The sequence below is a fragment of the Hyperolius riggenbachi genome, chromosome 10 (genome assembly GCF_040937935.1).
Source record: "Hyperolius riggenbachi isolate aHypRig1 chromosome 10, aHypRig1.pri, whole genome shotgun sequence".
NCBI lineage: Eukaryota > Metazoa > Chordata > Amphibia > Anura > Hyperoliidae > Hyperolius > Hyperolius riggenbachi.
This window is the reverse complement of record NC_090655.1, coordinates 226,834,186-226,904,303: the sequence shown is the minus strand read 5'-3', so window position 1 is coordinate 226,904,303 and position 70,118 is coordinate 226,834,186. Positions and strand designations below refer to the sequence as shown.

At 46.3% G+C, this 70,118-nt stretch overlaps 1 protein-coding gene across 3 annotated transcripts; it reads right to left on the bottom strand.

The window, feature by feature from the left end:
* Nucleotides 1-18,205: 18,205 nt before the first annotated feature.
* On the bottom strand, nt 18,206-69,078 carry LOC137534653 (uncharacterized). Of its 3 annotated transcripts, none has more exons than XM_068256262.1 (11): nt 69,003-69,078; nt 59,034-59,132; nt 58,749-58,916; nt 58,353-58,544; nt 51,071-51,446; nt 49,457-49,515; nt 49,179-49,350; nt 37,396-37,466; nt 30,699-30,947; nt 23,828-24,192; nt 18,206-19,954 (listed from the first exon to the last, which is right to left on the bottom strand). In XM_068256262.1, exons 2-11 carry the CDS (start codon nt 59,127-59,129, stop codon nt 19,762-19,764), a joined length of 1,941 nt encoding a protein of 646 aa, XP_068112363.1. In that variant the 5' UTR covers nt 59,130-59,132; nt 69,003-69,078; the 3' UTR covers nt 18,206-19,761. The 3 variants fall into 3 exon arrangements, with proteins under 3 accessions (XP_068112363.1, XP_068112364.1, XP_068112365.1); XM_068256263.1 differs by having other exon boundaries at nt 69,011-69,060; XM_068256264.1 differs by lacking the exon at nt 30,699-30,947 and having other exon boundaries at nt 18,207-19,954.
* Between the last annotated feature and the right edge of the window lie 1,040 nt (nt 69,079-70,118).

Here is a 70,118-nt window from a genome sequence, read left to right as displayed (position 1 = left end):
GCTGCTGCTGGGTTACCGTTGCCGGTCCCTGTTTATGGAACCTCTTATCTTTATTACATTTATGACTACATGGCGGTACAAAGCATGCTATCCGCACGCTTTTTGTCCTCATGCAAGGCCTGGGTTGTTGTGTCTCACAAAGCGTGGCCTTCTCCTCCTGCGCCTCCTCCTGTTCCATCACGTGTGCTGCTGCTGCTGCTGCTGCTGCTGGGTTACCGTTGCCGGTCCCTGTTTATGGAACCTCTTATCTTTATTACATTTATGACTACATGGCGGTACAAAGCATGCTATCCGCACGCTTTTTGTCCTCATGCAAGGCCTGGGTTGTTGTGTCTCACAAAGCGTGGCCTTCTCCTCCTGCGCCTCCTCCTGTTCCATCACGTGTGCTGCTGCTGCTGCTGCTGCTGGGTTAGCGTTGCCGCGTGGTCCCTGTTTATTGAACCTCTTATCTTTATTACATTTATGACTACATGGCGGTACAAAGCATGCTATCCGCACGCTTTTTGTCCTCATGCAAGGCCTGGGTTGTTGTGTCTCACAAAGCGTGGCCTTCTCCTCCTGCGCCTCCTCCTGTTCCATCACGTGTGCTGCTGCTGGGTTAGCGTTGCCGCGTGGTCCCTGTTTATTGAACCACTTATCTTTATTACATTTATGACTGCATGGTGGTACAAAGCATGCTATCCGCACGCTTCTTGTCCTCATGCAAGGCCTGGGTTGTTGTGTCTCAAAGCGTGGCCTTCTCCTCCTGCGCCACCCTCCTCCTGTTCCATCACGTGTGCTGCTGCTGGGTTAGCATTACCGGTCCCTTGGTTCCTGGAACCTCTTATATGTATTACATTTATGACTGCATGCCGACAAAAAGCATGTTACCTGTGCAAAGAAAACAGACATTTCCCGCATTTAAAAGACAGTTTTCCCTTTGAAACTTTAAAATCGATTTTCTCAAAAACTATAAGCTCTTTTTGCTAAATTTTTTTTCCTCTTGTACCCACTCCCAAGGTGCACATACCCTGTAAATTTGGGGTATGTAGCATGTAAGGAGGCTTTACAAACCACAAAAGTTCGGGTCCCCATTGACTTCCATTATGTTCGGAGTTCGGGTCGAACACCCGAACATCGCGGCCATGTTCGGCCTGTTCGGCCCGAACCCGAACATCTAGATGTTCGCCCAACACTAATCCCAGGGTGGCTCAGCGGTGTGGAAATTTTTTAATGTGTGTGCCTCAGATCGGACCAAAGCCATCTGTTCGCTCTGCCAACAAAAATTGAGCCGTGGAAAGGCCAACACTCACGTAGGGACAAGTGCCTTACGAAGGCACCTGGAGAAAAGGCACAAACAGCAATGGGATGGCCACCTGAGCAAAAGCAGCAGCAGCACACAAAAGAAAAGTCACCCTTCTTCTCCTCTTACTCCTTCAGGTGCATCATCTGTTTCTGCCGCTTTCTCCCTTCCACCTTCACAGGCACCCTCCTCCACTCCGCCTCTGCCCTTGAGCGCTTCCTGCTCCTCTGCCCACAGCAGCAGTCAGGTGTCCGTGAAGGAAATGTTTGAGCGGAAGAAGCAAATTTCGGCCAGTCACCCCCTTGCCCGGCGTCTGACAGCTGGCGTGGTGGAACTGTTAGCTCGCCAGCTGTTACCATACCGGCTGGTGGACTCTGAGGCCTTCCGTAAATTTGTGGCCATCGGAACACTGCAGTGGAAGATGCCAGGCCGCACTTATTTTTCGAGAAAGGCCATACCCCAACTGCACCGTGAAGTTGAGAGGCAAGTGGTGTCATCTCTTGCGAAGAGCGTTGGGTCAAGGGTACACCTGACCACGGATGCCTGGTCTGCCAAGCACGGGCAGGGCCGCTACATTACGTACACATCCCATTGGGTCAACCTGGTGGTGAACGATGGCAAGCAGGGCGCAGCGGACCAAATTGTGACACCTCCACGGCTTGCAGGCAGGCCTCCTGCCACCTCCTCTCCTCCTGCTACATGCTCTTCGCTGTCCTCCTCCTCCTTGGCTGAGTGGCAGTTCTCCTCTCCAGCTACACAGCCCCAGCTCCGCAGGGCCTATGCTGCATGCCAGGTACGACGGTGTCACGCCATCTTAGACATGTCTTGTCTCAAAGCGGAGAGTCACACTGGAGCAGCTCTCCTGGCTGCTCTTAAGAAACAGGTGGATGAGTGGCTGACCCCGCACCACCTGGAGATAGGCAACGTGGTGTGCGACAACGGCAGCAATCTGCTTGCCGCTTTGCATATGGGGAAGCTGACACACATACCCTGCATGGCACATGTCATGAATCTAGTTGTTCAAAGATTTGTGGCAAAGTACCCTGGCTTAGCGGATGTCCTGAAGCAGGCCAGGAAGTTCTGTGGGCATTTGAGGGCGGTCTTACACAGCCATGGCACGCTTTGCGGAAATTCAGCGGAAAAACAACATGCCGGTGAGACGCCTCATTTGCGATAGCCCGACTCGCTGGAATTCGACCCTGCTCATGTTCTCCCGCCTGCTAGAACAGAAGAAAGCCGTCACCCAGTACCTCTACAACTACAGTAGAATGAAACAGTCTGGGAAGATGGGGATGTTCTGGCCCGACAACTGGACACTGATGAAAAATGCATGCAGCCTCATGCGGCCGTTTGAGGAGGTGACCAACCTGGTGAGCCGCAGTGAGGGCACCATCAGCGACTTAATTCCCTACGCTTACTTCTTGGAGCGTGCTGTGCGTAGAGTGGCGGATGAAGCTGCGAATGAGCGTGACCAGGAACCGTTACGGCAGGAACAGGCATGGGACCAATTTTCATCAGACCCAGCTGTTTCCTCAACACCTGCGGCAGCACAGAGGGGGGAGGAGGAGGAAGAAGAGAAGTCGTGTGCAGAAGATGAGTCAGACTCAGAGGATGATGAGCAAGGTGTTTCTTTGGGGGAGGAGGAGGAGGAGGAGGGGACGGCGGCAGGAGAACACCCGCAGCAGGCGTCGCAGGGGGCTTGTGCTGCTCAACCTTCCCGTGGTATTGTTCGCGGCTGGGGGGAGGAGGTTGACTTACGTGACGTCACTGAGGAAGAGCAAGAGGAGATGGAGGGTACTGGATCCGACTTTGTGCAGATGTCGTCTTTTATGCTGTCCTGCCTGTTGAGGGACCCCCGTATAAAAAACCTCAAGGGGAATGAGCTGTACTGGGTGGCCACACTACTAGACCCTCGGTACAGGCACAAAGTGGCGGACCTGTTACCAACTCACCTGAAGGTGGAAAGGATGCAGCACATGCAGAACCAGCTGTCAACTATGCTTTACAATGCCTTTAAGGGTGATGTGACAGCACAACGCCAGCAAGGTACCACTGCCACTAATCCTCCTCCCGTGTCCACGCAGTCAAAGACAGGACGCTCCAGCGATCTCATGGTGATGTCGGACATGCGGACGTTCTTTAGTCCAACGCCTCGCCATAGCCCTTCCGGATCCACCCTCCACCAACGCCTGGAACGGCAGGTAGCCGACTACCTGGCCTTAAGTGTGGATGTAGACACTGCTGTGAACAGCGATGAGGAACCCTTGAACTACTGGGTGCGCAGGCTTGACCTGTGGCCAGAGCTGTCCCAATTTGCCATCCAACTTCTCTCCTGCCCTGCCGCAAGCGTCCTGTCAGAAAGGACCTTCAGCGCAGCTGGAGGCATTGTCACTGAGAAGAGAAGTCGCCTAAGTCACAAAAGTGTTAAGTACCTCACCTTTATCAAAATGAATGAGGCATGGATCCCGGAGGGCTGCTGCTCGCCCCAAGACTAAGTCAGTCCCCGCACACACAGCATCTCTTCCTGCACACCGTGTGACTGGCTGCCTGGCCTGCCCCAAGAAGACTAAGTCACTCCCAGTCCCTCCACACAGCATGTCTGCCTGCAGGCCGCTTGACTACCTTCTCCGCCACCACCAACAGGGTCCGGGACTCCAGGCGGATTGCTGAATTTTTTAGGCCGATGCTAGCAGCGGCCGCTGTAATAATTTTTCTGGTGCGTGTACATGACTGCCTAATTTTTCTGGCTGCACTGCGGGCAGCTGCAACAACAAAAGAAAAGGCATGTACATGCGCCCATTCCCCTTCGTGATCATTACCTTGCCGTGGTGAAGGGGCTTGCGTATCACAATGAAGCAATGACCGGCGCCTAGATGAGTGTCTCGGGGGGCACACAAAAGATAATAAGGTCGTTGCTTCATTGTGGTCAGACCAAATTTGATCAGCTGGACAGTCACTGTTCTGTCATTCAGCTACATCAGCCAGGCGACCATATGGGCTGTAAAGCCACCAAAACCTGCACTCTCGCCATGGTGCGCACCAGTCCAGCACGGCCGTCACTACACAAACAGCTGTTTGCGGTGCGTTACACGGTGAGTTTGGTGTGTCAGTGTGAAGCAGTACCTTAATTACACTACCTGATTGATGTATACACATGCAAGATGTTTGAAAGCACTTTAGGTCTGTCATTTAGCATTCAATGTGATTTCTGCCCTTAAAACGCTGCTTTGCGTCAAATCCAGATTTTTCCCGGGGACTTTTGGCGTGTATCCCACTCCGCCATGCCCCCCTCCAGGTGTTAGACCCCTTGAAACATCTTTTCCATCACTTTTGTGGCCAGCATAATTTTTTTTTTCAAAGTTCGCATCCCCATTGAAGTCTATTGCGGTTCGCGAACTTTAACGCGAACTGAACGTTCCGCGAAAGTTCGCGAACCTAAAATCGGAGGTTCAGCCCAACTCTAGTGTCTACCCAAGATGAAAAAAAGTTCTTTACTTACCTCAGTGTTCTAGATACTTGTCTTTCGACCCCTCCAGGCGAATGAATAAGTCTGGTCTCCCAGCTGTCTTGCCGCTGTATGCCCCTGCCAGCGTCTGGGACCAGCGGGGGCCTGGCACATGCACAGTTCACTCTGAGCACCCAGTGTATCCTGCTCCTGCATGACTGTGCACAGCAGCCTTGGCCAAAGGCATTTTGGGCATGCACAGTTCTGAAAAAAAATCAGATCTGTGCATGTCCAGGAAGCTCACAGCCATACGGTAGCAAGTACGAGCATTTAATAGCAAGAAGGAGGGATGAAATGAAGAAAGGAGTAATATGGTGAGAGTCTCTAGAACACTGATGTAAGTTTGTTTATATATAAAAAATTGACCTAAGGTTTACTTTAAAGGACAACTGAAGAAAGAAGGATATGGAGGCTGCCATATTTATTTCCTTTTAAGCAATACCAGTTGCCTGGCAGCCCTGCTGACCCTCTGCCTCTAATACATTTAGCCATAGCCCCTGAACAAGCATGCAGCAGATCAGGTGTTTCAGATCTGACAAGACTAGCTGCATGCTTGTTTCTGGTGTGATTCAGACACTGCTGCAGCCAAATAGACCAGCAGTGCTGCCAGGCAACTGGTATTGTTTAAGAGGAAATAAATATGGCAGCCTCCATATACCTCTCATTTCAGTTGCCCTTTAACCACTTAAAGCGGTATTGTCACCATAAAAATCAAATTTCAACAGCAACTGGTCTGAGTGTATTAAGTGATAAAGATGCTAATCCTGCATTCCAAACTTTTTTCTGCTGTTATGGTTTGGAGTTATTACATACTATAGGAGCACTGGCACTAGTGCCAAAAAGTTGTATGCTGGGAGTTCTTTTGAATGCTGGGAGTTCTTTTTATCTATAATATATTCCTCCTATTCCATTTATTTCCCTGCTTAGCTGATCACTTGTGTTAACAAGCAAGGCTGAGGTGACTCAGTGATTGGATGTGTTAATTAAAAAAAAAAGACTCAGAGGAGGGCAGCTAATGAATACACAATGAGCAAGAGAAGGGAGGGGGGGGAAAGGAGTCAGGGAGGATATGATGTCAGCATTAGCTTGGCAAGATGGCCACTGCCTAGAAAAGGATTTTCTGCTTTTCCTTTGTAAAATTCACAGGAATCATTACGTGGATAGCACAATACATCTGTTATGTAAGTAGTAGTAGTATTTATCTACTTATATATGTGGTTTTTATTTCTAGGTTAGCATGGGTGTCGCTTGTTCTTTAAAGGGATACTGTAGGGGGGTCAGGGGAAAATGAGTTGAACTTACCCAGGGCTTCTAACGGTCCCCCGCAGACATCCTGTGCCCGCACAGCCACTCACCGATGCTCCGGTTCATTTCTGGAATTTCAGACTATGAAGTCTGAAAACCACTGCGCCTGCATTGCCATGTCCTCGATCCCGCTGATGTCACCAGGAGTGTACTGCACAGGCACAGACCATACTGGGCCTGCGCAGTACGCTCCTGGTGACATCAGCGGGATCGAGGACACGGCAACGCGGGCGCAGTGGTTTTCAGACTTTAAAGCCTGAAATTCCAGAAATGAACCAGAGGCGGGGCCGGAGCATCGGTGAGTGGCTGTGCGGGCACAGAATGTCTGCGGGGGAACATTAGAAGCCCCGGGTAAGTTCAACTCATTTTCCCCTGACCCCTCTACAGTGTCCCTTTAAGGACTGCAGTCTTAAAACCTCTAAAGGACCAGACACTTTTTTTTCCCTTTAGACCACTGCAGCTTTAACGGTTTATTGCTCGGTCATACAACATTCCACCTAAATGAATTTTACCTCCTTTTCTTGTCCCTGATACAGCTTTCTTTTGGTGCTATTTGATTACTGGTGTGATTTTTAGTTTTTATTATATTCATCAAAGAAGACATGAATTTTGTCAAAAAAATGATTTTTTTTTTACTTTCTGCGCTGACATTTTTTAAATAAAGTAACATTTCTATATAAATGTTTGTCCAAATTTATTGTGCTACATGTCTGATTAAAAAAAAATCCAATAAGTGTATATTTATTGGTTTGGGTAAAAGTTATAGCGTTTACAAACTATGGTGCAAAAAGTGAATTTTCCCATTTTGAAGCATCTCTGACTTTTCTGACCACCTGTGGTGGTGCTAAAATTCCACGATAGTATAAATACTCCCCAAATGACCCCATTTTGGAAAGAAGACGTCCCAAAGTATTCACTGAAAGGCATGGTGAGTTCATAGAAGATTTTATTTTTTTTCACAAGTTAGCGGAAAATGACACTTTGTGACAAAAAAAAAAAATTAAAAAAATAAAGTTTCCATTTCTGCTAACTTGTGACCAAAAAAAAAATAATAATAATCTGCCACAGACTCACCATGCCCCTCTCTGAATACCTTGAAGTGTCTACTTTCCAAAATGGGGTCATTTGTGGGGTGTGTTTACTGTCCTGGCATTTTGGGGGGTGCTAAATTGTAAGCACCCCTGTAAAGCCTAAAGGTGCTCATAGGACTTTGGGCCCCTTAGCGCAGTTAGGCTGCAAAAACGTGTCACACATGTGGTATCGCCATACTCAGGAGAAATAATATAATGTGTTTTGGGGTGTATTTTTACACATACCCATGCTGGGTGGGAGAAATATCTCTGGAAATGAGATTTTTTTTACACACAATTGTCCATTTACAGAGATATTTCTCCCACCCAGCATGGGTATGTGTAAAAATACACCCCAAACACATTATATTACTTCTCCCGAGTACAGCGATACCACGTGTGACACTTTTTTGCAGCCTAGGTGCGCTAAGGGGCCCAAAGTCCTATGAGTACCTTTAGGATTTCACAGGTCATTTTGAGGCATTTGGTTTTTAGACTACTCCTCACGGTTTATAGCCCCTAAAATGCCAGGGCAGTATAGGAACCCCACAAGTGACCCCATTTTAGCAAGAAGACACCCCAAGGTATTCCGTTAGGTGTATGATGAGTTCATAAAGATTTTATTTTTTGTCACAAGTTAGCGGAAATTGATTTTTATTGTTTTTTTTTCACAAAGTGTCATTTTCCGCTAACTTGTGACGAAAAATAAAATCTATGAACTCACCATACTCCTGCTGGAATACCTTGGGGCGTCTTCTTTCTAAAATGGGGTCATTTGTGGGGTTCCTATACTGTCCTGACATTTTAGGGGCCCTAAACCGTGAGGAGTAGTCTGGAAACCAAATGCCTTAAAATGACTGTTCAGGGGTATAAGCATCTGCAGATTTTGATAACAGGTGGTCTATGAGGGGCCGAATTTTTTGGAACCGGTCATAAGCAGGGTGGCCTCTTAGATGACAGGTTGTATTGGCACTGAAGTGCAGGACGCGCAGGATGTTCTCAAATCATGACCTGCACATGGCAGCAGAGAACATGGGCATGTGATGTATTGGGTGCGTAGACCCATAAGACCGCAATACATTATTTTTGACTAGACCCATGTTAAGGAGAAGGCCCAAAAAATGTTACGTTCGGAAACTCAGAGTGGTTTCCACCGAAAAGGCTGGGCATGGTAGCTTCTTGAATTGACAGTTGCGTATTGTGTGGCATAACGGTTGGTCTCAGCCACAATTAAGTCGTAGAGACCAGCAGTGATCAGAAAAAAAATCTGTCACTGCGGTGGGGCGGGTGAGGGTTTGGCCGGGTGATCAGAAGCCCGCAGGGGGCAGATTAGGGCCTGATATGATGGATAGGAGTGCTAGGGGGTGACAGGAGGTGATTGATGGGTGTCTCAGGGGGTGATTAGAAGGGAAGAATAGATGCAATCAATGCACTGGGGAGGTGATCGGAAGGGGGTCTGAGGGGGATCTGAGGGTTTGGCCGAGTGAACCAGGAGCCCACACGGGGCAAATTAGGGCCTGATCTGATGGGTAGGTGTGCTAGGGGGTGACAGGAGGTGATTGATGGGTGTCTCAGGGTGTGATAAGAGGGGGAATAGATGCAAGTAATGCACCGGGGAGGTGTCCGGGGGGGGGGGGGGGGGCTTGTCTGAGGGTGATCTGAGGGTGTGGGCGGGTCATTGGGTGCCCGCAAGGGGCAGATTAGGGTCTGATGTGATGGCTAGCAGTAACAGGTGGTGACAGGGGGTGATTGATGGGTGATCAGTGTGTGATTAGAGGGGAGAACAGATGTAAATAATGCACTGGGGAGGTGATCAGAGAGGGTCTGAGCGCGATCTGATGGTGTGGGCGGGTGTTTGGGTGCCCACAAGGGGCAGATTAGGGTCTGATTTGATGGGTAGCAGTGACAGGGGGTGACGGGGTGATTGATAGGTGATCAGGGTGTGATTAGAGGGGAGAATAGATGCAAGCAATGCACTGGCGAGGTGATCAGGGGGGGTCTGAGGGCGATCTGAGGGTGTGGGCGGGTGATTGGGTGCTCGCAAGAGGCAGATTAGGGTCTAATCTGATGGGTAGCAGTGACAGGTGACTTGAAGGGTGATCAGTGGGTGGTTAGAGAGGAGAACAAATGTAAGCAATGCACTGACCAGGTGATCAGGGGGGGTCTGAGGGCGATCTGAGGGTGTGGGCGGGTGTTTGGGTGCCTGCAAGGGGCAGGTGAGTGTCTAATCTGATGGGTAGCAGTGACAGGTGACTTGAAGGGTGATCAGTGGGTGGTTAGAGAGGAGAACAGATGTAAATAATGCACTGGGGAGGTGATCAGAGAGGGTCTGAGGGTGATCTGAGGGTGTGGGCGGGTGTTTGGGTGCCCACAAGGGGCAGATTAGGGTCTGATTTGATAGGTAGCAGTGACAGGTGGTGATGGGGTGATTGATAGGTGATCAGGGTGTGATTAGAGGGGAGAATAGATGCAAGCAATGCACTGGCGAGGTGATCTGGGGGGGGGGGGGGGGGTCTGAGAGCGAACTGAGGGTATGGGCGGGTGATTGGGTGACTGCAAGGGGCAGATTAGGGTCTGATATGATGGGTAGCAGTGACAGGTGGTGATTGATGGGTGATTAGAGGGGAGAATAGATGCAAGCAATGCACTGGCGAGGTGATCAGGGAGGGTCTGAGGGCGATCTGAGGGTGTGGGCGGGTGTTTGGGTGCCCGCATGGGGCAGATTACGGTCTGATCTGATGGGTAGCAGTGACAGGGGGTGACGGGGTGATTGATAAGTGATCAGGGTGTGATTAGAGGGGAGAATAGATGCAAGCAATGCACTGGCGAGGTGATCAGGGGGGGTCTGAGGGCGATCTGAGGGTGTGGGCGGGGGATCGGGTGCCCGCAAGGGGCAGATTAGGGTCTGATCTGATGGGTAGCAGTGACAGGTGGTGACAGGGGGTGACTGATAGGTGATCAGGGTGTGATTAGCAGCACGGTGGCGTAGTGGTTAGCTCTCTCGCCTTGCAGCGCTGGGTCCCTGGTTCGAATCCCAGCCAGGGCACCATCTCCAAAGAGTTTGTATGTTCTCTCCGTGTCTGCGTGGGTTTCCTCCGGGCACTCCGGTTTCCTCCCACATTACAAAAACATACGGATAAGTTAATTGGCTCCCCCTAAAAATTGGCCCTAGACTACAGTACTTACACTACATAATATAGACATATGGCGTGGTAGGGATTAGATTGTGAGCTCCTTTGAGGGACAGTTAGTGACAAGATATATATATACACTGTACAGCGCTGCGTAATATGTCGGCGCTATATATAAATACTAAAAATAATAATAATAATAATTAGAGGGGAGAATAGATGCAAGCAATGCACTGGCGAGGTGATCGTGGGGGGGGGGGGGGTCTGAGGGCCAACTGAGGGTGTGGGCGGGTGATTGGGTGCCTGCAAGGGGCAGATGAGGGCCTGATGTGATGGGTATGATGGGTAGCAGTGACAGGTGGTGACAGGGGGTGATTGATGGGTGATCAGTGGATGATTAGAGGGGAGAACAGATGTAAATAATGCACTGGGGAGGTGATAAGGGGGGGGGGGGGGGTCTGAGAGCAATCTGAGGGTGTGGGCGGGTGTTTGGGTGCCCGCAAGGGGCAGATTAGGGTCTGAGCTGATAGGTAGCAGTGACAGGTGGTGACAGGGTGATTGATAGGTGATGAGGGTGTGATTAGAGGGGAGAATAGATGCAAGCAATGCACTGGCGAGGTGGTGGTGGGGGGGCTGTCTGAGGTCGATCTGAGGGTGTGGGCGGGTAATTGGGTGCCCGCAAGGGGCAGATTAGGGTCTGATCTGATGGGTGGCAGTGACAGGTGGTGATTGACAGGTGATCAGTGGGTGATTACAAGGGAGGATAGATGTATACAGTACACAGGGGGATCTGGGGAGGATCTGAGGGGGTGATCAGGAGCCCCCAGGGGGCAGTTTAGGACCTAATCTAAAATATAGCATTGACAGATAGTAACTGGGACCACCAGGGCAGGAGGCAGCCTGTATAGTACGCTTTGTATACATTACAAAGCGTATTATACGCTTACTATGCGGCAGATTGGGGGTTAACAACCCGCTGCCACTGCTAATTGGCCGGCGGGATGACGTCACAGGCAAGTGGAGCCTAATGCCGGTGGATGCCAGCTTTTCAGTGCCCAAAGAGCCAACGCCAGATGGGCGTTAGGCGGTCCTGAGCGTGCCACTTTGTCGACGCCCATAGGAAGTGGGCAGTCGGCAAGTGGTTAAAGGGACCCTGAGTCCTAGAGAGCCGCGCATGCGCAAGACTCATGCCGGCCAAGATGATGGCACGTAGCCTGTACGGCAGGGACCACACGGACGACTTCAGTCCAAAGACGCCGAATAATGGAGCCGCCAGCGGGACCGGAAGAGGAGTAGAGATGGCCCGAACGAACTTCGGTGGTTTGCGTTCGTGAACGAACTTGAACTTTATGGCGGTTCGACCCACCTCCTATACTACATCATTAGGGTCAACTTTGACCCTATACATCACAGTCAGCAGGCACAGGGTAGCCAATCAGGCTACACTCCCTCCTGGAGCCCCACCCCCCTTATAAATGGAAGGCCGCGTCACCCATTTCACTCACTCGTGTGGCTGCAGTAATTAGAGAAGGGAGAGGTGCTGCAGCGACATTAGGGAAAGCTTAGTTAGGCTTGTTAGGTTGCTCTTTCTTGCTGATCCTTATTGCTAAAAAGCACCCCTCATCCTCAACAACTCTTTTGAGAGCTAATGTTGTTCTTGTGATCTATGGTGTTTTTTTTGTGTGTGTGTGTCCCACAGACACTTGTGTTGCATATACAGCCGTCAGTCAGTCTTAGCTGCTGGACCTTGGCCCCTTGGAAATTCCTACTGTTTCCTACTGTGCCACTGCCAGGCCTAGCACATTCAGTGACTACCTGTGTGCGTGACAGGCAGCTGCACATGTAATACCCATCACTGCATATACCTACGTATTGCTCAGTGCATCCACCTACCTACGTGACTGCACGCAGTGTGATATTTAATACCACCAGTCACTGTACCTGTTCATGGTACGTGTGTGTGTGTGTGTGTGTGTGTGTATGTGTGTGTGTGTAACAGCTGCACATTGTATTGATTCCAGTCACTGCATACCTGTTCACTGCACCTGTGTGACTGCACATTGTATTAGTCAAGTCAGTGCATACCTTTCACTTCACCCCCCCCCCTCCCCCCCAATATGGGCAACACAGGCAGAGCCAGTGCCAGGCCACCCGGCAGGTCTGTTCGAGGTCGTGATTTTGTGTGGCCCTGGACCAAAGTACAGTGTTCAGAAGGAGCGTGCCATCAACCCCCAAGTTTGTCAGGATGTAGTTGACTATTTAACACAGAACACCTCATCTTCCTCAGCTTCCGCACGGCAGCGTGACATATCTTCCTCCAAGGATCCATCCGACCACGTGGTCTGCAAAGCACGGTCAGGCCTGCCCGAAGACTAAGTCAGTCCCCACACACAGCATCTCTGCCTGCACGCCGTGTGACTGCCTTCTCTGCCACCACCACCAAGGTCCAGGACACCAGGTGGATTCCTGAATTTTTAAGGCCGTTGCTAGCAGCGGGCGTTATAATCATTTTTTTGGTGCATGTACATGCCTATTTTTTTCTGGCTGCATTGCAGCTGCAACAACAAAACAAAAGGCATGTACATGTGCCAATTCCCCTTCGTGATCATTACCTTGCCGCGGTGAAGGGGCTTGCATATCACAATGAAGCAATGACCACCGGCTATATGGAAAAGTGTTGGGGGGCACACCCAAGATAATAAGGTCGTTGCTTCATTGTGGACAGACCAGGTTCGATCAGCTGGACAGTCACTGTTGTTCTATCATTTAGCTACCTCAGCCCGGCGACCATATGCGCTTCAAAACCACCACGGCCTGCACTCTCGCCGTGGTGCGCACCAGTCCAGCACGTCAGTCACTACGCAAACAGCTGTTTGCGGTGCGTTACACAGTGAGTTTGGTGTGTCCGTGTAAAGCAGTACTCTAATTGCACTCCCTGATGTATACACATGCAAGATGTTTTAAAGCACTTTAGGCCTCCAATTTAGCATGCAATGTGATTTCTGCCCTTAAAACGCTGCTGTGCGTCAAATCCAGACTTTTCCCCGGGACTTTTGGCGTCTATCCCACTCATCCATGCAAAAATTCAGATGTTAGACCCCTTGAAACATCTTTCCCATCACTTTTCTGGACAGAATTGGTTAATTAATGAAGTCTATTGCGGTTCGCGAAAGTTGGCGCACACTGAACTTTTGCGGAAATTCGCGTTCGAAGTTCACGAACCGAAAATCGGAGGTTCGAGCGATCTCTAGAGAGGAGCCAGGAGGATGCTGGGGAACCTTGTGGGCTACGGTGGGGTGGAGGAAGCCCCAGGTAAGTCCATATTGCTATTTTACAGAGGACTCAGGATACCTTTATGGGTCCTTTTACACAATGCGTCACGTTGCGTCACTCTCCACCCCCACAGCTGGTCATAGTGGCCATTAAAGTAAATGAGGCATGACAGAAGTAAGACAGAACCTGCAGTGCATTACCCTGCAACTCTCAGAAGTGCACCGGGAGTCGTGTTCATGTGCAGTGCATCTTTTCAGATGTGGTTCGATTCTTCCTAGCCACACCACTACCGCAGAAAAATACTAAGTATAAAATTAACCTAAGGGAACTTTGCATGGTACTCACAAAACTTTTGCGGATTCTGATGGTGGCACTGTAGGAACAGCGTCATAGCATGTAAGGCAGCAATTTCTGGAATGTTTCATCAGGGGAGGTTCTGAAGGGTGACATAAGAGTCTTGTGGGGTTGGCATGATAATTAAAACCTGTTGAAGGGAACTGTGTCAAGTATATAGGATGTGAATGCAACCTAACGCTGACTTATATATCAGTTTTGAACTCAAGATGTGTATCCTGCCTATAAATTAGGCTCTGCACACCTATGCTATTAGTCATTCAGATGCACCTTTTCTTGTGCGCTGCCACATCTCTTTGCTGAGAATCATATACTAACTTGGGATTGCCAGGTGAATCAGCCTGCATGCACACAAAAGTGTAGGAGCTACTGACTGACAGAAAATCCTAAAACCACACACTTCCGATTTATTGTTTTGTCCCCCCCCCCCCCCCCCCCCCCCCCCAAAATCTGTTAGCATAAGATAAACAAAACAAATAACATTTATATCGCGATTTTCTCCTGGCGGATTTAAAGCGCTAGAGCTGCAGCCACAAGGATACGCTCTATAGGCAGTAGCAGTGTTAGGGAGACTTGCCTAAGGTCTCCTACTGAATAGGTTCTGGCTTACTGAACAGGCAGAGCCAAGATTCGAACCCTAGTCTCCTGTGTCAGAGGCAGAGCCCTTAACATCCAAACCTCCCAGGAGATAGCAACCACGCTAGAACTGCCCCGACTACTGGTCGGAAACTGCGTGCTCCTCGCAAACAACGCTCTGATCATCATGCTGGTAACGTGTACTCCGGTTTTTATTTTTAACCTGTCTTGTGTATCCTTTGTAATTTTTACTTTGTTTTTGTAAATCTTTTGTATATATTATTTTCTGCACTGTTCCACTTTTTTCTGGAATATTAAATCTTTATTTAATAAGTTTGACTTCTGCTGTACTAGCTCAAATTCATAGTCTGGAGAGACAGCAGTGTAATTTGCGTCACAAGTTCAGTGCCTGATTGTGCCTTGCTACTGTGTGATTGTATTGTGTGTGTGGCGTTCCCGTATTTGGCCTAAAGCGCAAAAGCTGACCCAAATACGAAAGCGCCGGACTGCGTGCAGGCCACTCGACAGCAGAGTGGGAATTGTTGAAGTGTCTAGCAGCAGCTGGTGGTGGCAGTGAGAAGTGTTTTGAGGGGTTACAGCCTTGTACTAGCTCGAATAAGGCTGCTTCCCCTCTCGATCTGGTCAAACTTGCAGTCGGGAACTGTATCTGCAGGCGTGCCGTGGGTGCCCTTAACCATTACACCGTCCAGCCATGTCTGAATTACCAAAAACGTCCATATGGTATATAGGATAGTATCGTTCTCAGATCATCATGAGTTGTACAGTCGCTTAATACTTCCTAGTTGTTAGCAGAACACTGGTCAGTTTGCATGCTGGCAAACAGCGGAGGATAAAGAAAATGTCACCCAGGATGCCTGGTGTATGCAGCACCAATCTCCAAGTCAACACACACACACACACACACACACACACACACACACACACACACACACACACACACACACACACACACACACACACACACACACACACACACACACACACACACACACACACACACACACACACACACACAATGTTGGTTCCCACTTCCCAGGTGGTTGAGGACAATCTCTAGGAATGCAACACGACAAAAACACAAAGAGAGACCAGGAGCAAACCAACTAGTATGTCTGTAAGTAAGTATAAACAATTTTAGACAGAGGCCTCAATTCACTAAGAACTTCCACATTCAGTAATGCAGAAAACAGCTGATTTTACCAAACATCTGGTCAAATTTCAATTCCATAAGGCTAAGTACTACTCACTACATTGAACCCGATGTACTGCCTGGCAGGACATCAGAACGTAAACAAGAGATGCAGGAGCAGGGCACATTCATAGAGGCTTTCCCTGTAACCCTTTAGACATCCACATCTATAGAATGAGACAATCAGAGGAACTAGAGGAGGCATGTAGTCTAAAGGGATGGCGGGGAAGCCTTTTACTCTTGTACACAGTCACAGGACAGACACAGCAACTTGCAAAGGAACAACTCATGTTTTAGGCAGACCACTTGTAGGAGAAGAATCAGCACAACTCTGCCCAGAGGTGGGAGAACATCCCGATTGCAGAACACAGCTTGCTATCGAGTCCTCTCCACAGCTTACCGACTGGGTCTTAGTGAACTGAAGCCATGTTTTCCTGTAAATTACTGAACTACTTCCGCATGTGTGAAAATTTCAGAAAAAAAAAATCTGAATTACTGAATGTGGGTTTTCACTAAAAAGTAATTTACAATTGGGGTGCACCAGCTGGGGTACGTTGGTCATCAGGAAATTTAATGTGTTACCGCCATTGCATCTGATCAAGCCCTCGATCAAGATTTCCACCCTGCCAGATCAATCCTTTTGCCCAATTTCACCCAGAAATCGATTGAATGGCCATGCTGCGGCACCGATTCGATAAAACTATTGGATTGGAAGTTCGATTAGCCTGAAAAATCGAGAAATCATGGGCCCCGTTAGACTGCAATCCAGTCTTCAGTAGGGATGATCAATGAGACGCAAGTTTTTCCGAGTTGTTGCAAATTTATGCAAATGTATGCAGTTAGAAAATGGACAATCAATTTAAACCCAAGTTTAAAATGATTGGTCTATTTTGAAGATGCATATATTTGCATATAAATTTGCATAAACTGTGAAGAATTTGTTTCTCTTTGATCATCCCTAGTCCACAGTTTTCCTTTGAAGTGGATCTAAACTCTCACTCCACAGGAGTGAAGGAAAACAGAGAAACCCACCCTGTGTGTATTTAGAAATAACTGTCTAATTCCCCCTTATCTGCAAATAATGAGCAACTGTAATTTGAGCTGTCAGCTCTGTCTAATCTGTGTCGCGGGTGTGCCGACCTGTGTGTTCATACGTAAAGATACTCTGCTGAATCTCAGTAGGAGTTCTGCGGGCTGCAACAAATAAATGTTTTTCTTGAAATGTTTTTACACTGTTGCTTATCTTTTAGAGCAGAGAGGAAGTTTTGGGTGTAGGTTTGCTTGAAGTGTATATTTTTCTGCTTATGTGGGAGTCACATATCTCAAATGTGTCATTAAAAGGGGTTTCGCCCCTAGCCATAAGTGTCATAACTCAGCCATGTTAACAATGTTACTTCTCCAAACAATGTTAATAATATTTCATTGAAAGCAAGTCCGAAGTAAAAAAACAAAACAGAAAACAGATGGAGAGGGAAGGCTCTGGGTTTTATAGAGTCTTCCTGTTGTAATTCTAGGTGTCCGTTTTCCCCTGTAGGCTCCATCATTTGGATCTCCCACACCAGGAGACTTCAGAAGCTCTGAAGACCGGCGGCTCTGTACTGCCCTCCCCTAATGGGGGAGCCTGCGGGGGAACGTGGGTATGTTTTAGGTATGTTTTTTTTCCACTTCAGACTCCCTTGAAGCCTTACTAAAAATCCCGAAGAACTGTACAGCAAAACAAACCTAAGTGTATTCAAAGGGAGGAAGCCATAGCAACTCATTGGCAGTGATTGCGTTCAGAAAAAAAAGGGAGACTCTGCGGTGGAACAAGTAGGAGGCTAAAACCCTGCTGATGATGTTACAGCTGCCATCTCAAGTTATAAATATAGCTATTACTTTACATGGATCGCATACATGCAAAAACGACGCCAGGAAATTTGGGCACAGGGTCAAGCCGAAACACCGCTCATCCTGTTATTGCAAAAGTCCCGGCGGCGTTAATTAATATTATTCTTGCAGGCCACCATGGACTCAGGAGTAAGACGTAATTCGGCTGCCAGATATTGCTGTTTTTATAGTAATTTGGGCTTCATCTTTTGATGGCGACCAAATTACTGTCTGAGCACAGCTATAGCCATAATCTACATTACAGCCTATGGTGGCACATGGTGCGCCCAAATCTCCCTGCACTGTTAGTCACTGTTCTTTCTCCTGCTGCAGCTCCACATTGATCCTTTCTCTGAGCAATGTCAGTTCTCCTACAGGAGGTTTCTCAACATTGTAGTCAGTGGGGTTATTGCAGAGCCCTGGATGGAGGTCTATGGGCTTCCCTTTTAATGGCTTGCATTGGGAGTGTCGGTAGGGTGTGTCCATGCCGCAGAGCTTCTGAACTATATTAGGGGACTTCCTATTAAAAAAGTTGAAACAAGATTAATCCATAAGACCACACATGACCAGCTAGTACAAGCTTGTACATATATATTTTTTCTTTTTATTTGTAATAAGTAGTACGAACTTTCAGTAACTGAAAATACTTTTTCTGCTTCATAAGATGTTAATTTCAGATAAAAGATTAAACTTTAACAAATACGTTTGTAAACTGTCAACATAACAAGGGAATGATTTTTTATAAACAAATATTTTCGGAAACCCACAAGTAAACCAATCAAGAAAGGAAAAATTGGAAAAGGACAAAAAAGGAAGACTAAAAAGAAATGAATTTAACTTACCTGGGGCTTCTTGGAGTCCTCTTGTGCCCACAACGCCAGTCCAAGTCCCTCTGGCCAGCAACGGGCAACTCCCGCAAAGCTGGCCGGTCGCGGCCATTCGGCAACTACTGCGCATGCGCAACCCCCCGAGCCGCGTGCACCGATTGTGCTCCCATGGCCGGGAGCACTCTGCATATTCACAGTACCGATTTTTGCGTACTACGCATGTGCAGAACACTCACAACAGCGGGAGCGTGATGAGGAGGTGCATGGACGGCTAGCTTTGTGGGGGTCGCAGCTGCTATCCAGAGGGACTTGGACTGGCATCGTGGGCACAGGAGGACTCCAGGGGGCTGCAAGAAGTCCCAGGTAAGTTCAACTTTTTTTTTTTTATTTGACTTGAGATTTCCTTTACGTTAGACTATTTCAATATATATGTGAAGGCCAGAACCTGAAGTCTGGCCACTTTGGGTTCTGGTCGGCCAAAATGCAAAGTGGCCATCTCACTGTGGCCAGTGTTAGAAATGAATGCATACCTGCCGGCTTCTGCTCCTTAGATCTGGCTCCCCCACCTATTTCCCTCTGACTGCCGGACACACACACACATGCTCACTGCAGGGATCCGTTTATTCCTGTAGAGCGGGTCCTGACAGAAGCAATGTCTGCAGCGCTCCCGCTCTGCTTTCCTGCAGCCACAAACATGCATGTGTGTCCCCGGCTGTCAGAGGGAAATAGGAGGGAGGAGGAGCCAGAGCCGCCAGAAATCTATTAATTTCTGACATTGGCCGAGGCAGAATAAAGACAGCGGCAAACAGAGCGGACAGCTTCTGCAGGGAGGAGAAAATGGTGCACAGTGGGCAGAGAGGACACAACACAGTGGAGCGATGTGCTGATCAATAAACTACAGGGGAATGCATTCACTCCTCACACTGACTGCCAGGAATGCATTCATTTCTAACACTGGCCGCAGTGAGACGGCCACTTCGCATTTTGGCCGGCCTGAACCCGAAGTGGCCAGACTTCGGGTTCTGGCCGTAACATATCGGTGAGAAGTACGGTACTAAAATTTCATCAGCCCTTTCCTTCTAGGTGATATTTTCACATCTTATCAATATGCCTTTTAAGCCATCAGCAGGCATGAAAATAAAATCTGACAGTACTTTCACTAACCTTTTAATACTACTTCAATTAACTGCAGAGTGTTGAAAAGTTCTATTAAACAGGAAGTGGAAAATGTTTCTCTTAGTGAATTCAACATGGGCCAACATGCCTGTTACCGATTCTAGATTTATAAAACAGAACATGAATATTTTTTAAAACAAAAATATTTATCAGAACTCTCAGTAAAAAGCACAAATAAAAAAATACTCAGTCCCAGTCATACACCATAGCTTCTGCTGCTCCGTCATGATTTGGTTTTTTCTCCCCCTCCGGAAATGCTTCCCGCACTTTCATGACCACGCAGGACGGTATTGGTCGCCTGTCGTCCTCACCTAACTTTCGGTGTACCCATCCGGTGAATGCGCTGTATACTGCTCTTCTGAGGGATTTTCTGAGAATTCTATAAAGACATAGAAGACATTATTTCAGCTGCTTGGATTACATGCGATTGCCAGTTCATGCCTAAAAAGTCAAACTCTTTAAAGGGACCCTGAACAGGATATAAAATCAGAATTTTCACTTACCTGGGGCTTCCTCCAGCGCACTGTAACCTGTGAGGTCCCCCAGCGTTCTCCTGGCTCCTTCCCTGGTCCTGGCTCCTTTACACGGTGACTTTGGCCTGCAGTCGTTAGGGCTGCTTCCCACTGCGGACGATACGCGTCATCACGCCGGCTGGCTACATGTCATCATGCTGGCCAGCGCGAGAATCCTGAGCATGCGAGGTTCTCTGAGATTGAACTGCATATGTGCAGGACGCAGGCCGACGTGATGACGCGTATCGTCCGCAGGGGAAAGCAGACCTGGCGACTGCAGGCTGAAGTCACCGTGTAACGGAGCTGGGACCAGAGAAGGAGCAAGGAGGACACTGGGGGACCTCATGGCTACAGTGCGCTGGAGGAAACCCCAGGTAAGTGAAGATTCTGATCTTATAACCTGTTCAGGATCCCATTAAAAGGAAAACACTTAAAGAGTAACTGTAGTGAAAACAACAAATAAAATTGCTTATTGTTTTTTCAATATTAATTAGTGGTTCCCAACCTTTTCCGGCCCGGGGAACACTGTCTGGCCAAATTTTTCTCCGGGGAACGGCGCGCGGGGGGTGGGGCAGGGGATGCGACCCCCGGTTGTTTGCGCGACCTAGTGGACAGTGCCGTGCGCAGCAGGCTATGGGGGGGAGGGGGGGGGGGGGGGGCTGGGGTGCGGCTGCATAGCTAGCATAGTTGCCCCAGTGTAGGGAGTTTAGTTGCCTCAGTATAGTGCCCCAGTATAGCCAGAATAGTGCCCCAGTATAGCTAGTATAGTGCCCCAGTATAGCCAGTATAGTGCCCCAGCATAGCCAGTATAGCCAGTATAGTGCCCCAGTATAGCCCCCCCAGTATAGCTAATATAGTGCCCCAGTATAGCCAGTATAATGCCCCAGTATAGCCAGAATAGTGCCCCAGTATAGCCAGAATAGTGCCCCAGTATAGCTACTATAGTGTCCCAGTATAGCCAGAATAGTGCCCCAGTATAGCCCCCCAGTATAGCTAGTATAGTGCCCCAGTATAGCCCCCCAGTATAGCCAGAATAGTGCCCCAGTATAGTTAGTACAGTGCCCCAGAATAGCAAGTTTAGTGCCCCAGGATAGCCAGAATAGTGCCCCAGTATAGCTAGTATAGTGCCCCAGAATAGTGCCCCAGTATAGCCAGTTTAGTGCCCTCCCGCCCGTCCCCGCGGCCGCCGCTGTTACCTTACCTTAACAGCTGCCGCTCTCCCCTCTACGGCGCGTGTATATTCAAGCAGCGTATCTCCGGCTGCCCTGTGTGATGAGGAAGGAAGCAGGGCAGCGGCTTCCTGTAACGGCGATATGTATCGCCGTTACTATGGTAACCGATCCCTGCCTCCTGCGCATCACATACAGAGCAGCCGGGAGATACGCTGCTAGAATATACATGCGCTGGAGAGGGGAGAGCGGCAGCTGTTAAGGTAATAACAGCGGCGGCCGCGGGGACGGGCGGGAGGGGGAGAAGAGGACGGCACACCAGGCAACGTTCCGCGGCACACTAGTGTGCCGCGGAACAGTGGTTGAAAAACGCTGAATTAAACCACTTCAGGTTTCGCAGTTAGTCTGTGTTTGCCCATTGTAAAATCTTTCCTCTCCCGATTTACATTCTGAAATGTATCACTGGTGGTGACATCTTTAGTTCTGTCAGGCGACCTGCATGGAATATTCGTTATTGAGAGCTCTGTGCACAGGCGGAGATATTCCTTGCTTGGAAAGTGGAAAAAGCGGTTATTTCCCACAATGCAACGAGGTTCCCAGACAGCAAACTGTCAGGACCATGGTCCTGACATTACACTGTGGGAGGGGTTTTACCAGAATATCAGCCACACAGACGAGACAAGACAAATAACATTTATATCGTGCTTTTCTCCTGGCGGACTCAAAGCGCCAGAGTTGCAGCCACTAGGGTGCTCTCTATAGGCAGTAGCAGCATTAGGGAGACTTGCCTAAGGTCTCCTACTGAATAGGTGCTGGCTTACTGAACAGGCAGAGCCGAGATTCGAACCCTGGTCTCCTGCTGTGTCAGAGGCAGAGCCCTTAACCGTTACACCACACAGACCCTCCTGATGATCTATGCAAGAAAAGATAAAGATTTCTCGTGGGAAAGGGAGTATCAGCTACTGATTGGAATGAAGTCCAATCCTTGGTTAAAGTTCCTCTTTAATTACTAAATAAAAATGATTGCTCTCTATTATGATTTGATTTTAATTTGTTTTCCTTTACAGTGAAATCATATTATGCATGTTTATAGTAGAATAAAACCACAGATAAACTCAATGGGCAGTGAGTTTGCACACGGTAATATATTGGGTTCTAACACTGTCCAGCGAGGAAAGCAGAATGAAAACACTCTTAGGGCCGGTGCACACCAAAAATTGCTAGCGCAACTGCAAACGCTAAGTGGTTTTGGAAGTGATTTTTTGAAGTGATTCCAAGCATGTGCCTAGCGATTTTCTAGCTATGCCTAGCAATTTCTTAAGCGTTTTGGGGTGGAGATTTTTTACTTTTTGTACACTTTGCCATGGAAGTGTATAAAAAAAAAAAAAATGCTTGGAAAAAAATAAAATAAAAAAAATTGCTCAGTTCAGCATTTTTTTTTAGAGCAATTTCCCTCATTTCATATACTTAAAGTGGAGTCTGAATAACCTCCAAAATGCTGCAGGAACCATATCTGTGATTGGGGGGGAAAATCACATCGCTCTGGTGTAATCCATCTCATACAAATACATTAGCAAAGCGCTTTTCGACTTTAAAGAGACTATTCAGTTAAAATTAGACATTACATCGATCCTCTTCTGGTAAAAAGCGATGACTACTCACGGCTATTTAGCTCTCAAGTCCCTCCCAGAGCCCTAGAAGCCGATGCTTCCAGGGTGTAGCCCCGCCCCCTTGCAACCGAGTGGTGTGGAGCTTCTGTGGCACTCTATCTCCGATACAGAGAACGCCATGGCTCTCTGCAGCAAGGGGGCACCGACTTCTGGGAGGAGACTTGAGAGCTAAAGACCACGTAAAGCCTGGCACATCGGCTCCCGACCTACCAGGCTCGCACCTGCCCTCTCGTAGGAGAAAGGGCAGAGTCGCACTGTGCAGGCACGCGGAGTCACACTGTGCAGGCACAGGTCGGCTCACACTTGCCCTCTGGTAGAAGAAAGGGTGGAGTCACACTGTGCAGGCACAGGACGGCTCACGTCTGCACTCTGGTAGGAGAAAGGGCGGAGTCACACTGTGCAGGCACAGGTCGGCTCACACCTGCCCTCTGGTAGAAGAAAGGGCGGAGTCACACTGTGCAGGCACAGGAGGGCTCACACCTGTCCTCTGGTAGGAGAAAGGGCAGAGTCAAACTGTGCAGGCACAGGTCACCTCGCACCTGACCTCTGGTGGGAGAAAGGGTGGAGTCACACTGTGCAGGCACAGGAGGGCTCACACCTGCCCTTCTCGTAGGAGAAAGGGTGGAGTCACACTGTACAGGCACAGGAGGGCTCACACCTGCCCTCTCGTAGGAGAAAGGGCGGAGTCACACTGTGCAAGCACAGGACAGTTCTTGCCTGCACAGTAGCACAGAGTCTTGGTCGGGCTTGGTAAAAAAAACATATGCAAGCAGTTTGCCCCTGCGCAGTGTGGCCATGCTCCATAGACAAGGATTTATTGATGGGTTTCGGGGGTCCCAGCGCTGAAACAGCAGAAAGGAGTAGGATGGTATACAGCACACAACATATAATGAAAACCCACTTGTAGCGTCTTTTCTTCTTGGAAGGCTTAAATCCTTTACATTTGGTTGCCAAAAAAAGGAAAATCTTGGCCCACTCCACATTTAGGCAGAGCTGAGTGAACATGGGGTGGTTTGTTATGCATTGGATATTCTCCATCCGGGCATTCACACTGGGGATTTCCCTGCAGCAGATGGACTCCATCCCTGTCGGCATGGGGGTGCAGTTATTGCAGCTGCACCACTGGGTGTGGCCCATCTTGTGTCGGTCCCAGTCATCATAATGATCCGGATTAGACGGATCACGAATGGGGTTCTCTGGAAAACTCGGAGTTGGCGGTTGGTCTTGTCCACTCATCTGCCTCATTTTGGCATGTAACTCTTCAACCTAAAAAACATTAAAAGAAAAAAAAAATAGTATTATATATATATATCACGGTCCCCAGAATCCAGGGATCCCAATTTGTCCGCAGTGTGTGGGCAGAAAACTGATTCCTCTCTAATCACATTTAATCAGAGAAGGATCAATCTGATGGCTGATCTGGTGGCTGATGGACATCTTAGTAGACCTGAAGAGCCTCCTCTCAGAACTTCCTCTCTGCTCTAAAAGATACACAACAACATACTAACTTTTAAAGAAAAACGTTTATTTGTTACAGGTGATACAAATCCAGTAACAAATCTGCAGTTTGTCTACTCCCTACTGTAATGGAAGCAGACATAGGGTTAAAATCCTGCATTTTAAAATTAGAATCTCTGCCATGGCAGTCATCTGACAGAGCGGAGGGATCAAATTACAACTTGTGATTAGTCACAGATGAGGGGGAATTAGACGGGCTAAACTCTCTAAATACCTACAATGTGCATTTCTCTGTGCTTTCCTTTTGTCCTGTGGAAGAGTTCAGGTCCACTTTAAAGGGTACTGGGCTCCCATCACAGTTTGGCATGGGGGGGGGGGGGGGGATTAGGGGCAGCGTCATTGATTGCATACGGGAGGCTGCTCCAGTAGAACCTGGTCCATGTGGAAAGTGACATCACCATCCTTAGATATATTCACATCTACGTACTACAGCTCTCGACACGCATTGCGGCATGCATATCCCAGCATGCACTGCAGCCAGGAACGCGCCACATAGGCGGAATCCTTGAACTGCGGCCGCTGCGGATGGTGATAGCTCATTCCACATGGACGGGAGCACAAAGCATGAATGCAACAAGGAACACAGATATTACAAACAGTGATTAGCTTTAGCAAGGATATTTAGATTGCTTTAACCACATAAGGATCACAGTCTTTTCGCCCCTTAACCACTTAAGGACTGCAGTAATAAAACCCCTTAAGGACCAGAGCCTTTTTTTCCATTCAGACCACTGCAGCTTTAACGGTTTATTGCTCGGTCATACAACCTACCACCTAAATGAATTTTACCTCCTTTTCTTGTCACTAATACAGCTTTCTTTTGGTGTGATTTGATTGCTGCTGTGAGTTTTACTTTTTATTATATTCATCAAAAAAGACATTAATTTTGTAAAAAAAATGACTTTTTTTACTTTCTGTGCTGACATTTTTCAAATAAAGTAAAATTTCCTATACATTTGAGCGCAAAAGTTATTCTGCTACATGTCTTTGATAAAAAAAACAAAAACCATTAAGTGTATATTTATTGGTTTGGGTAAAAGTTATAGCGTTTACAAACTATGGTGCAAAAAGTGAATTTTCCCATTTTGAAGCATCTCCGAATTTTCTGACCCCCTGTCATGTTTCATGAGGTGCTAAAATTCCAGGATAGTATAAATACCCCCAAAATTACCCCATTTTGGAAAGAAGACATCCCAAAGTATTCAATGAGAGGCATGGTGAGTTCATAGAAGATTTTATTTTTTGTCACAAGTTAGCGGAAAATGACACTTTGTGACAAAAAAAAAAGGAAAAAAAAAGTTTCCATTTCTTCTAACTTGCGACAAAAAAAAAATGAAATCTGCCACGGACTCACCATGCCCCTCTCTGAATACCTTGAAGTGTCTACTTTCCAAAATGGGGTCATTTGTGGGGTGTGTTTACTGTCCTGGCATTTTGGGGGGTGCTAAATTGTAAGCACCCCTGTAAAGCCTAAAGGTGCTCATTGGACTTAGGGCCCCTTAGCGCAGTTAGGCTGCAAAAAAGTGCCACACATGTGGTATTGCCGTACTCAGGAGAAGTAGTATAATGTGTTTTGGGGTGTATTTTTACAAATACCCATGCTGGGTGGGAGAAATATCTCTGTAAATGACATTTTTTTTATTTGTTTTACACACAATTGTCCATTTACAGAGATATTTCTCCCACTCAGCATGGGTATGTGTAAAAATACACCCCAAAACACATTATACTACTTCTCCTGAGTATGGCGATACCACATGTGTGGCACTTTTTTGCACCCTAACTGCGCTAAGGGGCCCAAAGTCCAATGAGTACCTTTAGGATTTCACAGGTCATTTTGCGACATTTGGTTTCAAGACTACTCCTCACGGTTTAGGGCCCCTAAAATGCCAGGGCAGTATAGGAACCCTACAAATGACCCCATTTTAGAAAGAAGACACCCCAAGGTATTCCGTTAGGAGTATGGTGAGTTCATAGAAGATTTTATTTTTTGTCACAAGTAAGCGGAAATTGATTTTAATTGTTTTTTTCACAAAGTGTCATTTTCCGCTAACTTGTGACAAAAAATAAAATCTACTATGAACTCACCATACTCCTAACGGAATACCTCGGGGTGTCTTCTTTCTAAAATAGGGTCTTTTGTGGGGTTCCTATACTGCCCTGGCATTTTAGGGGCCCTAAACCGTGAGGAGTAGTCTTGAAACCAAATGTCGCAAAATGACCTGTGAAATCCTAAAGGTACTCATTGGACTTTGGGCCCCTTAGCGCAGTTAGGGAGCAAAAAAGTGCCACACATGTGGTATCGCCGTACTCAGGAAAAGTAGTATAATGTGTTTTGGGGTGTATTTTTACACATACCCATGCTGAGTGGGAGAAATATCCCTGTAAATGGACAATTGTGTGTAAAAAGAATCAAAAAATTGTCATTTACAGAGATATTTCTCCCACCCAGCATGGGTATGTGTAAAAATACACCCCAAAACACATTATACTACTTCTCCTGAGTATGGCAATACCACATGTGTGGCACTTTTTTGCAACCTAGGTGCGCTAAGGGGCCTAATGTCCTATTCACAGGTCATTTTGAGACATTTGGATTCTAGACTACTCCTCATGGTTTAGGGCCCCTAAAATGCCAGGGCAGTATAGGAACCCCACAAGTGACCCCATTTTAGAAAGAAGACACCCCAAGGTATTCTGTTAGGAGTATGGTGAGATCATAGAAGATTTTTTTTTTGTCATAAGTTAGCGGAAATTGACACTTTGTGAAAAAACCCCCAATATAAATCAAGTTCCGCTAACTTGTGACAAAAAATAAAATCTTCTATGAACTCACTATACTCCTAACGGAATACCTTGGGGTGTCTTCTTTCTAAAATGGGGTTACTTGTGGGGTTCCTAAACTGCCCTGGCATTTTAGGGGCCCTAAACCGTGAGGAGTAGTCTTGAACCCAAATGTCGCAAAATGACCTGTGAAATCCTAAAGGTACTCATTGGACTTTGGGCCCTTTAGCGCAGTAAGGCTGCAAAAAAGTGCCACACATGTGGTACTGCCGTGCTCAGAAGAAGTAGTATAATGTGTTTTATGGTGTATTTTTACATATACCCATGCTGGGTGGAAGAAATATCTCTGTAAATGACATATATTAGATTTTTTTATTAGATGACACTTTGTGACAAAAAAAATAAATAAATAAATGAAATCTGCCACGGACTCACCATGCTCCTCTCTGAATACCTTGAAGTGTCTACTTTCCAAAATGAGGTCATTTGTGGGGTGTGTTTACTGTCCTGGCATTTTGGGGGGTGCCTAATTGTAAGCACCCCTGTAAAGCCTAAAGGTGCTCATTGGACTTTGGGCACCTTAGCGCAGTTAGGCTGCAAAAAAGTGCCACACATGTGGTATTGCTGTACTCAGGAGAAGTAGTATAATGTGTTTTGGGGTGTATTTTTACACATACCCATGCTGGGTGGGAGAAATATCTCTGTAAATCACAATTTTATTGATTTTTTTTTTTTTACACACAATTGTCCATTTACAAAGAGATTTCTCCCGCCCAGCATGGGTATGTGTAAAAATACACCCCTGAGTACGGCGATACCCCATGTGTGGCACTTTTTTGCACCCTAACTACGCTAAGGGGCCCAAAGTCCAATGAGTACCTTTAGGATTTCACAGGTCATTTTGAGACATTTGGTTTCAAGACTACTCCTCACGGTTTAGGGCCCCTAAAATGCCAGGGCAGTATAGGAACCCCACAAATGACCCCATTTTAGAAAGAAGACACCCCAAGGTATTCTGTTAGGAGTATGGTGAGTTCACAGAAGATTTCATTTCTTGTCACAAGTTAGCGGAAAATGACACTTTGTGAAAAAAAAAAACCAATAAAATCAATTTCCGCTAACTTGTGACAAAAAATTAAATCTTCTATGAACTCACCATACCCCTAACGGAATACCTTGGGGTGTCGTCTTTTTAAAATGGGGTCTTTTGTGGGGTTCCTATACTGCCCTGGCATTTTAGGGGCCCTAAACCGTGAGTAGTAGTCTTGAAACTAAATGTCTCAAAATGACCTGTGAAATCCTAAAGGTACTCATTGGAGTTTGGGCCCCTTAGCGCAGTTAGGGTGCAAAAAAGTGCCACACGTGGTGCCGCTGTACTCAGGAGAAGTAGTATAATGTGTTTTGGGGTGTATTTTTACACATACCCATGCTGGGTGGGAGAAATCTCTCTGTAAATTGACAATTGTGTGTAAAAAAATAAAAAAAATCTAATTTACAGAGATATTTCTCTCACCCAGCATGGGTATGTGTAAAAATACACCCCAAAACACATTATACTACTCCTGAGTACGGTAATACCACATGTGTGGCACTTTTTTTGCGGCCTAACTGCGCTAAGGGGCCCAAAGTCCAAAGAGCACCTTTAGGCTTTACGGGGGGCTTACAATTTAGCACCCCCCCACTTGCCAGGACAGTTAACAAACCCCACAAATGACCCCATTTTGGAAAGAATAGAGGCCAAGGTATTCCATGAGGGGCATGGTGAGTTCATAGAAAACTTTATTTTTTGTCACAAGTTAGCGGAAAATGACACTTTGTGAAAAAAAAACCAAAACAACAATTTCTGCTAACTTGTGACAAAAAATAAAATCTTCTATGAACTCACCATGCACCTCACAGAATACTTTGGGGTGTCCTCTTTCCAAAATGGCATCATTCGTGGGGTCTGTCCTGGCATTTTAGGGTCCCCGCAATAATTACATGTATGGCCAGTAATAGGAGTTTCTGCTATACTCCTTATATTGGGCATACGGGTAATGCACTCTGGGCTGAAAGGAAAAATGAACGTCAAACAATCAATCAATGTGAATTAAAAAATATCTGCCAAAAAATGTGAAAAAAAAGAGGGGAAGGCATCTGCCAGGACATAGGAGCTGCCACCCAAAAACGTCCAAACCCACTCAGCTCGTAAGCCCTGGCAAACCAGATTTCTCCATTCACACCGATCGATGTGGATGAACAAATCATTGCCAGAGTTCTTTTTTGATACAAAGTGCTTGCCAAAGCATAGGAACTCCAACACCGCCCCTCAGCTCATATGCCTCGGCAAACATATCTTTTTTTACTGTGGAGGAGAAATCTCGTCCTGCAGCGCTGCATGCACCGACTTGTGTGTAATCTGACAGACGCACAATGCTTCTGTCAGGATGCATCATCAGTGCTGCAGCTGGTTGGTCGGTCGGTCGCTTGCTCGGTCCACCTGGAAGGGTTATAGATGGAAAAAAAGAGAAAAAAAAAACGAAAACAAAAAAAAAACAAGCAAGCAGCAAAGCAATAACTTCATTAACATTTATAAACTTTTTCAAACAAAACCTTAACATTGTGAACCAAACATTAACCACCCTGGCATTCAATTAAATGCGCCAGGGTGGATGCGCAGCACTATTTTTTGTTTTTTTCTTATTCTATCATGTAGCTAGCCTAGCGCTAGCTACATGATTCCCCCCTCTCTGCGGCGTCCGCCCAGCCCCTCCGATTGCCGCGTCTTCCCATAAGGAAATCCCGTTCTGAACATCGGGAGTTCCGATCCACCTCTCAGCGCTGCCTGGTACTGATTGGCCAGGCTGCGCACGGGGTCTCGGGGGGGGCCTCTAACGCGGTGGGTAGCGGCGCATCGGCGGCTATCGTCATTACCGCCAAGGAGGTTAACTTTTTTGCTCACCTGTTTTTTTTTTTTTTTTTTTTAACTTACCTTCCGAGGACAAACCTGTCCTCCCCATGGGACAATGTGCGAAGTGCAAATCACACAGAGTTGTGGCTAAATACATTACACATTCTGTCCCAAGTGAAAGGAGAGGTTTCTGGCAGCCCTGTGTATTAGGGTCTCTCGAAACCAGATACTTGGTTTCACACTGCATATTGGCATATCCAGTGGGTCGAGCCCGCCGCACCGTATCACCCAAAACAGACTTTCAGGGAATACCACAAGAGTAGCATTCGGCCTAGTAATTAACTGCATCGCCATAGACTAACATGACTTCCAGGCCGACCTAAATTGCCGCAGATGCCACGCAGTAATGTAGGCATGCACTAGCATTAAGTCAAGCACTTCCGGTGTAGGGGAGGGGACCGCAAAGTGTGACTTTCGCTAGGCAATTTGCCCTAACGCAACGCACCAGTGTGAAATAGCACTGAGAGACCCTTGTGTGCCTACTGCTGTGTCTGGAGTTCCCTACTCTCTAATAGTGTACCTGCTCGTGGTACCTCTCAAAACACTCCCCTAGGCATAGGCCAGGCTGGTCAGGACAGGTGGGACAATAAACCGTGGTGTCACGCCTTATTCCAGCCCTGCTGCAGAAACGACAACGTTTTCTTCGGATGCGATGACCTGGGGTACTCGGAATCGGATAGGCGTAATGCCATCCATGCAGCCGCCTAGTTGCATCTGTGGGTTGGGCCACGGCACCTCCTGGATACAGGAGTTCCATACCGATCTGTTTCTGAAATTGAAGAAAAGATCCAGTTCTCCCAGCCTTTCTGGTAAACAATTTTTACTGTTTTATAACAAAAGTGACAATACAAAACATACAAACATACAAAACGAAACACCCCCTTCCCCCAAGTCCTAGGGCCACAGCCCAATAGATGAACGTAGTATCGGAAAAGCAAAGCAGCCCAATTTATAATAAGTAGTATTGCAGTAGTTACAGGGTAGTACAGTATACAGTAATTATTCAAATACAAGGCCGGTTACATGTCAATCTTAAATTTGGACAACCAGCATGTCTATATCTTATAGAATTTCTTCTTTGATCCTCTATTTTCATACACACCCTTATATATTGGTAGATCGGTGTTCACCAAATTTACCAACTCGCTTAGTGTGGGGGGATTATTATTTTTTCAGTTTACCGTAATTTGTCTTCTGGCATAGAATAACAATAGTCTGGTCAAGAATAACTTACGTTCTGAACGGCTTTTCGTACCAATGATTCCAAGCAATAGACTCTTTGAGGTGGAGGGAACAGAAGGTCCCACCAGGTCAGTAATCAACGTGTGCACAGCTTTCCATTATGATTGGATACCAGAACAGCTCCAAAAGACATGAAACCAGGCAGCTTCTGAATCTCCACATCTCCAGCATCTGTCCTGATAATCAGAATTAATCTTAGAGAGCTTGTAAGGAGTAAAATAGGCTTGGTATAGGTATTGGAGTGCTGTCACTTTATGGCAGGCTGCTATTGGAATGGAAAATAAGGCAAGGGATAGCTTCTGCCCACTCCACCTCAGTAAGATCAACCAAGTCCTTCTTCCAAATCCAATAAGATTTTAGCTTGGTAGGAGTGATTTTATTAATGAGGATGTTGTAGATGAGGGAAATGAGGCCAGACTGACCAGAACGGCTTAGAGCCTCTTCTATCGGATTAGAGAGTATAAGTAGCCTCTGAGAGGCAAATTGGGATTGGAAGGCATGGCGTATTTGCAGATATCGAAAATACATCGAGTTCGGTAGTGCAAATTGAGATTTAAAGTGGACCCAAATTAAAAATACAAGATTTCAGAAATAAAATCTATTTTCTAATTTATAATAATAAATAGCAGCCTTTTTTCATAAAATATTTGATATTTATTGGAGGAACCCCTCCCTTCCTTTCATATTGCCAGGATTTTTCCGGCAAACTTGTGAAGGAGATTAAAAAACAAAACAAAACAAAAAAAAAAACAGGCTGCTACTGATGATATCACAGGGGAGGGGATCTCAGTTTGTGTGAGATTTCACATAGACAACGCCCCTGTGGGGGAGGGTAGCTGATGACAAACACACCCATGATCTAAAACCTCCTACTAAGCTCAGAAGTAATGACTGCCACCTGTATAACCATAGTTATGAAAAGAGAAGGGTGAAAACCATGCACTGAAATGCTCATAGGCTTGAAGAAGTGTTTATTTATCTTTGTATGTGTCAGAGTGGTGCAACTAAATATTTTGAATTAAAAAAATGTTTGGTTTGGGTCCGCTTTAAGATTATTGAACTGTTTGAGCTAATTTCCCTCCGTCAAATCCCTCAGTTTGACTATGCCCCTTTCAACCCAGACCGACGGATCAGGGACAGTAAGAAATTCTTTAAAGAGAGTCTGAAGCGAGAATAAATCTCGCTTCAGACCTCATAAATAGCAGGGGCACGTGTGCCCCTGCTAAAACGCCGCTATAGCGCGGCTTAACGGGGGTCCCTTCACCCCCAAATCCCCCTCGATACACCCGGGGAGCGCTTCCTGGTTGGGGCAGGGCTAACCGCCGCAGCCCTGCCCCACGCGCGTCTGTCAGCGCGCATCTCCGCCTCTCCCCCGCCCCTCTCAGTCTTCCTTCACTGAGAGGAGCGGGGGAGAGGCGGCGATGCGCCGCTGACAGACGCGACTGGAGGCAGGGCTGCAGCCGTTAGCCCTGCCTCCAGGAAGGGAAATTCTGCGACCTTTTTACGACACACTTTTGCGGGGGGTGGGTTGGGGGTGAAGGGACCCCCGTTTAGCCGCGGGATAGCGGCGTTTTAGCAGGGGCACACGTGCCCCTGCTATTTATGAGCTCTGAAGCGAGATTTATTCTCGCTTCAGAGTCTCTTTAAGTCTGGCATTATTCCAGAGAGGAGACCATTGATCCGCAGAGGAGAGGTAATTACCAGCTTCATCCCACACTTGGACAGTAGTAGGAATAGTAATAGATGGAGAGGCTTTGTGACCACGGAAAGGCAGACTAGCCAGAGCTAATGGGGATCCTATAATTTCTGCTTCCAAAACAGAAGCAGGATTATAGACTGATTGTTCAAACCACCAATATATTGTAGAAAGGACAGCTGCCCAATAATAAAACTTCAGCTTAGGAAGGGCAATGCCCCCTGATCACCTGGGAGCTGCAAGCTTGCAAGAGCAATCCGTGGAGAAGAGTTATTCCAAATGAAAGAGGAGAACAGTGCGTCAAGTGTACTAAATAATTTAGCCGGCAGTTTTACAGGAGTCTGTCTAAATATGTAAACAAACTTGGGAAGAATGCACATTTTAATAAGATTTACTCGCCCGATAAGGGATAGCCCAAGCTCTAAGTTTATCTTTAATTTTAGATCACTAGGATAGTGACAGGGGGGTGATCGGGGGTGGGGGGGGGGGGGGTGGCGAGTGGGGAATCAGAGGCAATCAGAAACAATCACGGGACAATCAAAGCCAATCACGAGAAAACAAAGCCAATCACAAAGTAATCAAAGGCAATCACAGGCCAATCACAGGGCAATCGACGGCCAATCACAGGGCAATCAAATAACGGGACAATCAAAGCCAATCACGGGACAATCAAAGCTGATCACGGGACAATCAAAGCCGATCACGGGACAATCAAAGCCGATCACGGGACAATCAAAGCCGTTCACGGGACAATCAAAGCCGATCACGAGAAAACAAAGCCAATCACAGCCAATCACGGGGCACTCAAATCACGGGACGATCAAAGCAGATCATGGGACAACCAAAGCCAATTACAGCACAATCAAATCCAATTACAGCACAATGAAATCCAATGCACTGGGAATGTAATTGGGGGGGGGGGGGGGGGTCAGAGTTCTGAGGGCGATCTGAGGGTGTGGGGGGTTTATTAGGTGCCCGCACGGGGAAGATTGAGTCCTGATCTGATTGGTGGCAGACACAGGGGGTGACCGGTGGGGAGATAAAAACAATGCACTGGGGAGGTTATCAAGAGGGGGGGGGGGGGTCTGAGGGCAATTTGAGGGTCTGGGCAGGTGATCTAGTGCCCCCAAGGGACAGTTTAGGGTCTGCTCTGATGGGTGGTGGTGACAAGGGGTGATAGACAGGTCCTCTACAGGTTCAAACTCTGACCCAGAAGATTCGTCGAATGAGTCACCCCAATCGTCCTCATCCGACTGGGCCATGTGCCTGTACACCTCATCATCGGAATACCCATTTCATGCCATGGTGGACTGGATTTAGGAGGTATTCCTCTGAGACTACCCAGAACAAAAAGAGCACCTACCTAGCAAAAGGGGAGTACTTGCGGAGCAGAAAGTTGTGGTCACTGAGTTTTGATTAAAAAAAAAACAACAAAAAATCAAAAAGATCTTTACAGTGCCACAGCTATTGTACAGTATTTTTTGCAGTGATCAGAAAAAAAAATTGGGTAAGACAGATGTATACAGTGTACAGCGGTGTGGTCTGGGGGGATCTGAGGGTGGGGGGGGGGGGTGATCAGGGGCCCTTAGGAGACAGTTAGGGACCTAATCTAGGGGATAGCATTGACAGTTAGTGACAGGGAGTGATTGATGGGTTTTAGGGGGGTGCTTGGGTGCAAACTGTGGGCAATCGGGGGGGGGGGGGGGGGGTCTATGTGTGTAAAAGTGTGTGTGTGCGCGGTGTTCTCCCCAGGCCCTATTAGCCGAGTGCTCCACCCGGCTAGTTTTGGTGAGCACCCGGTTGTCATCAGTTTACCTCCTTCTATGCTGCATTTTCTCATCGCGCCCCACCCAGCTACTTTTTTATGCCACCCAGCTAGAAAAAAATTCTGGGAAGAACACGTGTGTACGTGTGTGTGTTTCTATTGGCCAGATTGTACTGTTTGAAACCCGCTGACGCTGCTAATTGGCCGGCGGGTTACTGCGCCAGGTGGGCGGAGCCTATTGCCAGCGGCAGATCGCATCACCAGTGACGCGATCGCCGCATAAACACGCCCCCCGCAGCCGCCGCCGATGGGCGTATTGCGGTCGTTCCGGCCCACTCTTTGCCGCCGCCCATCGGCTGAAGACGGTCGTTAAGTGGTTAAAGAGACACTGAAGCGAAAAAAAAAAATTATGATATAATGATCTGTATGTGTAGTACAGCTAAGGAAAAAAAAAAAAAACCATTAACAGCAGAGCGGAGACTAATATTGTTTGCAGTACAGGAAAAGTTAAGAAACTCCGGTTGTTATCTATGCAAAAGAGCCATTGAGCTCCACGACATTCAAAGTCGCAGAGAGCTCTGTCTTCTGAAGCTTGTTATCTCAAGTGTCAATCACTGTATTGTTTTTTTTTTTCTACAGAGGACAGGTCAAAAGTTCACTGGAGTGCTCTGTAAAATCATTCAGAATGCTGAGTAGTGTGTAAACTGCAAATATTAGAGAATGATGCAATGTTATAAAAACCACTACAGTGATGTGAAAAACTATTTGCCCCCTTCCTGATTTCTTATTCTTTTGCATGTTTGTCACACTTAAATGTTTCTGCTCATCAAAAAACGTTAACTATTAGTCAAAGATAACATAATTAAACACAAAATGCAGTTTTAAATGATGGTTTTTAATATTTAGTGAGAAAAAAAACCCTCAAAACCTACAAGGCCCTGTGTGAAAAAGAAATTTCCCCCTGAACCTAATAACTGGTTGGGCCACCCTTAGCAGTAATAACTGCAATCAAGCGTTTGCGATAACTTCCAACGAGTCTTTTACAGCGCTCTGGAGGAATTTTGGCCCACTCATCTTTGCAGAATTGTTGTAATTCAGCTTTATTTGAGGGTTTTCTAGCATGAACCGCCTTTTTAAGGTCATGCCACAACATCTCAATAGGATTCAGGTCAGGACTTTGACTAGGCCACTCCAAAGTCTTCATTTTGTTTTTCTTCAGCCATTCAGAGGTGGATTTGCTGGTGTGTTTTGGGTCATTGTCCTGCTGCAGCACCCAAGATCGCTTCAGCTTGAGTTGACGAACAGATGGCCGGACATTCTCCTTCAGTATTTTTTGGTAGACAGTAGAATTCATGGTTCCATCTATCACAGCAAGCCTTCCAGGTCCTGAAGCAGCAAAACAACCCCAGACCATCACACTACCACCACCATATTTTACTGTTGGTATGATGTTCTTTTGCTGAAATGCTGTGTTACTTCTACACCAGATGTAATGGGACACGCACCTTCCAAAAAGTTCAACTTTTGTCTCGTAGGTCCACAAGGTATTTTCCCAAAAGTCTTGGCAATCATTGAGATGTTTTTTAGCAAAATTGAGATGAGCCTTAATGTTCTTTTTGCTTAAAAGTGGTTTGTGCCTTGGATATCTGCCATGCAGGCCGTTTTTGCCCCGTCTCTTTCTTATGGTGGAGTCGTGAACACTGACCTTAATTGAGGCAAGTGAGGCCTGCAGTTCTTTAGATGTTGTCCTGGGGTCTTTTGTGGCCTCTCGGATGAGTTTTCTCTGCGCTCTTCGGGTAATTTTGGTAGGCCGGCCACTCCTGGGAAGGTTCATCACTGTTCCATGTTTTTGCCATTTGTAGATAATGGCTCTCACTGTGGTTCACTGGAGTCCCAACGCTTTAGAAATGGCTTTATAACCTTTAAAAGACTGATAGATCTCAATTACTTTTGTTCTCATTTGTTCCTGAATTTCTTTGGATCTTGGCATGATGTCTAGCTTTTGAGGTGCTTTTGGTCTACTTCTCTGTGTCAGCTAGCTCCTATTTAAGTGATTTCTTGATTGGAACAGGTGTGGCAGTAATCAGGCCTGGGGGTGACTACAGAAATTGAACTCAGGTGTGATAAACCACAGTTAAGTTATTTTTTAACAATCGGGGCAATCACTTTTTCACACAGGGCCATGTAGATTTGGAGTTTTTTTCTCACTAAATAATAAAAACCATCATTTAAAACTGCACTTTGTGTTCAATTATGTTATCTTTGACTAATAGTTAACGGTTTTTGATGAGCAGAAAAATTTAAGTGTGACGAACATGCAAAAAAATAAGAAATCAGGAAGGGGGCAAATAGTTTTTCACATCACTGTATATAACTGAAAATAAAAATATGAGAATATTTTCTTTGCTACTAATGTTCTAGTAATTATCCGTACTACACAACCAATTCATCAAACACAGTATATGACAATGTTGTTGATAATAGATGAATTAATATTAGCAAGAATGCACATACCATTTCTTCCCGAGTCTTTTTTCGCGGTGGTTCTTGTGCAGTGCTGGAGGAACCAGGTTGCATCATACCATCTGTTGTGCACACCAAAAGACATTTGTTTTTATATACAGTATATCTCCATTTAAATATTACTTATTAGATTTACCATATTTTTTGCTTCATAAGATACTCCTGACCATAAGATTCTCCTAGGTTTAGAGAAGGAACACAAGAAAAAAAAATACTCTAAACCTGGTATGTCTTCAGGGTACAGGGGGCATCTTCTGAAGCATCTTCCACCAAAGCTAATCCCTCAGTGGCCCCCTGCACAGTAGTGGCAGTGGAACATACTCACCTATCCGGCCAGCATGCTCCTTCGTGTCTGTTTCCTATCTTCATCATCACTGGCACCCCCTCTCTCCTACTAAGCAGCATGTGTGTACTCACTGACATGCCACCAGGTCACATGGGGTGCCAGAAAGGATGCAGACAGAAAGACAGAGACAAGAAGTAGCGTGCCGGACAGGTGAGTGTGCTTTGCTGCTGCTACTCTGCAGGGGCCTCTGGGGGATTACTGTTATCCTAGGGGGAGGGAGACTGCTTGGGATGAGGCCTGGCCCTGCTGTGACATATTATTTGGTCCATAAGACAGAGAGACCCTTTGTGGGTGGGGTTGGGATGTACATTTCACAAAGCTAAAAATACAGTAATATAAAGAAATCTTGGCCTGAGAAATAGAGGGAGTCCAGTAAATCACATCCCTGCAAACAATGCGAGGGATTGGATAACAGCAGAGGGCAGATTTATGAGTCCATTTGCAGATGAAATGATGCAAAAGATATTAACTTAAAGTGGACCTAAACTTAGAACTTCCTTTCTGCTCTAAAGGATACGCAACAGCATAATAAACTTTAAAGAAAAAGATTTGCTTGTTACAGCTGATACAAATCCTGAAAAAAATTCTGCAGTGTGTCTACTTCCTGCTTTCATGGAAGCAGACATGTTAACATCCTGTGCTTTCAAATGAGCTTATCTGCCAAGACAGTCATGTGACACAGGAGAGATCAAATTACAACATGTGATTAGACACAAATGAGGGTGAATTAGACAGGCTAAACGCTCTAAATCAGTTATATCAAACCGGTCCTTCGAGGGCTTAGGTCCTCACACATTTTTGGAGTACATTTGAAATGGGCGCTGGTAGACAGCGGTATATGGCTGATACAGGATACAGCGGTATATGGCTGATCCTGCTTCTGCACAAGTCCGGGGCGATTTAATTACTATTCCCCCTCCAGGCCGCCATGGATAGTGGGGGAATGAAATAATTCGGCTTCCAGCGATTGCTGGAGGCCGAATTATTATGTTTTTAAGAAACCTCGGCTCCGTCTTCTGACGGCACCGACGTTACTCACTGAGCGCTGCAATAGGATTGATTCCTATTGTAGTCTATGGAGGCGCCGGCTGCGCCCAAATCTAGCAGCGCTGAAAAGCACTGCTCCACATTTTTGACACAGCCCAAATTAATTGATGGGTCTGAATCAGGAAAAGTGTGGTCATTAGGTAGAACACATTCCTCTCTTTCCCAGTCCATCTTAAAGGACTTACGAGGCGAAATAGGTTAAAAAAGGTAATTACCTGCATGAAATATCAATGCACGGAGGACACCATCCGCGCCCTCCGTGTCTTTCCGCCAGGTCCCCGCAGCTGAATGTCCCCTCCGGGCCGGTCCCGACCCCACAGACCGGGTCGGGCTCTCCTGCCTCTTCCAATATGGCCAACGGAGCTAGCCGCGGCTGCGCAGTCCGCATATGCGCGAGTGCGGCTGCGCAGCTCTAGGGCCAACCCCCCGGTCCACGCTACAGGCTATTTCCAGTTAGTTGACCCTAGAGCTGCGCAGCCGCACTCGCGCATATGCGGACTGCACAGCCGCAGCTAGCTCCGTCGGCCATATTGGAAGAGGCAGGAGAGCCCGACCCGGTCTGTGGGGTCGGGACCGGCCCGGGGGGGACGACATTCAGCTGCGGGGACCCGGCGGATAGACACGGAGGGCGCGGATGGCGTCCTCCGTGCATTGAAATTTTATGCAGGCAATTACCTTTTCTAACCTATTTCGCCTCGTACGTCCCTTAAACACCAGCATGGATCTGGCCCTCCAGGCCTGGAGTTCGACACGTGCTCTAAATACATATAGGGGGTATTTCTCTAGGTTTTCCTTCTGTCCTGTGTAAGAGTTCAGGGCCACTTTAACAACACTGAAATGATTGTTCATCTGAAGTGAGACTAAAGAAACAAAAACTACCCTCACCAGGAAACTCTGCAACCTCCAGAGACTTCCTGGATCCTCTTGTTCTATTTGTGCCCACCAATCCAGTGCAGAGACCCGCTTTGCCTTTCCCACTCAGAGAGTCAATAGGCTTCTCCTGGCCGTGTGAGGGGGGCGGGGCAGGAAGAATGGTGGATCGGTGGCCCATGCCACTGCACAGCACTGAGCCGTGCAACACTTAGGCGGGGTGCACACATAACAGAGCGTGAAAGGTCACATTTTCTGTCATGTGCGGTTGTTTTTGTGTGTGTACGTTTTTAGTGAGTTTGCATCTTTTTCCCACCTATGCATTTTCTAACGTTTTTATGCATGTGGTTCGCATATACAAAACGCTTATGCGTTTTGTATGCGTTTTTATATTCCGTTTTATGCAAATCACTAGGAAGACAACAGGAAGCGGAAATGCATTACAAAACAATAAAAAAACAAAAACATATAAAACAGATAAAAGACGCATACAAAACGTAATACATTGCGTTCCCATTGACTTTCATTATGTTTGTTTTTGAAGCGTTTTTAATTTGATTACAAAACGCACATGCGTTTTTTTTAATATGCGTTTTTTCATGCAGCCCATAGACTTTCATTAGCGGGAAATACGCAGAGTTTTCCGCAACGCTTGTGTTTCTGCGAAGTGTGCTCCTAGCCAAGGCATGGGCAAACTCGGCTCTCCAGCTGTTACGGAACTACAAGTCCCACAATGCATTTGCCATTATGAGTCATGACTGTGGCTGTCAGACTCCTGCAATGCATTGTGGGACTTGTAGTTCATTAACAGCTGGAGGGCCAACTTTGCCCATGCCTGACCTAGCCTCTCTGCTCGATCGATGCTTAATAGATTCCTACACTGAAGTATCAGAAATCTACAGTATAATGGGACCATAATCAACACCTGTGCAGTGTTCTCCCCAGAATCTTTTTCCAGCCGGGTGGCATGAAAAAGTAGCCGGGTGGGTTGCGAGGAGGGGGAATGCAGGGCCGGTGCAACTCTGCTTACAGCATAAAAGGAGAATGAGGTGGCAAGCCGATGTATCTGCCAAGTACACACAATGCAATTTTCTGACATATTTACTGTCAGATCGACAATTTCCAACATGTCCGATCTGATTTCTGATCACTTCTATAGGAAATCTAGCGGAAATCAGATCGGACATGTTGGGAATAATCGATCTGGCAGAAAATCTGTCAGAAAATTGCATTGTGTATCTAGCAGATTGTTTGAGATTAAGGTGATCAGGTCCCTTTTTAAGCAGATCTAAACACTCTCTGCTCTAAAAGATGCACAACAGCATAATAACCTTTAAAGGAAAACTGTAGTGAGAAGAATATGGAGACTGCCATATTTATTTCTTCTTAAACAATACCAATTGCCTTGGCAGCCCTGATCTATTTGGCTGCAGTAGTGTCTGAATCACATCAGAAACAAGCATGAAGCTAATCTTGTCAGATCTGACAATAATGTCAGAGACATCTGATATGCTGCATGCTTGTTCAGGGTCTATGGCTAAAAGTTTTAGAGGCAGAGGGTCAGCAGGGCAGCCAGGCAACTGGTATTGCTTATAAGTAAATAAATATGGCAGCTTCCATATCCCCCTTTCACTTCAGTTGTCCTTTAAAGAAAAATATTCCTTTGTTACAGCTGATACAAATCCTGCAATAAATCTGCACGGTTTCTACTTTCTTGGAAGCAGACATATTACCATTCAGTGCTTTCAAATGAGTGTATCTGCCCCATCTGAAATGGCAGTCATGTGACACAGGAAGAGATCAGATCAGACAGGCTAAACTCTCTAAATACAGGGTGCATTTCTCTGTTTTTCTTCTGTCCTGTGCAAGAGTTCAGCTCCACTAAGTTCCCGCAGTGTGATTGTGAAGGGGGAGGGGCAGCACTACAGACATGATACAAGCTGGGGAAAGCGGGATACACACACAGCAGGAGAGGAGTGCACAGGGGACTGACTTAGGGCTCGTCTCCACTAGTGCGGCATGCATCTCCACTAGTGCACGGCTATGGGATTCGCAGCCTCCGCGGCGAATTCTGTGGGGGGTTCCGGGCGAATCGCTCCCGCAAGCGATTCCGCCGCGGCGCCGTCATCCCCTATGGCAGAGTTTCCCCGTGCGAATCATGTGCGGGGAAACTCTGCAGAATCGCCGGCGAAACCGCCCTAGTGGAAACGGGCCCTTAGAGAGACAGCCAGTCATTGAACATGCTACGTATGGCTGTGTCTCCTCTGCCCCCAAAGTAAAATAAATAAACATGCAGAGTTCTGAAGGGGCATCACTTCTGCTTTTCCTCTCCCCCCCCCCCAGCTGGATTAGATCAGCAGCTGCCGGTTTTAACTATTCTGGCATGGTGGTTACCTGCAGTCTGGGGGAGGAAGGGGAGAATAAATTAGCAGCTCCGCGCTGTCCTGGACTGCTGGACCCACGTGGCTCTCATCTCAATCCTGCAGGCTGCTGCTAATGCCCAGGGATGTGTGGGCATTTTTTGCTTTGCTGCTTCTCTTTTCATTGACAAGAGAGAGGCACCATTAAAAAATAGATCCTGAGCAGGAGGGAGAATCGGAGCAGGAGTCCCGCCCCTTACAACCCACCCAGCTGATCCCTGTCTCTCCAGAACGTTTGAGCTGACAGGCAGAGGAGCGCTCCTGCAGTGTACAGTGTCAGCCTTTGCTATTGTGCGAGGCTGGCGCTGATTGAAAGCAGGCAATGGAGCGCTCCTATGTGAGGTTTAAAAAAGTTTAGTGCTGGATTTTAGAAGCCCCAGGCGGGCACATAACAGGCGGGCGGGGTTTCAAATCAGCCAGGCGGCCCGTCCACCTAATTAGCCATGGGGAGAACACTGCGTATGGCTATCTAGTCACAAGGGCCCGTATTGAAAGACTGAAGCTGAATCACAATGCACCCAGGGAAAAAATTAATTGCTAGCTTATATTATCACGGCGGTGCCATAGGTAGGTAAAGCAGTCGGTACTACAGCAATTGTAGGGTGGGAGGTAAAACTACAAAGTCCGCAATATCACCCACTAAGCAAGGACACAGCGTGCTCTGACCAGATAGAGGTAGAGACATTTCCACCAGGGCCAGATTTACATCATAGTAGCCTATAGGCACAGATATCCTGGCACCCTAGACTTCTCCCTCCATGAATCTACAAAACTCAACTGAAGCGCAACACAAGTATGCTGGCTTTCCCAGCTATCACTTCTCCTCTACTTCCCTTACCCGTCCATAGGTAGCTACAGCTGTCCCTTAGTATTAGGTAGTCACAGGTACCCTCAGTAGTAAGTAGCTAGTGGTGCCCCCTACTAAAGGGAGATCTTAGTGGAATGCCGAGAGCTGAGTGAGTAACCTCATTTTGGATCAGCTCGAGACCCTGCATTAGGAAGGAGGGAGGCACTAAGGGAGGGGATTGAGATGCCTTTCCGTCATCAGGCGCCTGTAGGCACGTGCCCACAGTGCCCAACGGTAAATCCGGCCATGATTCCAACATAAACGTAAAGATGGTGGTCGGCACTACCACCCACTTTATTTGCATATGTGTATACAGTGTATGTAAGTGGAGGCGCCCTTGATTTATCACTGTTTACACTATAAATTTAGGAAAGACATATTAATATGGTGTCTTAACTTCTCAAAAGGACAAACCAAATTTTTGGTGGAAAAATATTTATCGAATAAGGAGAGGAGAACTAAGCGTTGGCACTGCTGTGAACTAGAGGAGGGTTGCAGTTCAGCCACTGGGGGCCGGCTGGTCAGTCAAAAAACCAAGCTAGCGTGCTCAGACCACGGAATGTATTGCAGTGGTGGGAGACAAAACAATGGAGGTCGGCACTGTCAGCAATCCGGTTTATTCAATAAATAAGTAGTAATCAGCGACATATAAAAGTGCTGTCCAATGTAAGAAAGCATGAGGTGCACATACCGCTCCCGGAGTCAGTGGAGATGGGTGGTGGGTGCTGGGCACAACTGCCTAATGGCATTTTGCGGTGAAACGGGCATCAGGCAGTTGTGCCCAGCACCCACCACCCATCTCCATTGACTCCCCCCGGGAGCGGTATGTGCACCTCATGCTTTCTTGCACTGGACAGCCCTTTTATATGTCGCTGATTACTACTTATTTATTGAATAAACCGGATTGCTGGCAGTGCCGACCTCCATTGTTTTATCTCCCACCACTGAAAAATATTTATTCATACACATAAGACTATGCGTTTCATGGGTTCTGCCCACTTCCTCAGGTCAATAAACAGTGCCTATGGAGCAATTGGTCACAAGCGTGAGCGCTTCTGATAAGGTTATTTTATCAGAAGCACTCACAGTTGTGACCTATTGCTCACAAGACACTTTTTATTGACCTGAGGAAGTTGGTCAGAACCCATGAAACGCATAGGATTATGAGAATGAATAAATATTTTCCCACTAAAAGCTTGGAGACAATATTGCTTACCCTAATTTATAGTCTATACAGTGATATTCCTAGGGTGCCTCCAACAGATTAGTTCTTACCCCTCGGTGTTTATAGTTTTTGGAGACTTTTTGCCCTTTAAAAACTACCAATACAATACAATAATACAATACAATAACATTTGTAAAGCGCTTTTCTCCCATAGGACTCAAAGCGCATAGCTGTGTCTCAGATTAATACAGGGTTTCAGGCTGGGTTGTGTTACAGAGGAGATAGTCAGATGTTCATGAATGCCAGACTGAAAAGGTAGGTTTTCAGTTTAGACTTAAATGCTTCCAGGGATGGGGCTGTCCTGATTGGGTGTGGCAGGGAGTTCCAAAGTGTAGGGGCAGCATGACAAAAGGCTCTGTCTCCAAAGGTTTTGAGGTGGACTCTGGGGGTGACCAAGGTGTTACGTCCTTTTGATCTAAGATTGTGGGGGGTGTGATGTAGTTGCAACAAGTCCTTCAGGTATCCAGGGCCCAGATTGTGCAAGGATTTGAATGTCAGTAAGCCAATCTTAAACAGAATTCTCCATTTTATCGGTAGCCAGTGGAGTGAGCTCAGGGTTGGTGTTATGTGGCAATGGCGGGGTTGGCTCGTTAACAGCCTTGCGGCGGCATTCTGTGCTAATTGCAGGCGGCGTAAGTCTTTCTTATGCAGGCCTGTGTAGAGGACGTTGCAGTAGTCTAACCTTGATGTGACGAAGGCATGAACTAGGGTTAGAAGATCCTCTGAAGGAATTAGGTGTTTAATCCTTGCAATATTCCTTAGGTGAAAGAAGGAATGTTTCACAACAGCTGAGATTTGATTCCTGAAGCTTAATTTCCCATCAATCAGTACTCCCAGGCTGCGCACACAGTCTGAGTTGTTCAGGTCTGAGCTCCCTATCCTTAGCGGTGTTGGTTGAGACTGGAGCTGCTTTGCTGTTGAGCCCTGGCCCTCGATAACAAGAACCTCAGTTTTGTCAGCATTAAGTTTTAGCCAATTATTATTCATCCACTCCTGAAGCTCAGCTAAGCATGCGTTTATTTGTGGAGTAGGGTCTGTGACATCAGGTTTGAATGACAAATATAGCTGGGTGTCATCAGCATAGCAATGATATGTCAGGCCATGTTTTTGTATGATTTCTCCAAGTGGCAGCATGTATATGGTGAACAGTAAAGGGGATAATATTGCGCCCTGAGGTACACCGTATTTTAGTGGTACAGGGTTGGAGAGGAAGGGCCCTAAGGCTACCCTTTGTGTTCTGCCAGCCAGGAAGGAGTTGAACCACCGGAGAACAATGCCATCTATGCCACAGTACTCTTGTAGCCTGTTGAGTAAGATTTCATGATCGACTGTGTCAAAAGCCGCTGAGAGGTCGAGCAAAATCAGGATGGAACATTGACCCTTGTCTCTTGCAATGAGCAGATCATTGCAAATCTGGGTGAGGGCTGTTTCACAGCTGTGATATTTCCTGAAACCAGATTGAAGAGGGTCAAGGATGTTGTTTCTGGAGAGCCTGGCTTCAAGTTGGAGGTAGACAGCCTTTTCAATAACTTTTCCCAGAAAGGGGAGGTTTGAGACAGGTCTGTAGCTGTTTAGAGCATCTGGGTCTAAGGATGGTTTCTTGAGTAGAGGCCTGACGATTGCTTCTTTCAGAGTAGAGGGAAACCACCCTTCTTGTAAGGAGCCGTTGACTATTTTGTGGAATGCCGGTGTAAATAGTTCAGGGCATTTCAACATGAACTTAGTGGGGCCAGGGTCCAGATCGCAGGTAGTCTGGCGAAGGTTTGAGAGGATATCCAAGATGTCTTTTTCAGTGATTACCTTAAAATCAGACCATGGTGGTAGGCTATTTTTGCACCTGTTATATGGCTCTGCATGGGTTTCTGGGGCTGTGAATTGAATGGCAGATCGTATGGAGGAGACTTTGTCTGAGAAGAAGTGGGCAAATTTCTCGCACAGTTCCTGTGAAGGTCTGATGCTGGATTTCCTGCAAGATGGATTGCAGAGACTGTCAACCGTGCGGAAGAGTTGAGCAGGTCTGTTGGCTGCATTTGCAATTTCGTGAGACAGGAATAAGGACTTCTTTTTGTTAATCATCGTTTGATATTTTTTCAGGTGAGCAATTAGGGAAAGTTTGTCATCAGGAGACTGATGTTTGCGCCACCTTCGTTCCAGTCTGCGTCCCTGTTTCTTTAGTTCCTTTATAGAGTTGTCAAACCAGCGAGCGTGATGTAATGGTGCGGAACGTTTAATCTTTAAGGGAGCTATGGCGTCAAAAGCGGCTGAGACATCGTGGTTATATTTAAGGACCATGGATTCAAGGCCTAAGTTGTGATCTGTCAGTCCACCTAGATTGAGGCTGTTCTGAAGGTGTTGGGGTGTCAAACCTTTCAAGGAACGATATTTTATTAGTTCTTTCACTTGGTGTTTTGTAGCCGGTGCTGTAAAGGAGAAGTGGACAGTGTGGTGGTCTGACCAAACTACTGGATCAATTTCCACATTGGATATTAGGAGTTCTGAATGGAAAATGAGGTCCAAAGTGTGTCCTTTTTTGTGGGTAGGGAGGTTGACGGCTTGAGAGAAGCCCAGTTCATTCATGGAGAGAAGTAGCTTAGTTCCAAATTGGGAAGAATGTGTATCGACCCGTGCGTTAAAGTCTCCAAGAATTATCCACCTAGGGTGTTTCAGTGTTATGCAAGATACAAGTTCTGCTATTTCCTTGAGAAAAGCTGAGCCAGCGTCAGGGGGTCGGTAGACAAGCAGTATGTTTATTTTTTTTCCAGCTGAGAGCTGGGCTGCTAGACATTCAAAAGAGTGGGTGGGGGCTACAGCAAGGGGTTTAATATTCAAACTGGATTTGAAGCACAGAGCTAATCCTCCGCCCTTGCGGTTTTGCCTTTCACAGTGTAAAACTGAGTAATTGTCTGGTACCACAGCTGCGAGAGTGGGTCCTGAGTTCTGATCCAACCATGTCTCTGTAATTAAAGCTAGATCTGAAGCCTCTATTAGATGATGAATAACTGCTGTTTTGTTGTTTATGGACCTGGCATTGCAGAGTACTGCTTTAATGTTGTTTCCCTTAACTTTGAGGTCTGTGTTCCTAGCTCCTGGCTGGGGGTTGTAATCAGGAGTGTGGCAGCTGTCTCTGTTATCTGGGTCCTTTACTGATACAGCTGATTTATAGATATGTGATGATTGCTTTGGCTTTGATTTATGGGTGCCTGCACCTCCTCCCCTCTTCCCCCGCCTTGTTTTCTTGAGAATCCCAAAGGATTTTAGAGGGGTAATCAAAGCAGAATCTATTTGTAATGGCCCGTACTCACGGGCTGCAGAAGTGGCCTGTCGCCAGCACACGTGAGCGTGCTAGCGACAGGCCGGCGACAGCTTCTCTCCAGGTCCCTCCGCATACACACGCGGAAGAGGGACCAGCGGCGAGACGGAAGCTGTCGCCGACGTTCCTCCTCCCCCCGCCGGAAGCTCCATTTACCTCTATGGAGGTTGCTGTCGCTAGTCCGCGTACTCACGCGGACTAGCGACAGTTGCGGCGGAGGTGCGGCGGCGACTGTTGCCATGCGATTGAAACTTTCAATCGCATGGCGACAAGAGCGACGGGCGACAGTTCGGGGTGCGCGCGCGTGCAACGGCCCATACTCACGGGCGACCTGTCGCCGCAACACGCGCTCGCCGCGTGTTGAGGCGACAAAAGTCCCTCGTGAGTATGGGCCATAAGAGTTTCTTGGGAACAGAGGTTGCAATATAGATAAGCATCTCAGCTGAGTATTTTAATGGTGGCATTTGGACAGCTGATAGACACCCTGCTGAGATCAAAGGGAAGGAGTCTTATGCAAGCTGTACTTCTCAGAAAAAGAAGGAGATGCTCCAGATTAAAACAAATTAAGACAGTTCCTTGTTTCAATTTAAAAAGTTTGGAATAAATGTAGAAATAGGATAGTCATAACATAGAAAGCTCACAAGGTGTTTTTTGCCATTTCCGTTTACTTACAGAAGGATCAGGAGCTGAGGGTTGAAGAAAGTTGAAGAATTTCAAAGTTTGAGGTCAGCTCCTAGCAGGCTAGGCATTTTCAGTCCAAGTCCAATTTTAATCCAGTTTAAATCTCAGCCATCCAAAGTGATCCATAATTTCTGATGAGGAGAGTGACCAGCCAGCAGCAGTCCTGGGACACCGAGCAGGGACGGTAAATTTCCTGCAGGCTCTGATGGTGGCTGTAAGTGTTTGCAACCCACCTTTGTGAGTATATAACACATATATTCTGAGTATACCCACCTATTACAGCATATCACACCACTGGACATTCATAGGATCTCTAAAGCAGCCAGAAGTGTGGCATCTGATTGGAGGAGGATAGTGTCTGTTCCACTGCACACCTCTGCCTGGCTCTGCTAACCCCCTCCCTCTCTGTGCCCCGGGCAGCCACCTGCCCATAAATACGGCACTGCATAACTCACCGTTACATCATTACTGTAAACACGTCAAATAGGAACAGGTCAGCAGTAAAGCTAATTCAGGGATAGGACACCATGTGCAGTAAGTCATCCATTAAGAAAAGCCGCATAGCTCCACTCCTGTCAAGAGTCCATTAAAGACAAGACAATAGCAGAACGGCCAGCAGAAGAGGAGGAAACACAGAGGCATATAACTTCAGCGATCAGCAATACATTTCCATAAGCAAATTGGAATGCATTCAACTAAAGAAGTAGCTGCACAGCAAGAGGAAAAAAAAAGATTTTCCAATGTGATTCGATTACAGTGGGTAAATCTAAGAAAAGTCTATGGCTGGATAGTGTAATGGTTAAGGGCCTCTGATACAGGAAACCTGGGTTCGAATCTTGGCTCTGCCTGTTCAGTAAGCCAGAACCTATTCAGTAGGAGACCTTAGGCAAGTCTCCCTAACACTGCTACTTCCTATAGAGCGTGTCCTAGTGGCTGAAGCACTGGCGTTTTGAGTCCGCCAGGAGAAAAGCGTGTAATAAATCCTATTTGTCTGGTCTATGGTTCCAACAAGTGACTTGTGCTGTTACCTAGAGACATCTTATTCATGGCTGCCTCTTTCGTGGACAAAAGGCCACTTCTTACATCCGTATCATATTCCCTTTTTATTGTTTCCATCATTCGGACATCATTCGTAGACTGCTGATCAATCATCACATAGGTCTCTTCTTCTTTAATCTCAGCCTGCATGCTTTCTTCCCCCTACAACAACAAAATAAATAGAAATGGCTCACTGTCATAAAAAACAACATTTAATCTCATACAGTTTGGAGTTATGTTTGCAATCGAGACAGTCAGCTCCACCTACCTGATAAGGGTGGAGGATGGGGGAAGCTTTCTGTGTACTATCCTGGGAATAAAGAGGACCTGTAAGAAACACACAGAGACTGAATACGTTTCTATCTAATGTATCAGATACATTTTAGAAGGTACAGTACTTTACAGGGAACCTAAAGTGAAAAAACAAGCGGCCAGTTTAACTTTTTATCTGGGGCTTCTCCCAGCCCCCATTAGCCATCCTGGTTCCTCGCTGTTGATGCACACTTCTCTATTTAGCCAATGTGCATCTACAAAAGCTGGCCGAGTGGGCCTGGCAAAGCAACCCCTTGATCGTATTTCCATGGCTGGGAGCATTTGAAACATGTGCAGCAGTGATGTTTACAAACTGTGCAAGTGCAGTACGTTCCCGGCCGCAGAAGTGCGATCCAGAGACATGCGGACAAGGGCTGTGCATGCAGCTTTCAGAAGGGCACAGCTGCTGAATAGAACAGAGTGGAAAGAAAGAGGGGGACCAGGAGGACTATAAGGGGCTGGAAGAAGCTCCAGGTAAGTTAAACTGCGCACAATAACAGGTCACCTCTAGCTCTGATGATCTAAGAGGTTATGCAAGTATGTATAACTTACTCACTTCAAGAGAACCCGAGGTGGGTTCTAACAATGCTAACAGCACACAGAGGCTGGGTCTGCTTATACTGCCCAGCCTCAGTTGCTATCTCGATCCCCCCTAAGTTCCCCCTTCACTCTGCTGTGCCCCATAAATCATCAGCCGAGCTGTCGACACGCAGCAGGTCACCAGCCGGCTGTTTAAAGTGTCAGTCTCGCTGCTCCCCCGCCTCCTCCATAGCTCTGGTCCCTGCCTGCGTCCCTTCCCTCCCCGCTGATTGGAGGGAAGGGACACAGGCAGGGAGCAGTGCTATAGAGGAGGCGGGGGAGCAGCCGAGACTGGCACAGACGTAAACAGCTGGCACAGCTCGGCTGAGGATTTATGGGGCATAGCAGAGTGAAGGGGGAACACTTGGGGGGATTGGGATAGCAAAAGAGGCTGGGCAGTATAGGCAGACCCAGCCTCTGTGTGCTGATCGAGGTGAGTTCTAACAATGCTAACAGCACACAGAGGCTGGGTCTGCCTATACTGCCCAGCCTCTTTTGCTATCCCAATCCCCCCAAGTTCCCCCTTCGCTCTGCTATGCCCCATAAATCATCAGCCGAGCTGTGCCGGCTGTTTACGTCTGTAAGTGTCAGTCTCGGCTGCTCCCCCGCCTCCTCTATAGCGCTGCTCCCCGCCTGTGTCCCTTCCCTCCAATCAGCGGGGAGGGAAGGGACGCAGGCAGGGACGAGAGCTATGGAGGAGGCGGGGGAGCAGCGAGACTGACACTTACAGAGGTAAACAGCCGGCTGGTGACCTGCTGCGTGTCGACAGCTCGGCTGATGATTTATGGGGCACAGCAGAGTGAAGGGGGAACTTAGGCGGGATCGAGATAGCAACTGAGACTGGGCAGTATAAGCAGACCCAGCCTCTGTGTGCTGTTAGCATTGTTAGAACTCACCTCGGATTCTCTTTCAGGTTTAGTTTAATCACATCATAGCTTGATGTTCTCTATGTTGCAAACTCGGAAGTTATTCCTATCACTGGACTGCTGACCTGTGCTGATATCAAAAGACATCCCATTCATGCCAATCTCCTGCATGGACACGAGATCACGCCTCACATCCATCTCTTCTTCCATTTTCACTGGACCCATCATTCTGGTATCCTCCGCACTCCGCTGATCAATCATCACATCGGTCTCTTCTTCTTTAATTGGTCTCATCGTACTGCCCTGCTCCACCGTAGTCTGCTGATCAATCATAACATCGGTCTGCTCCTCTTTAATTGCTCTCATCGTACTGCCCTGCTCCTCCATAGTCTGCTGATCAATCATAACATCGGTCTGTTCCTCTTTAATTGCTCTCATCGTACTGCCCTGCTCCTCCATAGTCTGCTGATCAATCATAACATAGGTCTGTTCCTCTTTAACCTGCAGCAAAATATGTTGAAATAGCTCAAAATGTCAAAGTAAACAACATTTTAAAATGTAACTTTTAATAAACTAAAACTACATATATGAAATAAATCCTTTTGTACTCTAAAAGAAAAGGAATACAGTTTAAGTGTAGGGTGGCAACTGCAGATGATGTCACAAGCATCCATGATTAAAGGTAACCTGAAGTGAAAGGGATATGGAGGCTGCCATATTTATTTCTTTTTAAAGGACAACTGTAGCAAGAGGTATGTGGAGGCTGCCATATTTATTCTCTTTTAAACAATACCAGTTGCCTGGCAGCCCTGCTGATCTATTTGGCTGCAGCAGTGTCTAAATCACACCGGAAACAAGCATGCAGCTAATCCTGTCAGGTCTGACAATGTCCAGGGCCGGAGCTACCATAGGAAAAAATGGACAATTGCCCCAGGGCCCCAAAGCCTGTAGGGGCCCCCAAGGTGTCCCTCCCCCATCTTAACTGTTGCTCCCCAGGGACTCTGCAGAGTCTGTTAAGTTGGGAGTTGATTGGGGAAGTGTCAGTAGCCAGCTCAGGGGCCCAGGAGGGAGATTTGGCTGCAACAAAGGGCCTCTAATGACGCTTTTTGGTCGGGGGGTGTCTGTTGGGGGGCCCCCAGGCTAATTTTGCCCTAGAGCACAATTGTTACTTGAACCGGCCCTGACAATGTCAGAAACACCTGATGTGCTGCATGCTTGTTCAGGGCCTTTGGCTAACAGTATTAAGAGGCAGAAAATCAGCAGGGCTGCCAGGCAACTGGTATTTCTTAAAAGGAAATAAATATGGCAGCCTCCACATACCTCTCGCTACAGTTGTCCTTTAAACAACACCAGTTGCCTGGAAGTCCTGCTGATCACTTTGGTTGCAGTTGTGTCTGAATTAAACACCTGAGACAAGTGTGCAGCTAATCCAGTCAGACTTCAGTCAAACATCTAGCATGCATGCTTGTTCAGGGTCTATGGCGAAGGGTGCCAATACAATTCTCAATTTTCAGAACTGGTATTCAGCGGATATGATCATAATGATCGAATATGGCAGAGATCAATGCTGAAACATGGCGTATCAATCAATAATTTTTATCGATTTCGGTCTGATATCAGCTTGATTGGGCATGCTGGAAAATCTTGGTTGGGTGCATGACAGTAACAGCGTTTGGTTTCCAGACAACCGGTGGACCCCCGGCAGGTATATGTGTGTTCTCCACCCCCCCCCCCCCCACCTTCTCATGTCAAGTGCTATGAGCTCACCTGACATGCCACCACAAATCCTCACCTCCTCTGGTGTCTTTTTGTCACTACGAGCGGCTGTAATAGGTGAGGATTCGATTCTCACCAGCGTGACAGGTAAACCTTCAAAACTAAACACATGTAGGGAAGGGGGGGGGGGGGGTGACATACAGTTTTTGGGGGCGGCCTGGCAGATGGTGCCCCCCCCCCTTCCCCCCATGCTGAAGTCTATTGGGAATTTATCTGCAGTATGTGGGCAGACAATAGATCCCTCTCTGGTCAGATAGGGATCTATCCAATGGTTGATCTTGCATCAAGATTGACAGGTGTATGGTCAGCTTAAAAGTATTACAGGTAGAGCATCTGAAAGACAGCCAGGCAATTTGCATCGTTTAAGAGGAAATAAATATTAGAGCCTCCATACTCTTTACACTTCAGCTTCCATTCGCCTGTCCAACAGCATGTGACTTCTCCCCATCGCTGCACCACCTCTCCTCCCTTTCTCTTCTCTACATTGCCTGTGTCCCATGACAAACACTAGAGGCTCAGTGGCGGATACCTTATGTGCCCACGTACACACCAGGCCTCCAGTGCTTGTCACGGGACAAAGGAGAGAAGAGACAGAGGAGCGGTGGAAAGGCCATTGTAATCTTCGCTGCTAACACTATGAAAGAACGCCGCAGCCAACATGTTCCTGACCTGTCGCCAGTAGAGCTAGTGTTCTCCACAGAATTTTTTTCCCGCCAGGTGGCATGAAAAGGTAGCTGGGTGTGTTGCAGGGCTGTGGAGTCGGTACAAAAATCCACACACTCCGACTCCTCAGTTTAGGATTCCACCGACTCAGACTCTTCTAATTTACATATTACAATCTTGTTGATTGAAAGTATGTAACATGAAATTCGGCTCTTAACTGCCAATGCTTAGGAATTTTAAAAGACAACTGAAGTGAGAAGGATATGGAGACTGCCATATTTATTCCCTTTAGCCATAGACTAAAACTAGTGCTTGGTAAGAGTGCTTGTAAATGGTAAAGACCGGAACAAAGAATCTCTATCAGGCCCTAGGCAATGTAACTGTGGGTGCATGTAAGAATGATGTGCAGGTACTCTGCAGGGGAATGAGGAGATTCTTCCTCTATTACACATTCTTCATGCACAATCTGAACCAGGTATATGGGTGATAGACAACACCTCTGTGTTCAATGTGCACAACATTCTCAGTGGATTTCCTGCAGCTCTGTGGGGAGTGCATATGTAGAGTATAGTACTACTGTGTAACAAATTAAACCTGAGACAGATGAAATTAAAAGTTTTATACACACCTGGGGCTTCCTCCAGCCCCCTCTTCAGGCTAATCAGTCCCTCGCTGTCCTCCTCCGCAACCTGGATCTTCTGCTAGGAGTCCAGGTACTTGAGCCACTCTGGCGTAGTGCGCATGCACACACTCCGCCGCTGGGAGCGTACTAAACCTGCACAGCACTATTGCGCAGGTGCAGAATGTTCCTGGCTGTAGGAGCGTAATGTGGCCGGACTGCGCTGACTGGCTGAATTACCAGGACTCATAGCAGAAGATCCAGGTGGTGGAGGAGGACAGCGAGGGACCGATTGGCCTGAAGGGGGCTGGAGGAAGCCCCAGGTATGCATAAAACTTTTCTTTTCATCCATCTCAGGTACCATTTAATTTGTAGTCACCAAACCAAATTTTAACAACATATCAAATTATTTGATTTCATGAGCAAAGAGTGCATACATTTGCATAAATCAGAATCTACGCAGAATTATTTCCATCTCATTGACCATCTCTATTAGTGACATGGCTACAAATCAGGCTTTATTCTTACAGCATAGATGTTATTTAGTATATAAGTTACGGCCAGTTTGCCCACTTCGGGTTCTGGCTGGCCAATGTGCGAAGTGGCCGCTGCCTTGCGGCCAATGTCGGAAATAAAATTGTTCTTGTAAAATTAATGTCTTTTCTGGCCGTGTCGCTGCGGCCAAATGTATTAAAACTTAGTTCATTTAATGAAATGAAGCCGGCGGCAATGTAACAGATGAAGCCGCCGGCTTCCACTCTGCCTCCTCTCTGCCCCGCCTCTCTCTCCTCCTCTACAGAACACCGGGTCGTTCTTGGCGCCAGGGGGAAGCAGAGCGGGGAGGCTGCAGACATTGCTTCTGCCAGCACCCGCTCTGCAAGAACGGCAGGATTCCCCTGCCGCGACAAACGACTCTGGGGGAGAGGGGAGGGACACGCATGTCCCCTCCTAGCTGGCAGTACTGTACAGGGGGCAGGGAGAGAGGCAGGGGGAGGAGGAGGCAGAGCGGAAGGCGGCAGCTTCATCTTTTACATTGCCGCCAGCTTCATTTCATTAAATTAACTAGCCGCACTGACACGGCCAGAAAAGACATTAATTTTACAGGAATCATTTCATTTCCGACATTGGCTGCCAGCCAGAACGTGAAGTGGCCAAACTTCGGGTTCTGGCCGTAACATATAAGAGATTCCTGTGTACACATCATGTATACAGTCACAATCAGATATGTATATCTGACTTTAAAAATATGGGGACTCCTTTATTGAAGCAGCACAAGTAACTCATTTTGATTGGTTCATTTCATTTTTGTGGACTAAGCAGAGCTATTACTGTATATATAAATTATTTATGATGACTATTATCTGATAAATATAATATTTTATCATAGTTTCTATTTTAATTACAGTTTAAATTCATTAGGAGTCGGAGCATTTTTTCCCGACTCCGAGCACTAAAAATTGCCCGGACTCTGACTCCACAGCCCTGGTGCGTTGCAATGGGGGAGTGAAGAGCCGGAGCAACTCTGCCTGGCGTTCTGATTAAATCGCCAGGGTGGCTGCGGGAGGGTTTTTTTTAAATAAAAAAAAAACTATTTCATGCAGCCAACTGAAAGTTGGCTGCATGAAAGCCCACTAGAGGGCGCTCCGGAGGCGATCTTCCGATCGCCTCCGGCGCCCAGAATAAACAAGGAAGGCCGCAATGAGCGGCCTTCCTTGTTTCGCTTATATCGTCGCCATAGCGACGAGCGGAGTGACGTCATCGACGTCAGCCGACGTCCTGACGTCAGCCGCCTCCGATCCAGCCCTTAGCGCTGGCCGGAACTTTTTGTTCCGGCTACGCTGGGCTCAGGCGGCTAGGGGGGCCCTCTTTCGCCGCTGCTCGCGGCGAATCGCCGCAGAGCGGCGGCGATCAGGCAGCACACGCGGCTGGCAAAGTGCCGGCTGCGTGTGCTGCTTTTTATTTCGTTAAAATCGGCCCAGCAGGGCCTGAGCGGCAGCCGCTGGCGGTGTTGGACGAGCTGAGCTCGTCCAGACCGCTCAGCTGGTTAAAGCATTGGAGGATAAGGTGACAAGCCAATGGCAGCCGAGTGCCCACCAAAATTAGCCGGGTGGAGCACCCGGGCAAAAAGAGCCTGGGGAGAACACTGTGTAGAGCGATATCTTCTGTACGGTGGGAATGACCGATTCTTTTACCGCTGCATATCACTGCAGAGGAGATGGAGCACCAATCTACATCTACATCAATACTGAATTGCAGCCAGTAACAATCAATTGCTACCAAAATTGCAGCAATTCAGTTGCATAGATAGGCACATAAATGTTAAAAAAGTAGGAGGGGGATAGGCAGAGGTCTCACTCCTGATGCTGCACAACACAGATGAACAGGATACAGGGCACCAAAACAGCCCTAAGCCCAGGGTTGAATAAATTTAACGCAACTCCCTTTTGACCACCCTCCAATCATCACCACCAACCTATCTTCCAATTCCCATCCCCCTGCCTCTCTACACCCTCCCACCTGCCATGCCTGCCTATCACATACTGATACAGGTTGCCGAAATCACCACAGCAACATAACAGCCTGCCCCAACCCTTACCCCACCCTATACACACAGGGCTGTGGAGTTGGTCCAAAAATCCACCGACTCCGACTCCTCAGTTTAGGATTCCACCGACTCCGACTCCTCTAATTTGCATATTACAATTTTGTTGATTGAAAGTATGTAACATGAAATTCGTCTCTTAACTGCCAACGCTTAGGAATTTTACAAGACAACTGAAGTGAGAAGAATATGTAGACTACTATATTTATTCCCTTTAGGCTAAAACTAGTCCTTGGTAAGAGTACTTGTAAAAGGTACAGACCAGAACAAAGAACATCTATCAGGCCCTAGGCAATGTAACTGTGGGTACATGTAAGAATGATGTGCAGGTACTCTGCAGGGGAATGAGGAGATTCTTCCTCTATTACACATCTGAACATGAATCAGACCCTAGGCAATGTGACTGTGGGTACATGTAAGAATGATGCGCAAGTACTCTGCAGGGGAATAAGGAGATTCTTCCTCTATTACACATTCTTCATGCACAATCTGAACCAGGTTTATGGGTGACTGACAACACCTCTGTGTTCAATGTGCACAACATTCTCAGTGGATTCCCTGCAGCTCTATGGGGAGAGCATATGTAGGGTATAGTACTACTGTGTAACAAAGTAAACCAGAGACAGATGAAATTAAAGTTTTATACATACCTGGGGCTTCCTCCAGCCCCATTCAGGCTAAGCAGTCCCATGCTATCCTCCTCCGCCACCTGGATCTTCTGCTATGAGTCCAGGTACTTGAGCCAGTTTGGTGTAGTGCGCATGCACACACTCCGCCGCCGGGAGCATACTACACCTGCGCAGCACTATTGTGCAGGTGCAGAACGCTCCTGGCTGTGGAAGCGGCACGTAGCCAGACTGCTCTGACTGGCTGAATTATCTGGATTCATAGCAGAAGATCCGGGTGGCGGAGGAGGACAGCGAGGGACCGAATGGCCTGAAGGGGGCTGGAGGAAGCCCCAGGTATGTATAAAGCTTTTCTTTTAATTCGCCTCAGGTACCCTTTAATTCATAGTCACCAAACCAAATTTTAATAACATATCAATTTATTTGATTTCATGAGCAAAGAGAGTGCATACATTTGCATAAACCAGCATCAACGCAGAATTATTTCCATCTCATTGACCATCTCTATTAGTGACACGGCTACAAATCAGGCTTTATTCTTACAGCATAGATGTTATTTCGTATATATAAGAGATTCCTGTGTACACATCATGTATACAGTCACAATCAGATATGTATATCTGACTTTAAAAATATGGGGACTGCTTTATTGAAGCAGCACAAGTAACTCATTTTGATTTATTTATTTCATTTTTGTGGACTGAACACAGCTATTACTGTATATATACATTATTTTTAATGACTATTATCTGAGAATTGGAACATTTTATCATATTTTCTATTTTAATTACAGTTACAAATTCATTAGGAGTCGGAGTCGGTGCATTTTTTCCCTGACTCCGACTCCAGGCACCCAAAATTGCCCGACTCCACAGCCCTGTATACACATCAGCTCTACACTTATCCTATACACATCAGCTCTACACTTACCCATTGCCTCTCAGCACATACACTGCATGTACCATACGCTATACACACACATACCTTACACTTACTCACACCTTATAAAAACATGTGCAATATTCCACAACTTCTGCATACAACCCTGCGCTATACACTTTGCTATACCCCATGCCCAACAGGAACCAATTGTGTTGTGTACAAGCCTCCCCCCCACCTACCTGATAAGGTTGGGATATGGTGAGATTCATAGACATCTCATTCATGTCAACATCTTGCGTGGACAAAAGATCACTCCTCGCATCCATCTCTTCTTCCCTTTTTATTGTTCCCATCATACTGGCATCCTCCGTAGTCCGCTGATCAATCATCACATGGGTCTCTTCCTCTTTAATATGAGATTTTTCTTTGTCCTACAGCAGCAAAATAAATTCAAATAGCTCAAAACATCATAGTACACAAGTTTTTAAAAGGTGACTATTAATAAAGTCTCAATGGAGAAATAAGTGACATCCAGTCACCTTATAGGAGCCTGACACACAAAATCACACAGTCACCTTCATGATACATCGCTAGCGGTCATTGGATAATAACCCATAGTTCCCAGCACTGCTCACCTCTCCTGTCAGCAGCTCAATCATCTTGTGGATGACTTCTAGAATCTTTGTCTCCTTTCTCTCAGCTGACAGGGGGTGAGATGGAGGAACTGTGGTGAGGGATACGTCATGGGGAAGGCTGCGGGGGCTCAATAGCTCACCAGATGTCTTCTTCACCACCTCATAATCCTGTGTAATAACATACAGCAACAGTTAGCAGCATCCTCCTTGCCTCTTTATTTAGGTCTGTGTTTTATTAATAGAGCTAAGAATGAGGTCACGTGACCCTCCCAGAATCCTCCTCACCTCTCCAGTAAGCAGGTAGATGATTTCCAGGGTGAGGTTCAGTATCCTCTGAGTCCTGAGACTTGGCTCCTTCTCCATCCTCACTGACGTGGACATCAGCTTTTTGAGATGCAAAAGAGGAACACTTTTAGCACAAACATATTTTGGCAAAAGACACGGCCCATCACGCCTCCTGTCACCCACCCACCACACCATCAAGTCAAACACGCCAGAAACAATTAATGATATGTATGTTGGTCTTTCAGACCTCACTGATCCTTATGCATTTAAAGAGACTCTGAAGCCAGTTTAAAAACGGCTTTTTACCTTATATTTATGTTAGGCATGTTTGCCCGTGCTAAAACGCCAGTATCTCGCGGCACACTCGGAGAGCGCTTCCTGTAGAGGCAGAGCTTTTAGTAGCAGCTCTGCGCTCAGCGCGCATCTCCGCCTCTCCCCCGCCCGTCTCAGTTTTCCATCACTGAGAGGGGCGGGGAGAGGCGGAGACCCGCCGGCTGATAGACGCACATGGAGGTAGAGCTACAGCCGAAAGCTCTGCCTCCAAGAGCAGCAAAATTCACGACCAAGATGGTCGTGGATTTTGCAGGGGGGGATTTGGGGGGATAAGAACCCCTCGTTCTGCCACGGGATAGCGGCGTTTTAGCAGGGGCAAACATGCCTCAGATAAATATAAGGTAAAAAGACGTTTTTAAACCCGCTTCAGAGTCTCTTTAAGTCAGTGACATGACTTTGTACTCTGTGAAGTGCTGCAGAAGATGCCAGTGCTATGTTTATAGCAGGGCTGTGGAGTCGGAGCAATTTTGGGTGCCTGGAGTCGGAGCAATTTTGGGTGCCTGGAGTCGGAGTCCGGAAAAAATGCACCGACTCCTTATGAGTTTAAACTGTGATTAAAATAGAAAATATGATAAAATGTTCTCTCTCTCAGATAACAGTCGTCATAAATAATTTATATATACAGTAATAGCTGTGCTTAGTACACAAAAATGAAATAAACCAATCAAAATGAGTTACTTGTGCTGCTTCAATAAAGCAGTCCCCGTATTTTTAAAGTCAGATATACATAACTGATTGTGACTGTACAGTATATATGATGTGTACACAGGAATCTCTTATATATACTAAATAACATCTATACTGTAAGAATAAAGCCTGATGTGTAGCCGTGTCACTAATAGAGATGGTCAATGAGATGGAAATCATTCTGCGTTGATGCTAATTTATGCACTCTTTTTGCTCATGAAATCAAATCAGGGCTGTGGAGTCGGTACAAAAATCCACCGACTCCAACTCCTCAGTTTAGGATTCCACCGACTCCGACTCCTCTAATTTGCATATTACAATCTTGTTGATTGAAAGTATGTAACATGAAATTTGTCTCTTAACTGCCGACGCTTAGGAATTTTAAAAAACAACTGCAGTGAGAAGGATATGGAGACTGCCATATTTATTCCCTTTAGTCATAGACTAAAACTAGTCCTTGGTAAGAGTACTTGTAAAAGGTACAGACCGGAACAAAGAACATCTATCAGGCCCTAGGGCAGGCAATGGAACTGTGGGTACATGTAAGAGTGATGTGCATGTACTCTGCAGGGGACTGAGGCGATTCTTCCTATATTACACATTCTTCATGCACAATCTGAACCAGGTTTATGGGTGACAGACAACACCTCTGTATTCAATGTGCACAACATTCTCAGTGGATTCCCTGCAGCTCTGTGGACAGTGCATATGTAGAGTATAGTACTACTGTGTAACAAAGTAAACCTGAGAAAGATGAAATTAAAGTTTTATACATACCTGGGGCTTCCTCCAGCCCCCTTCAGGATAATCAGTCCCTCGCTGTCCTTCTCCACCACCTGGATCTTCTGCTATGAGTCCAGGTACTTGAGCCAGTCTGATGTAGTGCGCATGCACACACTCCGTCGCCGGGAGCATACTACACCTGCGCAGCACTGTTGCGCAGGTGCAGAATGCTCCTGGCTGTGGAGCCGCATACGGCCGGACTGCGCTGACTGGATGAATTACCGGGACTCATAGCAGAAGATCCAGGTGGTGGAGGTGGACAGTGAGGGACTGATAAGCCTGAAGGGGGCTGGAGGAAGCCCCAGGTATGTATAAAACGTTTCTTTTCATCCTTCTCAGGTACCATTTAATTCGTAGTCACCAAACCAAATTTTACCAACATATCAAATTATTTGATTTCATGAGCAAAGAGAGTGCATACATTTGCATAAATCAGCATCAACACAGAATAATTTCCATCTCATTGACCATCTCTATTAGTGACACGGCTACACATCAGGCTTTATACTTACAGCATAGATGTTATTTAGTATATATAAGAGAGTCCTGTGTACACATCATATACAGTGGAGGAAATAATTATTTGACCCCTCACTGATTTTGTAAGTTTGTCCAATGACAAAGAAATGAAAAGTCTCAGAACAGTATCATTTCAATGGTAGGTTTATTTTAACAGTGGCAGATAGCACATCAAAAGGAAAATCGAAAAAATAACCTTAAATAAAAGATAGCAACTGATTTGCATTTCATTGAGTGAAATAAGTTTTTGAACCCCTACCAACCATTAAGAGTTCTGGCTCCCACAGAGTGGTTAGACACTTCTACTCAATTAGTCACCCTCATTAAGGACACCTGTCTTAACTAGCCACCTGTATAAAAGACACCTGTCCACAGAATCAATCAATCAAGCGGCCCTCAAACTCTCCAACATGGGAAAGACCAAAGAGCTGTCCAAGGATGTCAGAGACAAAATTGTAGACCTGCACAAAGTTGGAATGGGCTACAAAACCATTAGCAAGAAGCTGGGAGAGAAGGTGACAACTGTTGGTGCGATTGTTCGAAAATGGAAGGAGCACAAAATGACCATCAATCGACCTCGCTCTGGGGCTCCACGCAAGATCTTACCTCGTGGGGTGTCAATGGTTCTGAGAAAGGTGAAAAAGCATCCTAGAACTACATGGGAGGAGTTAGTGAATGACCTCAAATTAGCAGGAACCACAGTCACCAAGAAAACCATTGGAAACACATTACACCGCAATGGATTAAAATCCTGCAGGGCTCGCAAGGTCCCCCTGCTCAAGAAGACACATGTGCAGTCCCGTCTGCAGTTTGCCAATGAACACCTGAATGATTCTGTGAGTGACTGGGAGAAGGTGCTGTGGTCTGATGAGACCAAAATAGAGCTCTTTGGCATTAACTCAACTTGCTGTGTTTGGAGGAAGAAAAATGCTGCCTATAACCCCCAAAACACCGTCCCCACCGTCAAGCATGGGGGTGGAAACATTTTGCTTTGGGGGTGTTTTTCTGCTAAGGGCACAGGACAACTTAATCGCATTAACGGGAAAATGGACGGAGCCATGTATCGTGAAATCCTGAATGACAACCTCCTTCCCTCTGCCAGGAAACTGAAAATGGGTCATGGATGGGTGTTCCAGCACGACAATGACCCAAAACATACAGCAAAGGCAACAAAGGAGTGGCTCAAGAAGAAGCACATTAACCACTTCCCAACTGAGGGGTTTTACCCCCTGACCACCAGAGCAATTTTCACCTTTCAGTGCTCCTTCCATTCATTCGTCTATAATTTTATCATTACTTATCGCAATGAAATGAACTATATCTTGTTTTTTTCGCCACCAATTAGGCTTTCTTTAGGTGGGACATTATGCCAAGAATTATTTTATTCTAAATGTGTTTTAATGGGAAAATAGGAAAAAATGTAGGAAAAAATTTATTATTTTTCAGTTTTCGGCCTTTATAGTTTTTAAATAATGCATGCTACTGTAATTAAAACCCATTAAATGAATATGCCTATTTATCCCGGTTATAAAACCGTTTAAATTATGTCCCTATCACAATGTTTGTCGCCAATATTTTAGTTGGAAATAAAGGTGCATTTTTTTCAGTTTTGCGTCCATCCCTAATTACAAGCCCATAGTTTATAAAGTAACAGTGTTATACCCTCTTGACATAAATATTTAAAAAGTTCAGTCCCTAAGGTAACTATTTATGTATTTTTTTTAAATTGTAAATTTTTTATTTTTTTTTTAATTACAAAAAAAAAAAAAAATGGGGAGTGTGGGAGGTAAGGAGTTAATTTTTTGTGTAAAACAAGTTTATTTGTGTGTAAAGAATGGTTAGGGTGTAGTTTTACTATTTGGCCACAAGATGGCAACATTACCAATTTGTTTCATGCGACCTGCAAGCGTCCTTCCGGACGCTTGCAGGAAGTAGAAAGAGGCTGGGACTTTGTTATTTTTTCACAATGATCACGCTGCTCAGCCGTGCGGCAGCAGATCATTGCGGGGCTTAGATCAACGAACGGGAATGGATTTTCCCGTTCGTTGATCTCTGGGCGAGCAGGCGGCGGCGTGTTTACTAGCGGCGGGCGGCGTGTTTACGAGCGGGAGCGCGGACAGCGGCGGGAGTGCGCAAAGTACGGATTTCTCCGTCCCTGGGGGTGAAAGGATGGAAAAAGGGGCAGAGAAATCCGTACGTGCGGGGGTAAAGTGGTTAAGATCATGGAGTGGCCTAGTCAGTCTCCGGACCTTAATCCAATAGAAAACCTATGGAGGGAGCTCAAGCTCAGAGTTGCACAGAGACAGCCTCGAAACATTAGGGATTTAGAGATGATCTGCAAAGAGGAGTGGACCAACATTCCTCCTAAAATGTGTGCAAACTTGGTCATCAATTACAAGAAACGTTTGACCTCTGTGCTTGCAAACAAGGGTTTTTCCACTAAGTATTAAAGGGGAACTGAAGTAAGAGGTATATGGAGGCTGCCATATTTATTTCCTTTTAATCAATACCAGTTGCCTGGCAGCCCTTCTGGTCTATTTCTCTGCAGTAGTATCTGAATAACACCAGGAACAAGCATAGAGGTAGTTTTGTCAGATCTGACTTTAAAGTCTGAAACACCTGATCTGCTGCATGCTTGTTCAGGGGCTAATAGTATTAGAGGCAGAGGATCAGCAGGGCTGCCAGGCAACTGGTATTGATTAAAAGGAAGTAAATATGGCAGCCTCCGTATACCTCTTACTTCAGTTCCCCTTTAAGTCTTTTATTGTTAGAGGGTTCAAAAACGTATTTCACTCAATGAAATGCAAATCAGTTGCTATCTTTTATTTAAGGTTATTTTTTCGATTTTCCTTTTGATGTGCTATCTGCCACTGTTAAAATAAACCTACCATTGAAATGATACTGTTCTGAGACTTTTCATTTCTTTGTCATTGGACAAACTTACAAAATCAGTGAGGGGTCAAATAATTATTTCCTCCACTGTATACTGTACAGTCACAATCAGATGTGTATATCTGACTTTAAAAATACGGGGACTGCTTTATTGAAGCAGCACAAGTAACTCATTTTGATTGGTTTATTTCATTTTTGTGGACTAAGCACAGCTATTACTGTATGTATATATTATTTATGACTATTTTCTGAGAAATAGAACATTTTATCATTTTCTATTTTAATTACAGTTTAAATTCATTAGGAGTTGGAGTCGGTGCATTTTTTCCAGACTCAGACTCCAGGTACCCAAAATTGCCCCGACTCCACAGCCCTGAATCAAATCATTTAATATGTTGTTAAAATTTGATTTGGTGACTACAAATTAAAGGGTACCTGAGACGGATGAAAAGAAAAGTTTGTACCTTTTTCAAGTACACTTACCAAGGACTAGTTTTAGTCTGTGACTAAAGGGATTAAATATGGCAGTCTACATATCCTTCTCACTTCAGTTGTCTTTTAAAATTCCGGTTCTTTTCCGTTAGCCGGGCGCATCCTCTAGGTGGCGATAGAACTCCAGCAGAGTTACATCTTTCCCTAGTATCCATGGCAGCCTGGAGGGGGAATAGTAATTATCGCCACCTAGAGGATGCGCCTGGCTAACAGAAGAGTACCAAAATTCCTAAGCGTTGGCAGTTAACCAGTTCACCCCCAAAGGTTTTTACTCTAACGGACCAGAGCAATTTTCACTTGTCAGTGCTCCTCCCTTTTATTCCCTAATAACTTTATTACTACTTATCACAAGAAAATGATCTATACCTCGTTTTTTTCACCACCAATTAGGCTTTCTGTGGGTAGTACATTTTGCTAAGAATTTTTTTATTCTAAATGCATTTTAATGAGAAAAAAACAAAAAAATAGAAAAAAAATCATTATTTCTCAGTTTTCAGCCATTATAGTTTTAAAATTAAACATTCTCCTATGGATAAAACAAACACATTGTATTTGCCCAGTTGTCCCGATTATTAAACCATTTAAATGATGTCCCTATCACAATGTATGGCGACAGTATATTATTTTGAAATATAGGTGTTATTTTAAGCTGTAAAGTCCCTAAGGCAAGTATTTATTTATTTAAGCTGATTTATTTTTTTTTTACAAGTGTTTTCTTTTGGAGGGGGAGTGTTGGAAGTGGAATTTAATTAATTTTATTACTCATGTGTATGTACTTGTAAATGTATGTATTTTGTACGTGTCATATACTTTTTGGCCACAAGATGGCGCTAGTGAACACTCGTTATAGTAAGTGTTCACTTTTTTTTTTTTTTTTACACTTTATTTAATTGTTACATTTCCTGTTTTTGTGAATGGACGTAGCCGCTGTTCACGGTCATGTCCATTCACTCCAGGCACTGCGATTGGGTAGAGGACCATTTGGTCCTCTTCCCCAATCCCTCAGCACGGGATCCTGACGGAAACGGCGGCCGTAGCGGCGCGCACACGGCGGTAGCAGCGGCGGGAACGCGCGACTTATTAATACGTCATGTTGCCGTTAATAGGGTAAAGCATGACGTATTAATGCGTTAGGATGCCACTAAATGGTTAAGAGACGAATTTCATGTTACATACTTTCAATCAACAAGATTGTTATACGCAAATTAGAGGAGTCGGAGTCAAGGAGTCAGAGGAATCCTAAACTGAGGAGTCGGAGTCGGTGGATTTTTATACCGACTCCACAGCCCTGGTTTATAGCACTGATATCTTCTGTAGCACTTTACAGAGTACATAGCCATGTCACTGACTGTCCTCTGAGGAGTTCACACTCTAATCCTATCATTGTCATAGTGTAATGTGCTACCATATTATAATTAGGTTTTTTATATAGGACTGCTATCTCCTGCAGCATTTTACATACTACATAGTCATTTCACTCACTGTACTGAGGAGCTCACAATTTAATCCTACCATAGTCATAGTTTAATGTCCTACCATATTATTATTGTGTATTTATATAGCACTGACATCCTCTGCAGAGTACATAGCCATGTCACTGACTGTCCTCTGAGGAGATCACACTCTAATACTATCATTGTCATAGTATAATGTCCTACCATATTATTATTATGTATTTATATAGCACTGACATCTTCTGCAGCACTTTACAGAGTACATAGCCATGTCACTGACTGTCCTCAGAGGAGCTCACAATCTAATTCTGTCATAGTCTAATGTCCTACCATATTATTCATAAAAAGTGAAAATAATTGCAGATAATGCTCCCAAGTGGGCAACAAGGGAATTCCCATGCATGTTGTATTATCCCTGAAATAAGTATTGCAGCAACAGGCTAAATCACAGAATCCTGAGAAGGTATAGAGCACGAGGAAACAAGTGAGGAATAGAGGCTGTATCCAGCGCATGATTAGTGTATAGTGAGCTTGCCCACTGATATGGCCGGAGGAGACTGCTGGGTTTCCCTGACCAGGAAGCCTAACAGGTTTTGTCAGAAGCACATTGTTCTGTGGCTTTTTTATTTCCCTTGTTGTGAGGTGGTCTTACTAAATGCACTGTTTCCTAGGGTACTCTCACCCTAAAGATGAACATCCAATTTTATTAACTAATTTATGGAGCACCTGCAACTTCATGGTTTTCACAGGCTGCTACATATCATGCACTCTTATTGCTACTATTGCATTCATTTGCACATTTGTTTGCTATCTGCAATTTCAGCTGCGTCATGTTTTTTGTGTATTAAATTAGACACAATAATGGCTTTTCATTGGGTTGTCTTTCTCCGTTTTGCATTTTGCACAATAGCTAGCTGGACAGTGCAGTGAAGTGTACTTACTCTGACTGTTCCCAGCAGCGATGCTGTTGATGAGAAACATATTTTCCTACCTGCCTTACTCTCTTATCTGCCCAGCTGTTCCCAGCAACATGAGCCCAGCCAGGCTACCGCTACACACCTGCTGCACAGAAGAGAACATCTGGCTGGAACACTGGCCCAGAGCTTCCTGTGAAGTTGATTGGGTAACAGGCGCAGCACTGCTATGCCAGATCAACCAGGTCTGGTCTCAGACGGAGCAGTGCTTTTCAGCGCTGCTAGATTTGAGCGCCGCCATGGACTAAAATGGGAATCAGTCTATAGCGGCGCTCAGTGAGTAACATCGGCTCCGTCAGAAGACGGAGCCGAAGTTGCTTAAAAAACACAGTAATTCGGCCTCCAGCAATCGCTTAAAGCAGAATTATTTCATTCCCCCACTATCCATGGCGGCCTGGAGGGGGAATAGTAATTAAAACGGCCTGGACTTGTGCAGAAGCAGGATCAGCCATATACCGCTGTATCCATCGCCCAAGTCTACCGGTGCCGATTTCAAATGTACTCGGTCTCAGAGCAGGAAGACTGGGGTAGAAGCAGGACTTCTTTAGAAGGGGGCAGGACATGGGACGAGGGCTTGTAATCCGTGAAAGTCCCGCCAAAAATGGGACTGTTGTGAGCTATGGATGGGAATAAACTATAGAGTCATGTAAACCAATTTTTTTCTGTAGAAAAATACTTATACAGCTAAATACCAAGTATCCAAAACCAGCGGCGATCGTGTGATACTGGGTACATGTGCTGGCCGTTTGCTTGAGCAACTAGCCTGTAAAGCCCAATCTACACGATACGATTCTATTTACGATCCGATTAAATCCGACATCAGGATTCGATTTGATTCTATTCGATTTGCCATTGCAAAACAATGGCAAATCGAATCCCGATCGGACATGTCGGATTTAATCGGATCGTAAATAGAATTGTAATCGAATCGTATCATGTAGATGGGGCTTTAAGCACAAACCTTCCCTGTAAAGCCACATGCGCAGTAGCAATGGAGCGGCACTACCTGTCAATACATCAAATAACGAAGACTTTGCACGGATCTGTGCATTAGTACTGAAAGCGGGACAAATTAAAAAAAAAAAAAAAAGGACAGAGGGATTTGGCTCCCACTCTAGGGGCATAGCAATAGGGGGTGCAAAGGTCACGACCGCATCGGGGTTCTTCCTCGACTACATTATTAGCTCTCTTTTGGTCCTATGCTGGTATTAACTTGTATAGATGCTTTGAATAGTAGTGATCATTAGGGGCCCGTTTCCACTAGCCACCGAGCGCAGCTGCGAGATGCGCGGTGGCACTTCCTCGTGCCATGCACGGCTATGGGATTCGCAGCCTCCCAAACGGAAACTGACGGCAATGTCAGCCGAATCGCTAAGGTAAGCAATTTGGCCGGCGGCGCTATTGTTTCCTATGGCAGTTTCCCAGCGCGATTTGCCTGCGGGGAAACTATGCGGATTCGGCCCGGTTCCCACACTAGTGGAAACGGGCCCTAACAAACTGTTCCCCATCCCCTTCTTGCACACCTCTGACACTGTTGTTGTCCTTGGCAGGTTTTGGTGCGCCATATCAATTATTATATATAGAGTGCTTGGGGGGCCCCAATGTAAAACTTGCACCGGGGCCCATAGCTTCTTGGCTACGCCACTGTGTCCCTCCAAAAAAGGGACAGTTGGGAGCTATGTGTAGACGACGTTGTTGTGATAGAATTACTGTTCCCTATGGACTTTCTCATTGCCTCTCTTCAACCACACTATCTCCGTTTGGACATGGAATAGGGTCATCATTCGCACTGATTTCTACCATGATGAGTGAAACCAGACTTGCTAGTACTTTACCTTATTACCTTCCCGCGCCAGTCTCAATAACAAGTCCACATGTCTCACGTGTTCTCCCTAGTTCCTCTCACTCTATGGCTTTCCATTTGTTTCCCGCTTGGAATACGTGAGATCACCATCTTGTGGAAATATGAGGAACTGCAGCCCCAATAACACTACTGTATTACAGAATGCAGACGAAAGCTGATGCATCAAATATGCAGAACATGACAATCCTTTTCTATGGGCTCTTTCACACGTCTGTAGCAACTGTGGTGCACATTCCTACAGGGCCACAAAAATGGTGCCCCACTGACTGAGAAATACTAGCCCAAAAGGTTCTGGAAATTCGTGAATGCTCTGCAAGGGGAGATTGCATGGAAATCCTTGTGCCATTAGCACTCTAGACTACTGATGAGTCTGTACAGAACTCAGCCCGTAAGGCCCAGTTCACATTAGCGTTTTTTGCGGAATGTATACTGTACAAAGGGAACGGATGTAAATGGATCCAATGTTAACCTATGGATCCATTCACATCTGTCCGTTGGTACGGGTACGTTCCGGCCCCCGGATCCCAAAATTGCCGCAGGCCTTAATTTTCCGGACCGTTCTGCCCTGCGGAACAGAGCCGGAAAAAAATGCTGCAGCATTGGGGGCAATGGGAAACTGAACGTTTCTTCACACTAGTGAAGAAACGGACCGTTCCACTGGCGATGGGGGCATGGGCAACGCGATCGTGAGCTACGGGAGGGTGAGGGGAGGGTACAGTAGCCGGGCGAGTGGGCTAGGGAGTCTTTATACATACCTAATCTTGCGCAGCAGCCAGCGGTAGAAGTAGGGTTGCCAGGTCGGCTGATGGAGAAAACCGGACAGGGGGTGGAGTTAGGGGCGGAGTCAGAAGCACACTTTTATGTAGAGTGGGGCTAAGCAATGGGCTTTTAAAAATTTTTTTTATAGTATTTATATCGCACTGACATCTTCTGCAGCACATTACAGAGTACATAGCCATGTCACTAACTGTCCTCACCAGTAGTACTGGTCCAGTGCACATAAGAGACAGTTTTTCACCAGTAACTGCACATAAGAGACAGCTTTTCACCAGTAAATGCACATTATAAGAGACACCTTTTCGCCAGT

Bases quoted from the DNA above. Each gene is read 5' to 3' on its own strand.
- LOC137534653 (XM_068256262.1), bottom strand. From the start codon at position 59,129: ATGTCCACGTCAGTGAGGATGGAGAAGGAGCCAAGTCTCAGGACTCAG. The intron at 58,545-58,748 runs GTGAGCAGTGCT...TTGCTGCTGTAG, and splicing joins TTGAGCTGCTGACAGGAGAG to GACAAAGAAAAATCTCATAT. The intron at 37,467-49,178 runs GTAACAGCACAA...TGTGCACAACAG, and splicing joins CATGAATAAGATGTCTCTAG to ATGGTATGATGCAACCTGGT.